Source organism: Mustelus asterias, chromosome 6, assembly GCF_964213995.1.
Source record: "Mustelus asterias chromosome 6, sMusAst1.hap1.1, whole genome shotgun sequence".
In the NCBI taxonomy this organism is placed as follows: Eukaryota; Metazoa; Chordata; class Chondrichthyes; order Carcharhiniformes; family Triakidae; genus Mustelus; species Mustelus asterias.
Window position 1 is genome coordinate 134,162,202 of NC_135806.1, and position 67,757 is coordinate 134,229,958.

Here is a 67,757-nt window from a genome sequence, read left to right on the forward strand (position 1 = left end):
GTGTTTATATGGCTAGTCCAGTTCAGTTTCTGGTCAGTGATAAATGCCAGGTTGATAGTGTGGCATCCAGTGATGGTAATGCCACTGAATGTCAAGGGGCGATGTTAAAATTCTCTCTTGTTGGAGACGGTCATTGTTTGGCACTTGTGTGGCACGAATGTTGCTTGTCACTTGTCAGCCCTGACTTATGCCTTGTAGATGGTGGACAGGCTTTGAGTTTTAAGGGGCATCTGGACAAATACATGAATAGGATGGGAATAGAGGGATATGGTCCCCGGAAGGGTAAGGGGTTTTAGTTAAGTCGGGCAGCATGGTCGGTGCAGGCTTGGAGGGCCGAAGGGCCTGTTCCTGTGCTGCAATTTTCTTTGTTCTTTGTGTCAGGAGGTGAGTTGCTTGTCATGGAATGCTCAGCCCTGACCTGCTCTTGTAGCCACAGTATTTATATGGCTAGTCCAATCCACAGCCTCCCCCAGAATGTTGATGGTTGAAATGAACAATAGCAATGCCCTGTTGTCAGCCGTGACTCAGTTGGTAGCTTCTTGCGGCTGAGTCACAAGGTTCCTGGTTCAAGTCCCACTCCAAGACTTGAACACAAAAACCAAAGCTGACACTCCAGTGTAGTACTGAGGGAGTGCTGCACTGTCAGAAGGAATGTCTTCCGATGAAATGTTCAAGCAAGGCCCTGTCTACCTTCTCAGGTGGATGTAAGGGATCCCATGTCAATACTTTGAGAACGAGCAAGGGAGTTATTTTCTTGTGTTTTATCCCTCAAATGCATCACACCAAAGAGCTTATCCGGTCATCATCACATTGCTGTGTGTGGGAGCTTGCTGTGCACAAATTGGCTGCCACATTTCTGACATTACAACAGTGATTACATCATTGTAAGAAGCCACATGTTGACTCCAGTCAATAAATAATTCAAGTTAGGAGTTAAAATAACAGGAGGCCCAGATTCTGCCCAGGTAGCTCATTGGGATATAATTATGTGTTCTTTTAATTTTATAATTACCTGCATTGAGCAACTGGTATCATAGTGCTTAACTGAGTGATCCAGCAGTCAGCTTGCGTAAGAGAGGAAACAGCCCCTTATTCGAAGGTTTTTCATTGCCTGTAAAGTTCTTTGACATGTCTGGTGACTGTGAAAGCAATATATTAATGCAAGTCTTTTTATTTTCCTATTGAATGTCAAGGGAAGATGGTTAGACTTCCTTGTTAGAGTTGGTCACAGCAGGAGTGCTACGCTATTGACTGTGCCATATTTTGGTTGTGTTTAACTGAGGCCCAGTCAGCTCTGGAAACCATGACTAAGTAAAAGAACATAGAACCTGCAAAGAATTGCATTGGAATTCTCTCTGTTCAACTCTAGCTCTCCTTCATTAACTCTCTATACCTCTTTGACCAATATTTTAGCCAATATTTCCTGATGTGGCTGGGCATCAGGTTAACAAGTTAATTAGCCGCTTTCAATTTGCTTTCCAGGCATATCAGCCACTGATACGATGGTTTGGTGCCAAATTATCCTGAGCTGAAAGGAGGTATTGATTAGACCGCGCTTCAGCATCATCAGGGCAGGTGTCAGCAGGAAGATCCGGGTAATACGCTGGAATCAGAATTTATCTCAATGCTGGGGGAAAGTAGCAATGAAACCATCTTTAAAGTTTAAAGTTTATTTATCAAGGGCGGCATGGTGGCATAGTGGTTAGCACTACTGCCTCACAGCACCAGGGACCCGGATTCGATTCCCGGCTTGGGCCACTGTCTATGCGGAGTCTGCACGTTCTCCTCGTGTCTGCGTGGGTTTCCTCCGGGTGCTGCAGTTTCCTCCCACAGTCCAAAGATGTGCAGGTTAGGTGGATTGGCCATGCTAAATTGCCTCTTAGTGTCCAAAGGTGTGTAGGTTAGGGAGAGTAGCGGGATAAATGTGTACGGCTACAGGGATAGGGCAAGGGGTAGGCCTGGTTAAGATGCTCTGTCAGAGAGTCGGTACAGACTCGATGGGCTGAATGGCCTCTTCTGCACTGTAGGGATTCTATGATTCTAGATAGAGTCATAGAGGTATACAGCTTGGCCCAACTTGGCCATGCCACCCTTTTCTTTTTAAACCCCTAAACTAGTCCCAATTGCCCGCATTTGGCCCATATCCCTCTATACCCATCTTACCCATGTAACTGTCTAAGTGCTTTTTAAAAGACAAAATTGTACCTGCCTCTACTACTGCCTCTGGCAGCTCATTCCAGATACTCACCACCCTCTGTGTGAAACAATTGCCCCTTTGGACACTTTTGTATCTCTCCCCTCTCACCTTAAACCTATGCCCTCTAGTTTTAGACTCTAGTTTTAGACTCCCCCACCTTTGGGAAAAGATATTGACTATCTAGCTGATCTGTGCCCCTCATTATTTTATAGACCTCTATAGAGGTAGCACAGTAGGGCGGCACGGTAGCACAGTGGTTAGCACTGCTGCTTCACAGCTCCAGGGTCCCAGGTTCGATTCCCGGCTCGGGTCACTGTCTGTGTGGAGTTTGCACATTCTCCTCGTGTCTGCGTGGGTTTCCTCCGGGTGCTCCGGTTTCCTCCCACGGTCCAAAGATGTGCAGGTTAGGTTGATTGGCCAGGTTAAAAATTGCCCCTTAGAGTCCTGAGATGCGTAGGTTGGAGGGATTAGCGGGTAAAATATGTGGGGGTAGGGCCTGGGTGGGATTGTGGTCGGTGCAGACTCGATGGGCCGAATGGCCTCCTTCTGCACTGTAGGGTTTCTATGATTTCTAGATCACCCCTCAGCCTCCTACGCTCCAGAGAAAAAAGTCCCAGTCTATCATGTGATAATGTCATGAGCAGTTGTGTACTGTAATACCTGCTTCGCTCGTTCAGCTTAGCTTCATCACTTTGGCCCACATGCAGCCCCTATATACTAACCACATCAAAGTAAATTAAGACAGTTCTGGTTTTTGACTGAATTATTCGGAAAAGACCTTTTTTTCTCTTGAATTGTGAAATCTGACGCCTCAACCACTTGCGACTGAAATTACTAATAAATAATGTGTACTCATAAACCCTTGATTTACTTTGAAATTTCTCCAACTGGCAAACACTAAATGAGTTTGTGTGTAGGGTGCATTGCCGTGTTGATGGATCACTGGTGACTCAGTGGGTTATATTTATACGTCCTCAGTCAGCAACTTGGGGGTTGCAGGTCAGATTCACCAAAGACTTCAACACAGAATCTAAGCTGGCGATTCAGCTGAGACCGAGGGTGTGCTGCACTGGCAGTGATGCGAGCCCGATTCTCCCGTTTTGAGGCTTAGTGCCCAGGCCGGAGGGAAAACAAGAGTGCTTCCCGCTGGGGCTGGCAGCGTCTGTCAGGTGGGATTCACCTCAGAGACAGGCCACCCCCCCCCTCCCCAAAAAGATGAAATGGTGCCCCCCCCCCCTCAACCCCACTCACTGACCAGCGGAGCACCAACAACTCCTTACCAAACTGGCATGATGTGGAGATGCCGGCGTTGGACTGGGGTGGGCACAGTAAGAAGTCTCACAACACCAGGTTAAAATCCAACAGGTTTATTTGGTATCATGAGCTTTCGAAGCACTGCTCCTTCCTCACCTGATGAAGGAGCAGCGCTCTGAAAGCTCGTGATTCCAAATAAACCTATTGGATGTTAACCTGGTGTTGTGAGACTTCTTACTAATACCAAACAGGTGCATATTACACCCCCACCCACTCACAAATAATTGGTAACCCCACTCCGTACCACACAGTCATGAGGGCCAGCGGAGCAGGAGTATCCCCAGAGCCACTCCCCCACCCCACGCAGGCATGAGGGCCAGCGGGATGGAGTGAGGTGGGGTGGGGAGGGGCAGGAGAATCTCAAGAGACCTCACGCCCGTCGGGAATCATGACTTTTGGCCAATTCACCGGGGCATTGGGATTTCCGCTGGCCATTCGAAGAGGCCGGGCTATTGGGCCAGCAGATCAGATGTTCTGGCCTCTCTGGTGATATTAAAGTAAGAAGTCTCACAACACCAGGTTAAAGTCCAACAGGTTTATTTGGTAGCAAAAGCCATCTCCACATCATCGATATTAAAGGTCCCATCTCACCAGCTTGAAGAATGTCAGGGGAGTTCTTTCTTGTGGCCTGGCCAATATTTATTAATATAATAATATATATTAATCAACTGAGGAAGGATGTGATGGCATTGGAGGCAGTTCAGAGGAGGTTCACCAGATTGATTCCAGGGATAAAAGGGTTGACGTATGAGGAGAGATTTAACAGTTTGTACTCGCTGGAGTTTGGAAGGATGAGCGGGGATCTGATCGAAGCATATCAAATTTTAAAAAGGATTGATAAAGTAAATGTAGACCAAATGTTTCCTCTTATGGGGTAATCTCGAACAAGAGATCACAGGCTGAGAGGCGGCAGATTTAAAACTGAGATGAGGAGGAACTACTTCTCGCAGAGGGTGGTGAATTTGTGGAACTCGCTGCCCCATAGCGCGGGGGAGTCTGAATCATTGAATGGTTTCAAGAGGGAGATAGATATATTTCTGATTTTTAAAAATGCGTTAAGGGGATATGGGGAACAGGTGGGGAGGTGGATTTGAGACCAGGGAGAGATCAGTCATGATCTGATTGAATGGCAGAGCAGACTCGAAGGGCTGAGTTTGCCGACTTCTGCTCCTAATTCCTATGTTCCGTGTCTGATCATTAACATGACTGTCTGTAGGAACTTGCTGTACACAAATTGGCTGCTAATCTTTCTACATTACAGCAGGGACTATGCTTCATTATACTCAAGTGTTTTGGGAAGTTCTGATGACATAAATAGCTCCGGGCAAGATACAAGTTTATCTTTAGACAAACAGCCATTCTACAACAGCAATAATCAGTTAATTGGCATGGGCTGAGGCCAATCTTCTTCAGCCTGTCCCATGAGATCTTTATTAGCCACCTGATCCAGTGTAGCCTTGGCCAGTATCATGTCCTAAGGAGAGCATTTGCAACACAGCACTCCCTCGCTACTGCATTGAGATATTAACCAAAGGTCACAACATTCAGTCTGAGAGACGTGAAGATGACCAATTAACTCAAGCTGAGATGATAGCAATTCTACTTTGCTTTTAGTTGTTTATGGGATACAAGGGTCACTGCCTAGGCCAACATTTTAATTGCCCTTGAGAAGGTGGTGATGAGCTATCTTCCCAAATCGCTGCAGTCCCTGAGGTGTAGATACATCCACTGTGCTATTAAGGAGAGCATTCCAGGATTTTGGCCCAACGACAACGAAGGAACAATGGTATATTTCCAAGCAGTGGTGAGTGGCTTAGAGGGGAATCTCCAGTTGACAGTGTTTCATGTGACTGCTGCCCTTGTCCTTCTAGATGGTAATGTTCCTGGGTTTGGAAGGTGCTGCCTAAGGAGCCTTGGTGAGTTGCTGCAGTGCATGGTACACACATGGAGATGGTACACACTGCTGCCACTGTGCATCAGTGGTGGAGGGAATGAATGTTGAAGGTGATGGATGGGCTGCCAATCAACAGGCTGTTTTGTCCTGGATTGTGTCAAGCTTGTTGGCTGTTATTGGGAGATTCATTCATTCAGACAATTGGAGAATAGTCCATCACACTCCTGACTTGTGTCTTGTAGATGGTGGACAGGTTTTGGGGAATCAGGAGATGAATTACTCACCTCAGATTTCCCAGCATCTGACCTGCTCTGGTAGCCACAGTATTTTTATGGCTAGTCAATGGTAAACCCTGGGATGTTGATGAGGGATTCAGTGATGGTAATGCCATTGATTGCCAAGGGAAGATGGTTAGATCCTCTCTTGCTGAAGATGGTCATCACCTAGCACTTGTGGGGTGTGATTGCTTTCTGCCAGTTCTCATCCCAGCCTGAAAGTTGTCCAGGTCTTGGTGGACGGGAAGGTGGTGCCCTAGAGGTATTAGTGCAAGACCAATAATCCAGAAACTCACCTAATGTTCTGGGGACCCAGGTTCGAATCCTGCCACAGTAGCTGGTGGAATTTGAACTCAGTAAAAAATCTGGAATTAAGAATCTACTGATGACCATGAAACCATTGTAAATTGTTGGAAAAACCCATCTGGTTCACTAATGCCCTTTAGGAAGGAAATCTGCCGTCCTTACCTGGTCTGGCCTACATGTGATTCCAGAGCCACAGCAATGTGGTTGACTCTCAACTGCCCTCTGGCAACTAGGGATGGGCAATAAATGCTGGCCAGCCAGCAATGCCCATGTCCCATGAAATAATTTTTTAAAAATGGAGGCATGATGTCTAAGGCATTGGAAAGTGAATGGAAAACAACAACTTATAGCATCTTCAATATAATAATGTGTCCCAAGGAGCTTCACAGGAACATTGGAAATGAAATATTTTCACCGGATCACATAAGGGTAGGTGACCAAAAGCTCGTTCAAAGAGCTGGGTTTTTAACATCATCTTAAAGGAGAAAAGGAAGATAGACAGGCAGAGAACCGGAGGGAGAATATTCCAGAGTTTAGGGCCTAGGCAATGGTAGGCGGCACGGTGGCACAGTGGTTAGCACTGCTTCCTCACATCGCCAGGGACCCAGGTTCGATTCTGGCTTGGGTCACTGTCAGTGTGGAGTTTGCATATTCTCCCCATGTCTGCGTGGGTTTCCTCCGGGTGCTCCGGTTTCCTCCCACCGTCTGAAAGATGTGTTGGTTAGGTGCATTGGCCATACTAAATTCTCGCTCAGTGTACCCGAACAGGCGCCAGAGTGTGGCGACTAGGGGATTTTCACAGTAACTTCATTGAGGTGTTAGTGCAAGCATACTTGTGACTCTAATAAATCAACTTATAAAACTAAAACTGAAGGTGTGACCTCCAATAACGGAACGATTAAAACTGGGAATGCTTAGCAGGCCAGAATTAGAGGGGCGCAGATATCTTGAGGGGGTTGTTGGGACTGGAGGAGATTACAGAGATAGAGAGGGGTGAAAGCATGGTGGAATTTACAATCAGGTTAATGCTGAGTAAGACTGAATTATAGACAGATGAACAAAATCCACAAGAGGCACAGAGTAAATAGTGTTTATTTTGATACAAGCTGATTATCTCGCGCTACCACTTCAGCAGCTGGCCAACCCACAGTCACACCAGTATATAGACTGCAGTCAACATTTACACTCCATCTGGCATTAGCACCGCTGATTGTGCGTCAAATAAAGATTAGCGTGTCTGACGGGACAAATTACATTCATATCAAGTTGCATAGGTATTCATTTAATCTTTTCGCTGGTAGGAATAGCCTAAAGCAAGGCCAGCTTGCTATTGCTTCAACAAACAAGCTTGGTGTTTGTAATATGAATCACATGAGGCCAGTGGAGGTTAGAGCTGATCTAAATCAATGTGACCCTGAAATGACACCAAGAGATGGGAAGGTGCGAACACTCAACGCTTTCCTTGGATATGCCTCCCTCCGCCAAGGCAGCAAGTTGTGGTGAAGGCTGCCTTCCACTGGCATTCCAACCTGCTCTTTGCTTCTCAGGGGCTTGGTGGGGTATTATCTTATAAGGAAGGGTTGGGATTGTATCCATTAATAATTAAAAGCAACTTGCTTATTCTTTCCGACCTTCCACATCCTAATTTATGCACACATTTACATGATGAATTTAGATGACCTTGCTGAGATATATAGGGCGAAACTTTGCCATCCCGCCTGCCAGGGAAATCGGAGCAGATGAGGGGCGGATCACGGAAAGGTGCAATGACCTCTGGTGGGATTTTCCGGTATTGGGGCGAGCGAGGCCGGAAAGCCCTGCCCATAAGATCCTGAAAGGATCCGACAAGGTGGAGACGTCTTCCCTTGTGGGACAGGCCGGAATTAAGGGCCACAGATTAAAAATAAGGAGTCACGCATTTAAGACGGAGAAGGAGATTTCTTTTTCTCTCAGAGTCTGTGGTACTCTTTTCTTTTTGTGAGGCAGAGAAAGGTAGATTCTTGACTGACAAGGGTGTCAAAGGTGATCTGGAAAGTGGAGTTGAGGCCACTACGGTCACAATCAGATTGGACATGATCTTCATGATGGAGTAGGCTCAAGGGGTTGGAATGGCCTACTCCTACCCCTTATTCATGTGTTTGAATTTGACTTGGACCAGAGTACAGAATAAGTAATTCTAGAGCAGCCATACATCAGACCTCGCTCCCTGTTGGAAATGAAAATTAAGAGCAATGTGTAAATGCAACATTTTTCACCCACATTGAGTGCTTGGGGGTGGTTCATGAGTTGTACCATTTGGACACACCGGATTGTCTAATCTTCCCCCCTTTTCCCATGTTTTTCCTTACATTTGTGGCCTGTGTGTGTACCAGCAGTGTCAAATCCCCAACGTCACTGGTTCCGGTGAGGTGGTAAACCAACCAACCAGAGGGAACCTACACAGGCAGGTTGATGAGGTCACTGCACATAACAACAGGAGCAACTCCCCTCCCCCAGAATTCTTTCCAACATGGTGTTGTCAAACAGATGGGTCACATTAGCTTTGAACACACTGCCACCATTCTTATAACATCTGCCCCTCAGCAAAACAAGCTAATTAATGCTAGACCTCAACCTAATTCCTATTTCCATTGGATTTTAGCTTTGCTATTGAACAATTCCCCATGTGAATTATCTGCTTGTTTCCACTAACTGGGAAAACACGCTGAAAAACATACAAGCTATGTTTTTAGTACAGAGGGTGTGGAGGAGCCTTCATGTTCCTAATCCTCCAAAGGATTCCCAGAGGTTGATACCAGGATGCTCCAAGGGGAGTGTGGAAAACAGGCTGGCCAACACTTGCAAAAGGCTAGGATGTTCCCATTTACAGGAAGTGCAACAGGAATGCACAGATAACATGGCATGTCAAACGTAATAAAGGCTCTCGGATGGGAGCAGAAGCATATCTATGGCTATCACTTCCTGATGAACGTTGTTAGGGAATCTTTACAAAGGCCTACCGTGAGTCAAAGCCTTTGTTGGAGGCAGCTGAAGGAATCTAAGACACGGTCTTCACAGATAGACCAGGGGGCGGGATTTACCAGCCGCGCTCGCCCCCAAAACCGACAAAATCCCACCCGAGGTCAACAGACCTTTGCATGGTCCACTCCCCGCTGGCTACGATTCCCGTGGCGGGCGGGATGGAAAATATCCCCCCGCCCCCCCCCTCAGTGGCTATAACTGTGCGAGGAAAGACATTACCATGGAAGCTAAAGGATAGAGTCGCCATAGTCCCAAGATATCCATAGGCTGCTCTCCCCTTGGACTGGTGGTGATTTAACCTGAGGATCACCATACCTCAGGCGAGGGACAAGGTGGGCCTTCCTGAGTAACCCCATCCTACTACCTCCCCAGCCCACCCCACCAGCTTTACCAGGGAGGGAATTCCAAATCTCCTGAACCCTTGGATTGCAGGAGTGTTTCCTCACACCTCCCCTGACTGGTCTCTTTTGAACTGATGATCCTCCCACCCTGCCCCATTCTGGAGTCCCACCATATTGCACAGTTCATGTACACCGCAGACATAATAGACTTAAAGTTAAAGTTAAAGTTAAGTTAAAGTTTATTAGTCACAAGTAGGCTTACACTCACACTGCAGTGAAGTAACTGTGAAAATCTCTTAGTCGCCACACTCGGGCGCCTGTTCGGGTACACTGAGGGAGAATTTAGCATGGCCAATGCACCCTAACCAGCATGTCTTTGGACTGTGGGAGGAAACCAGAGCACCCGGAGGAAACCAACGCAGACATGGGGAGAACATGCAAACTCCACACAGACCCAAGCCGGGAATCGAACCTAGGTCCCTGGTGTTGTGAGGCAGCAGTGCTAACCACTGTGCCACCCAGGAAGGCCCACCTTGTCCCTTGCCTGAGGTATGGTGATAATACTACTACCTGAGAGATATCCTGTGACGATACTGCTTAATGGAATGAGTTATACTTTTTTATTTTGTCCAGCCCTGAGGAACAGACACTTGAATTGTTGAACCCGAATGCAGAGAGATGACTAGGGTACAGGTTGTGAGGTGGGACTCCAGGCACAGCGCCAAGATGGGAGCACGGGTCAAGGATACTTACTACCAGAATAAGAGAAAAATACTGTGGATGCTGGAAATATTGGAGACTTCTGTCTGCTGCACTGTCCCAGTGAAGCCCAGCAAGCTGGAGGGATCACTACCTCACCTTCTGATAACGGACTTTACAACCTTCTGAACTCAACATTGAGTTCAACAGTTTCAGACCATGAACTCTACCTGCCAGTTTAATTCTGTTCTCGTGCCCATCTGAATCTTGTTTTAGCTTTCAGACAGAGCTCTTCATTATCCTAGCATTGTCACCCACTCTGGACAAATGCTTTGTTTCTTCACTACAACTGTCATCCCTCTCTTTGCCCCCTCTTTCATGCCATCTTTGTCATCTAGAACCATAGAATCTCTGCAGTGCAGAAGGAGGCCTTTCGGCCCATTGAGTCCGCATTGACTCTTACCCAGGCTTACTCTGTAACCCCACGTATTTACCCCACTAATCCCCCTAAGCTATTTATCTTGGGACACTAAGAGACAATTTAGCATAGCCAATTAACCAAACCTGCACATTTTTGGACTGTGGAAGGAAATCGGAGCACCCGGAGGAAACCCACCCAGGAGAACATTGGGTGGGTTCAATGTTCTCATTGGAAGAATGTTGCAAACTCCACACAGACAGTGACCCAAGCTGGAAATCGAACCCGGGTCCCTGATGCTGTGATGATGTGGAGATGCCGGCGTTGGACTGGGGTGGGCACAGTAAGAAGTCTCACAACACCAGGTTAAAGTCCAAAAGGTTTATTTGGTAGCACCAGCTTTCAGCGCGCCGCTCCTTCGTCAGGTGAGTGATGCTGATGCTGATGCTGTGAGGCAGCAGTGCTAACCGCTGTGCCACTGTGCCCTCTACCTTATCCCTGGCGTCCCTTTTGTTCTTCCTCCCCTACCTCTTTCCGATGGCATAACCCCATCACGTTTCTATCCTCCTTCAGTTCTGAAGTGGAGTGAAATTCGACTCGAAACGTTAACTCAGGTTTCTCTTTTTACAGATGCTGCCAGACCTGCTGAATGTTTCCAGCGCTATCAGTTTTACAGAACTCCTAAAGTATAGAAGGAGGCCATTTGGCACATCGAGTCTATACCAATACCAATCCCATGCAACCCCACGTATTTACCCTGCTGGTCCCCCTGACACTAGGGTCAATTTAGTATGGCCAATCAACCTAACCCACACATCTTTGGACTATGGGAGGAAGCCAGAGCACCTGGAGGAAACCCACGCAGACACGAGGAGAATGTGCAAACTCCACACGGACAGTGACCCGAAGCCGGAACTGAACCTGGGACCCTGACGCTGTGAGGCAGCAGTGCTAACCACTGTGCCGCCCCGTTACACACTATAAGGGGTGATTCTACAATGCATTCTCCTGATCGCTGGGTTGCAACAGCAGGAGCAGTGCTTGGCAAAATTACCTCTCGTCTCGATTTTTAATGCATTGCGCCTCCGTTTTTAATTCCTCAGTTTTACTGCTACACATGCGATACATCACACATTGTATTGCTACAGCATGAAATCTGGCAAAGTCTTTTCATGTGAAGATGTTTTTAATGATTGGTGGCTCAGCACTTAGCACTACTGCCTCACAGCGCCAGGGACCCGGGTTCAATTCCCAGCCTCGGGTCACTGTCTGTGCGGAGTCTGCACATTCTTCCTGTGTCTGCGTGGGTTTCCTCCAAAGGTGTGCGGGTTGGGTTGATTGGCCGTGCTAAATTGACGCTAGTGTCGGAGGATTAGCAGGGTAAATGAGGGTTATGGGAATAGGGCCTGGGTGGGATTGTGGACAGTGCAGACTCGACGGGCCGACTGCAGCCATGATGCTGTTGCTTCGTCAGACGATCCAAACTGTGTACCATCGTGAGAGATATTCTGAGGTCGCTCACCGCGTGTCAGAAGTGTGTGACTGGGAAACGTGACAGCGAAGGTGTTAATTTGCGAAAGGATATATTGGCCTTGGAGGGAGTGCAGAGAAGGTTCACCAGGTTGATACCAGAGATGAGGGGTGTTGAGTATGAGGAGAGACTGAGCAGATTGGGTTTATACTCGTTGGAATTTAGAAGGCTGAGGGGGGATCTTATAGAGGCATATAAGATAATGAAGGAGCTGGATAGGGTAGAGGTGGAGAGATTCTTTCCACTTAGAAAGGAATCTAGAACTAGAGGGCACAGCCTCAAAATAAAGGGGGGTCAGTTTAGGACAGAGTTGAGGAGGAACTTCTTCTCTCAGAGGGTGGTGAATCTCTGGAATTCTCTGCCCACTGAAGTGGTGGAGGCTACCTCGTTGAATATGTTTAAATCACGGATAGATGGATTCCTGATCGGTAAGGGAATTAGGGGTTATGGGGATCAGGCGGGTAAGTGGAACTGATCCACTTCAGATCAGCCATGATCTTGTTGAATGGCGAGGCAGGCTCGGGGGGCTAGGTGGCCTACTCCTGCTCCTATTTCTTATGTTCTTATGTTAACGGAAGTAAGTGCGACATTGATCGGAAGTTTCTCTTACGTCGCATCCTCCCATGGCTTTGCACATGGCTAGTGAAGAGGAATTAAAGGGTAGGGTGTGAGTGCAGAGATCTGCGGACCAAGGAATGCAAACACAGGTAACTCAGTCCCTAGTCATACATTTTTTTCATGAATATTGCTGAAAAGGAAGGCGTGATGGCGGAGCCTTTCGTTCAGCACCCATCAGGGCAAACACCAGAATGCCAAATTTCCAAAACTCTCACAACAATTCATACTACAGGAGAAAAGAGTGAGTTTCAGCAACATGCCCCTCCAAAGATGAAAGCAAATTACTGCAGATGTTGGGATCTGAGACCAAAAGAGAAAATGCTGGAAAATCTCAGCAGGTCTGGCAGCATCTGTAAGGAGAGAAAAGAGCTGACGTTTCGAATCCAGACGACCCTTTGTCGAAGCAGCTTTAACAAAGGGTCATCTGAATGCGAAACATCAGCTCTTCTCTCTGCTTACAGATGCTGCCAGACCTGCTGAGATTTTCCAGCATTTTCTCTTTTGGTTCCCTCCAAAGATGTGCGGGTTGGTGGATTGGCCATGCTAAATTGACCCTCAGTGTCAGGGGGACCAGCAGGGTTAATACGTGGGGTTACGGAGATAGGGCCTGGGTGGGATTGTTGTCAGTGCAGGTTTGATGGGCTGAATGGCCTCCTTCTGCACTGTAGGGATTCTATGATTCCTCAAAGCTATATTCAAGTTTACTCCCGAACGACACTTGCTCTTTATTATACAAGCTTTAGCCAAAGCAAGTTGAGACAGTGGAAAAGTAGAGCTGTTTTGTAGCATCAAGGTTTCTCTACTGTACAGGCTGAGGAGCTGGGAAAGACTATACTGAGACGTTATGTTACTGCCACTTAAGGGAGGGACTAATTGCAGCATGATAAATTGATAACTGTTGTAAATGGAGGCAGAGGAAATTAATGGTAACAGTTGAAACAGAAATTACACACAGCCTAAAGAATTTAAATATATCATGATTAGATGGATGGTGCCCCAAAATACTTAAATTAAAAGGTGCAATATAAATGCAAATTGTTGTTATTCAGACTTCTAAATAGTAATGTCCTCCAGACTTTTCCTCCTCTTAAATGATTAATCACCATGGAGTATGGGCTCATTCTCAGTGTCTTCAGGTACTTTGTCATCAAGTTGAGAGTGTAGCCATCAGGGGTCTATGAAAGCTCAGGCAGGCCAGCATAACTGCCCAGCCCACCATCATCCACACCCAACCTCCTTACCATCATCCTGTTCAGCAATGAAACATAGAAACATAGAAGATAGAAGCTGGAAGAGGCCATTTGACCCTTCGAGCCTGCTCCACCATTCATTACGATCATGGCTGATCGTCCAACTCAATATCCTAATCCTGCTTTCTCCCCCATAACCTTTGATCCCATTCACCCCCAGTGCTATATCCAGCCGCCTTTTGAATACATTCAATGTTTTGGCATCAACTACTTCCTGTGGTAATGAATCCCACAGGCTCTTTGGGTGAAGAAATGTCTCTTCACCTCTGTCCTAAATGCTCTACCCTGAATCCTCAGACTGTGACCCCTGGTTCTGGACTCCCCCATCATCGGGAACATCCTCCCTGCATCTACCTGTCTAGTCCTGTTAGAATTTTATAAATCTCTGAGATCCCCCCTTTATTCATCTGAATGCCAGTGAAAACAATCCTAACCCAGTCAATCTCTCCTCATATATCAGTCCGGCCATCCCCGGAATCAGCTTGGTAACTGTTCGCTGCACTCCAGCCTTGATTTCTTTCTCTGCCTCATCTCAGTTGTGCCAATGTCAGATATTGTAACCCCACAGCTCGCCCAGCGAGCTCAACCCAAGGCTGAGCAGTGAACTCCATTTGTCGGTCTAAATTTCATATCCTTCAATACCCTCAACAGCCTCCATGACTTAAGCTCACTCCAAAGGCATTGAAAACTGACCGGAGGCTATAGAGAGGCCAGCTGGCCTATCAGGCCAGCTCCACACCCAACCACGGTTACAGCACCTTGATAGACAGTGCCGATTCCCCACCACCATCCATCCCACTCTCCTCTCCTGCAGCCAAGTTATCGCTCATCAGGGAAGCAAACACAGGAAAATCCATGGATTAATTGAGAGGATTAAACATGAGGTTGTCTTCTAGTGCAGCGGTTAGCGTCCCCGTCTCTGAATCAGAAATTCGGGGCTCGGATCCCACCCCAGGACTTGATGGCCAGGGGAGGTGAGTTTAACGCAGTCAAACAGCTCAATTATCAGTCTGCAAATCCTGCCAGTACCCTTACGGCAGGCGGTAAGAGTGGGAGAGTCTCTCGATCAGACATGCTTGGTACAGGGTGGTGCCCCTTAAAGCAACAGGCTGTTGACCTATTCCAAGGAAGGAAATCAGACATCATGCTTTGTCCGCGTTGTACGTCATTAGATGTGGGAAGCTTCTAAGTTGATTCCAGAGATCAGGGGTTTGTCGTATGAAGAGAGATTGAACAGTTTAGGCTGATACTCTCTGGAATTGAGAAGAATGAGGGGAGATCAAATTGAGGTATACAAGATGATAATCGGTATGGATAAAGTAGACGTGGAGCGGATGCTTCCTCTTGCGGGGCATTCTAGGACGAGAGGTCATAGTGTTAGGAGAAGGGGGAGCAAATTTAAAACAGAGTCGAGGAGAAACTTCTCCCAAAAGGTTGTGAATCTGTGGAATTCGCTACCCCAAAGTGCAGTGGATGCTGGGACAATGACTAACTTTAAGGAGGAGTTAGACAGATTTTTAATTGGTGAATGGGTTAAAGGGTTATGGGGAGAAGGCAGGAAAATGGGGACGAGGAGCATATCAGCCATGATCGAATGGCGGAGCAGACTCGATGGGTCGAATGGCCTAATTCTGCTCCTACACCTTATGAACTTATAAGTCTACATCTCAAAACCTTAGATGATCGAAACCAGGAGCTCCTGTGGACTTGCGGATGGCACGCCGAATGTGTTTGCCATCGGTTAATGCACGCCAGTTGAATACACTCACCAGCTGAGCTATAAAAAAATCTTAACAGCTTGAAGATTTGCTGCACTTCATAAACCACAAGACACAGTAACGCAGAATTTTAATTCAGTCGTGAATGCTACAACCCTGATCACATGTCCCAAGATTCTATTTCTGAACAGGATTAACACTACCGGCAAGTCTCGGAGTTGTACAATGGCAGCATACTATTTCCATTTGTCACTCCTTCATTCAGAAACACAGGGACAAGGGTCGACCATTCAGTCGGATCAAACATTCAGTTAGATTATTGGTAACCTTAACTCCATTTACCTGTCCGAGTTTCATATTTCTACGGGAGGCCTTGTGTTATTATCACTATTAATCCAGAAACTCAGCTAATGTTCTGGGGACCCGGGTTCGAATCCCGCCACGGCAGATGGTGGAATTTGAATTCAAATGAAAAATATCTGGAATTAAGAATCCAACTGATGACCAGGAAACCATTGTTGATCGTCGGAAAAACCCTTCTGGTTCACTAATGTCCTTTAGGGAAGGAAATCTGCCATCCTTATCCGGTCTGGCCTACATGTGACTCCAGAGTCACAGCAATGTGGGTGACTCTCAGCTGCTCTTGGACGACTAGGGATGGGCAATAAATGCTGGCCAGCCAGCGATGCCCACATCCCACAAATAAAAGAAAAACACCCCCCACGAATAGAAATATATTAATCCCAGTTTGCAATTTTCAATTAACTCCTAACAGATGATTGGGGGATTCCAGAGTTTCCTGAGTTGAGACACTCTTGAACATAAGCCCGACGAGGGCCAAAGTAAAGGCCCCTTTGTTCCGATCTCCCACCATCACCAGAAGGTGCAGTTTCTCTGTATCTATCCTAAACAATTCTTTGATCGTGGAGTAATGCAGCATTCATTCCATCACAGAATCCCTACTGTGCTTTTCGGCTCATCGAGCCTGTACTGACAACACCCAGGCCCTATCCCCCTTAGCCCACTATTTACTCTGCTAATCCCCCTGACACTAAGGGACAATTTAGCACAGCCAATCCGCCTAACCCACACATCTTTGGACTGTGGGAGGAAACTGGAGCACCCGGAGGAAACCCACGCAGACATGGGGAGAACGTGCAAACTCCACACAGACACTGACCCTAGCGGGAATTGAACCCGGGTCCCTGGCGCTGAGAGGCAGCAGTGCTAACCACTGCGCCACCGTCAACACAGTATCAACTCTTTCGAAGAGGAATCTAGTTAGTCCCATGCTTTGCCCAAACCCCTGCAAATATTTTAAGGATATTGAGTTTGTTGTCAGTACCATACAGGCTGGGTTCTCGTGTTTTGCGCTGTAACGATATTGCGAGGGACAGAGCAGGCAGCTTTAACGGTGGTGCTTTAACTCAGCTTATTTAGTGAAAGGAATGTCAGGAAAATGGGATTAGCGTGCCTTTAGTGGTAGTTGTCAGTGCAGACTCGATGGGCTGAAGGGCCTTTTCTGCGCCATGTGACTCTATGCTAGGATGCCCCCCCTCCCTTCGTCCACTTTGTGGAGAGGCTCCTCCTTTCCTCCAAGCCTTGACATTCAACATTCTGGAGTGAAGTCCATTTGGGAGACTCAAACTAACCTGTTAACGTGTAGGGAGGTAGACTGAGCTGCGCACACACAAACCTACCCTCAGAGCACTGGATGAGGGCCCGCCTACCTCAGCGCTTTCTCAAAAAACACCTTGGCTCGAGACACCATGATGATGGAGGCCAAACTCGGATACCACCCCCGCCTCCCTCCCCTCCTCTATTGGCCCCCCCACACCCCCAACCTGCCGACTGGTCGAGATGCCTGTCAATCAACCCGTTGCCATACCATTTTGTCCCTCGTCGAGAAAGCTTACTGGTAGGCTGGGCGCAGCAACATGACGTCATTGGTTTTATGCACATGCGTGGAACAATGCGCACCTGCGAACAGGTATTGGCAGCCATCTTGGTGGCTATCTTGCATTGGCAGGAGCCACTGGTATTTGAATCAATTGAATCATCCTTAATCTTCTATATACACACAGGAGTACCACAGAATCATAGAATCCCTACAGTGCAGAAGTAGACCATTCGGCCCATCGAGTCTACACCCACTCTTCAACGGAGCATCCTACCCAGGCCCTAATCCCTGTGACCCCACACATTTACCATGGCCAACCCACCTAACGTACACATCTTTGGGCTGTAGGAGGGAAGGGGCAATTTAGCATGACCAATCCTCCTAACCTGCACATTTTGGGACACTAAGGGACAATTTAGCATGTCCAATCCACCTAACCTGCACATTTTAGGACACTAAGGGACAATTTAGCATGGCCAATCCCCCTAACCTGCACATTTTGGGACACTAAGGGACAATTTAGCATGTCCAATCCACCTAACCTGCACATTTTAGGACACTAAGGGACAATTTAGCATGGCCAATCCCCCTAACCTGCACATTTTGGGACACTAAGGGACAATTTAGCATGGCCAATCCCCCTAACCTGCACATTTTGGGACACTAAGGGGCAATTTAGCATGTCCAATCCACCTAACCTGCACATTTTAGGACACTAAGGGACAATTTAGCATGGCCAATCCCCCTAACCTGCACATTTTGGGACACTAAGGGACAATTTAGCATGGCCAATCCCCCTAACCTGCACATTTTGGGACACTAAGGGGCAATTTAGCATGTCCAATCCACCTAACCTGCACATCTTTGGACTGTGGGAGGAAACTGGAGCACCCGAACGAAACCCATGCAGACACGGGGAGAACGTGCAGACTCCAAACAGACGGTGACCCAAGCCAGGAATCGAACATGGGTCCCTGGAGCCATGAGGCAACAGTGCTAACCACTGCCAAAAATAATCAATGCAACCAGTCCTTATAATTTAACCCCTTTAATCCAGGTATCATTCAGGTGAACCTACCCTGCACCCCGTCGAGCGCTGTTAAATACAGCCTTCCTGAGGTGCACCACTCAGAGCCGAAAACACCAAAGCAATGTGCGGATGAACAGTTTCAACTGGATGTCACTTTACACAGAAGTGTAGACTGGGCACGGTTCCAGTTCTGAAACAGCACTAGCTTTCATTAATCACTACAGAAAACAGGCTAGTGGTGTCAGTGCGGAGGCAATGTGATGTTCCCACTCCACAAAAAAAAACAAGAACACTTGTAAAGGAGACAACAGCATCTCAAAACCTTTTTTCGACAAGAGCCCTCCGATGTTTCCACAACCTTCACACCCCCTCCCCCCACCTCTCCGCCTCTGATCAGTGCTGCATTGCACCCAAGTCTCTCTTTTTTTTAAAAGTAGCACTGGTTTCACCCGTCTGAGAAGGGTAATAGAAATCTCAGCACGTATGAGTTGCAGGTAGGGTTGGTGCCAAAATAGGTCCTTTTCATTTCAAGGGCATATGGCCAGTTTTCAGCACAGTCTGCTCCTGTGAAATGCACAGTCCTTTTTTGGACTGAAGAAAGGATCCTTTTTTGGACTACCCCAAATGGTACAAATTAAGCAAAGCCTGAAACAGCAAAAGGTGATTATTTTCATGATTGCTACGTGGAAAACCTTGAATGCAGCTCTTCATAAGTGTCGGTGGTCGTGTTTACTTCCATAATGTGGAGGAAAGTTCACTCTATTTATACTCTCCCCTAAGTCAGGAGGTAGTTCGTTCACATCCCATTCCAGAGACTGGAGCCTGCAACCTAGGCCGGTTACTCCCGGTGCAGCACTGAGGGAGATCAGCAGCTTCAGAGAGAAGTTAAGCCGAGACCCTATCCGCCCACTCAGAATCCTACAGTGCAGAAGAGGCCCTTCGGCCCATCGAGTCTGCACCGATGCATGAAAGGCCCTGACCTGCCTGCCTAATCCCACTTGCCAGCACTTGGCCCACAGCCTTGAATGTTATGGTGTGCCAAGGACTCACACAGGTACTTTTTAAAGGATATGAGGCAACTCGTCTCCACGGCCTTCCCAGGCAGCGCATTCCAGACCCTCACCACGCTCTGAGTAAAAAGGTTTTTCCTGAAATCCCCCCCCCTAAACGTCCCACCCCTCACTTTTAACTTGTGTCCCCTCGTAACTGACCTTTCAACTAAGGGGAACAGCTGCTCCCTATCCACCCTCTTCATTCCCCTCATAATCTTGAACACCTCAATCAGGTTGCCCCTCAGTCTTCTCTGCTCCAGAGAAAACAACCCAACCTCTTTTTATAACTTAAATGTACATCGCCACGGCACTGTTTCAAAGTGCAGCAGGGAAAATACTCTCTGTTGTTCTGACCAATAATTATCCTTCAACCTTAATCACCAAAAAAGGATGATCCAGTAGCTATCGCATCGCTGTTTATGGGAGCTTGCTCTACCTAAATTGGTTGCCGTGTATCCTACATTAGAACACTGACTAGCGTTCAAAAGTATCTCCTTCGCAGAAGGTGCTTTGGCACATCCTGAGCGTGTGAAAGGTGCTACATAAATGCAGCTCTTACTCTTTCTTTCTGTCCATTAGTTGTGACCCTTTTTCATTACTAGTTGAGTGAGGTTTTTTTAATTCATTCATGGGACATGGGCGTCGCTGGCCGGCCAGCATTTATTGCCCATCCCTAGTTACCCTTGGAGGGCAGTTGAGAATCAACCACATTGCTGTGACTCTGGAGTTACATGTAGGCCAGACCGGGTAAGGACAGCAGATTTCCATCCCTAAAAGGACATTAGCAAGCCAGATGGATTTTTCCGGCAATGCTTTCATGGTCATGTCCTTTAGGGAAAGAAATCTGCCATCCTTACCTGGTCTGGCCTACATGTGGCTCCAGAGCCACAGCAATGTGGTTGACTCTCTACTGCCTTAGCTACGAGGACAGTTGGAGAAACTTGGTTTGTTCTCACTGGAACGACGGAGGTTGAGGGCAACCTGATAGAAGTCTACAAGATTATGAGAGGCATCAACAGAGTGGATAGTCAGAAGCTTTTTCCCAGGGTGGAAGTGTCAATTATTAGGGGGCACAGGTTTAAGGTGCGAGGGGCAAGGTTTAAAGGAGATGTACGAGGCAGATATTTTACACAGAGAGTAGTGGGTGCCTGGAACTCGCTGCCGGGGGAGGTAGTGGAAGCGGATACGGTAGTGACTTTTATGGGGAATCTTGACAAGTACATGAATAGGATGGGAATAGAGGGATATGGTCCCCAGAAGGGTAGGGGGTTTTAGTTAAGTTGGGCAGCATGATCGGTACAGGCTTGGAGGGCCGAAAGGCCTGTTCCTGTGCTGTAATTTTCTTTGTTCTTTGCCCTCGGGCAATAGGGATGGGCAATAAATGCTGGCCAGCCAGCGACGCCCGTGTCCCAGAAATGAATTTTTAAAAAGTGGATTCTAAATTCCAGATATTTTTTATTGAATTCAAATTCCACTATCTCTCGTGGTGGGATTCGAACCCGTGTCCCTAGAACATTAGCTGAGCTTCTGGACTAATAGTCTAGCGATAATATCCCTCGGCCATTGCCTCCCCTTAGGCACTGCGAACATAAATCTGTTCCTCACTCATCGGTTCTCTATTGCATTACCAGTAAATAAAACTCTCCTTCCCCCCCTCCTTATGTAACTCGATCTTTTCAATGAGAGTATAAGCTCTTTTTATTTTTAGCGGCGGATGCTAATTATATAAGCAGCCCTATGATGCAGCATAAAAAGGTTAAGTTGAGGGCGGCACGGTGGCACAGTGGTTAGCACTGCTGCCTCACAACACCAGGGATCCGGGTTCAATTGCGGGCTTGGGTCACTGCCTGTGCAGAGTCTGCATGTTGTCCCCGTGTCTGCGTGGTTTCCTCCGGGTGCTCCGGTTTCCTCCCACAGTCCGAAAGATGTGCTGGTTAGGTGCACTGGCCATGCTAAATTCTCCCTCAGTGTACCTATGGTAAACCACTGTTAGCTTATTACCTGTATATGTGACATGCCTGGACACATCCCTGCCGGCCCTACCCGAGACTCCTCCCCCCCCAGTCCAGGTATAAAGACGACTGCTCCCCACCCCCTTGCCTCAGTCTGGACCAGTTCATCGGCATGGGTGTGCTCCAAGTCTTTTGCTAATAAAAGCCTATTTGTTCTTGCATACAAACTAGTCTTTGCTTGATTGATGGTGCATCAGTACCCGGACAGGAGCCGGAGTATGGCAACTAGGAGATTCGCACAGTAACTTCATCACAGTGTTAATGTAAGCTTACTTGTGACTAATAATTAAACTTTACTTTACTTTAAGTTATTCCCCCCGCTGTGAGGTTTAAGGGCCAGAACTCCCAAGAAGTGCATTTTGGGAAATTGCAAGCAAATAGCCGGAACCTTCAATTAAAGTCAACAAATGCTAGACCAGCATTTGTTACCCATCTCTAATTGCCCTCAAGAAGGTGGTGGTAAGCCGCCATCTTGAACCACTGCAGTCCACGTGGGGTAGGTACACCCACAGTGCTAGTAGATTTTTTCAGTTTATTTATTTGTGTCACAAGTAGGCTTACATTAACACTGAATGAAGTTACTGTGAAAATCCCCCAGTCACCACACTCCGGCGCCTGTTCGGGTACACTGAGGGGCAATTTAGCATGGCCAATGTGCCTAACCAGCACATCTTTCGGACTGTGGGAGGAAACCGGAGCACCCGGAGGAAATCCATGCAGACACAGGGAGAACGTGCAGACTCCGCACAGACAGTGACCCAAGCCAGGAAGCGAACCCGGGTCCCTGGGGCTGTGAGGCAGCACTTAGGGAGGGAGTTCCAGGACTTTGACCCAGCAACACTGAGGGAACGGCAATGAACGAATGGAAAATGGAATGCTTCACACGCGAGGCAGCTGGATTCGCAGAGAAACACCAGATTCCTCAGGGATCCCAGAATCCTCCCTCCACCGTGTCACCAAAATATATCGGACTGAGAAGAAGCAGTTGTGTTAATGCGCGCTCTCAGGTTTAAACCAGTTTTTCAGGTTAGGCCTTCATTCATACAAGCAGACGGAGTAATTGATTTAAATGGGCATTCATTACTAAGATTACACAGTCTAATTTCAGCCCTTTAGTGAGACTGGCAAACTGGTAATAATAAAACACTCAGCAGGTCAGGCAGCCGACATGGGGAGAGGAGCAGAGTTAACGACCGGAACCCTCCAGCTAGTCCCACTGACAGCACGCACGCACCCCGCAGCGTGGGGTGGAGTCAATGAGAAATCCCATGAGAAATCTGGCAATGAGGAAAACATAGAAACTAGAAGCAAGGGTAGGCCATTCGGCCCTTCGAGCCTGTTCCATCATTCATTTTGATCATGGGTGATCATCAAATTCAATATTCTGATTCCCCACTTCCTCCCATATCCCATTAGCCCCAAGGGCGAAATCTAATTTCTTCTTGAAATCAGACAATGTTTTGGCCTCAACTACCTTCTGTGGGAGTGAATTCCACACATTCACCACCCTCTGGGTGAAGACATTTCTCCTCACCTCAGTCCCAAAAGGTCCTTATCCTCAAACTGTGCCCCCCCCCCCCCCAGTTCTGGACTCCCCCCCCCATCATCGGGGACATTCTTTCTGAATTTACCCTGTCTAACCCTGTTAGAATTCTATAAGTTTCTATGAGACCCCCTCTCACTCTTCTAAACTCCAGTGAATATAATCCTAACCGACTTAGTCTCTCCTCATATGACAGACCTGCCACGTCAGGATTCAGCCTGGTAAAGTTTCACTGCACTGCACTCCCTCTACAGCAAGGCTCCTATGGGTGGTAATGTTTCGGGGACAGTTGGTTAGCTCGCGTGGTGTAGGCCTTTCCTCCAGCCATGCGCTGATAGGGGAATCCGCACCTCAAGCACCAACACCCACCACCCCCACTCCCTACGGCTCCAATTTGCTGTGTTATTGACCCATGTCTGAGGATTCCCTAATCCAGTAACAGAACCATTGTAGCACCATAACCCAACAAAATATACAGAAGGCAAGAGCAAGACTTTCCTTTCCTTTTCCTGTTGACATGTGGCAAGGTGAGTAACACCTGAACCAGAAAGGATTCAAATCCTACTAAAAATAAAAGTTTAAAAGTTTAAGCTTATTTGTGTCACGAGTAGGCTTGCATTAACACTGCAATGAAGTTACTGTGAATATCCCTTGGTTGCTACACTCCGGCGCCTGCTTGGATAAACTGAGGGAGAATTTAGCATGGCCAATGCACCTAACCAGCACGTCTTTCAGCATGTGGGAGGAAACCGGAGCGCCTGGAGGTAACCCATGCAGACACGGGGAGAACGTGCAAACTCCACACAGACAGTGACCCAAGCCGGGAATCGAACCCGGGTCCCTGGCGCTGTGAGGCAGCAGTGCTCACCACTGTGCCACCGTGCAGAGGTTTGAACTCTATGCGGATGTGTGACGACCAGGGGACTTTCGCAGTAACTCTATGCGGAAATCTGATTTGGTATCGGGGGGGAGCGCCAAAACTCTTTTCCTGCCCTTTCTGGTGGGTGCGATGATCCCACGGCTCGGGAAATTCTCCTGGGTCAGTATTTACCCCTGAATCAAGGCGCCTCAATCAGACATTTGCTAAGGAGAGCTAGTTGTGCGGAAATAAGCTGCTGTGTTTTCCACATTACAACAGTAGCTACGCTTCGACAAGTACTTCATCGTAAAGTGCTTTCAGAGGTCCTGAGGTGGGTGAAAGGTGCTATATAAATGCAAGTTTTTTCCCCCTCCTTTTGCCATATAAAGGAATCTTCCTTGCTCTGAAGAGCGATCTGCATTCCAAACATTAACCTATTTCTCTCAACGATTTACTGTGTCTTGCCAGTATTTTCAGAGCGAATTCCACCCCCTCCCTCTACAATCACAGAAATGAGATTCTTGTGCATGAATATTTATCGTGTTTGGAACTTTACTCGAATGATTACAGGACTCCTCCCCCGCCCCCTCACCCCCACCTACCTTCCACTTGGAGCTTGTGTGCAACAACTAAAAACATACCTGACCGACTGAGAGTGGGGCAAGTGAGCTAAAATTGCCAGGATAAATAGTTCAATGGACAGTGACGTTTACCGAAAAGTGCCTCGGGCTGAGCAGAGATTTGGAGTGGGAGTTTGCTCGTTGTTTAAGAAGAAAAAACTTTGAATTGGTCTCCTTTCCCCGAACACGTTAGCCACCTTGGTACAACGTCAGTGATAACCCAGAGTGATCACAATTTAAACAAAATTCATGCATTTTTACACTTGCTCCTACTCTGCAACGATCCTCTTCTGGTTAAGGCTTTTTATTGTTAAAAGTGGCATCACGTGGTAACCCCAAGGTCAAAGGGCATTGGGGAGGGCACCGGGTTTCGTGCCAGTTACACGTGGCTCTCGTAAATAACCCGGGGGGTTCTCCCAATCACTGCTGGCTTCGGAAGGGTGCTGCTTTCCACCAAGGCTGCCGCGGCATGGTTGGCTTTCTCAGTCCCCGCGGGCACAGCCGTGCTGGCATCTCCTGTCACCGCCGGCCCAACCGGCAAGTTATTTTCAATCGCCGCGTGCTCTGGCTCCGCCTCCGCGGCCTCTTGCTCGGGCGGGTGCTCGCCGTCCTGTTGGCACTGACTCTCAAGGTTCTCCTCGCTACTCAAGGGGTGCACCGATACCTGAATCGCTATGTGCTGGGGCTGCTCGTGCAAGGACGACTCGTCGGAGTCACCCGCTGAAGAGTTACTGCGCTTTAAGGAATTGGGTATAGAGTACACCTCATCGCGGGGCTCCTGATTTGCTGGCCCGGCTCCCACGTAGATGTGGCTTGGCTCCTCCATGCCCACGACTTCCATCATCTCCTCCACAAACATCTTGCAGTTCATGATGAGGGGCGGGAGGGGGACGCTTCTGGCAAGCTCCTCGATGTACCGGGCAAACTCCATCGTCTTAAACTGGGTGACTTTGGCCAGCTCCAGCGTCTTGGCCGAGGTGATGATCGGGATGCGCTTGGCAATCTCAAAGGCCTTCTGCAGCTTCTCCGCTCCCTCCGTCCTGAAGAATTCATTGATGGCTTTCTCCGTCTTCTTGAGGTGGCTGCTCATCATACACAGCCGGGTGATATTGAGGATCATTACAATAGTGAAGGCGACAAGGCAAACTATCATGTAGTACACCCCCATATCCCCCGAGGTGAAGATGACTCGGAGAGTCACCGTGTAATTGACACTGCCATACAGGTTTGAGGCAACACATGTATACTTGCCTCGGTCACCAAACGAAACCATGGTGATGTTTAACAGTCCACTGTCCGAAATCCAACTATTTTCTGGTGGAACAATAGAGAAAAACCTTTTAAATCAATCAAGCAGGAAAACGGTTATCCAGAAAAAAAAACTATCTCAAACCATTCTTTAAGGTTTTTCCAATAATCTCCCTCCTCCCAAACATTTGTCATTTTTATAGGGGTAGGTGAAGTGTTAATGTCACTACTCTCAGAATCCTACAGTGCAGGAGGAGGTCATTCGGCCCATCGAGTCTGTGCCGACCACAATCCCACCCAGGCCCTATCCCCATAATCTCATGCATTTACCCTCGCTAGTCCCCGGGACATTAAGGGGCAATTTAGCACGGCCATTTCACCTAACCCGCACATATTTCGGGCTGTGGGAGGAAACTGGAGCACCTGGAGGAAACCCACGCAGACACGGGGAGAATGTGCAAACTCCACACAGACAGTGACCTGAGGCCAGGAATCGAACCCGGGTCCCTGGCACTGTGAGGCAGCAGTGCTAACCACTGTGCTGCCCCAACTAGCAGGCCAGAGATCCAGGCTAATGCTCTGGGCAAATGGGTTTGAATCCTATCAAGTTAGCTGGTGGAATTTATATTCAATTAATAAAACCGAGGGGAATTCATGAAACTTAATTATTGATTGTTGTAAAAACCCATCTGGTTCACTAATGTCCTTTAGGGAAAGAAATCTGCCATCCTTACCTGGTCTGGCCTACATGTGACTCCAGATCCACAGCAATGTGGTTGACTCTCAAAGAGCATTAAGGGGTGTGCAATAAATACTGTAGCGATGCCCATATCCCGCGAAAGATTTTTTAAAAAATTTGTTGCTTAACTCAAAGCCCCTATTTGGAGTATGGGTAGTCCAAGTTACAGGTATGTTCAAATCCTCTTGAGATTTGGAGTCTGCCATCTTTGTGCCAGCTGCGAAGCACCATCTGGGGTGGCATGGTGGCACAGTGGTTAGCACTACTGCCACACAGCGCCGGGGACCCGGGTTCGATTCCCGGCTTGGGTCACTGTCTGTGTGGAGTTTGCACGTTCTCCCCGTGTCTGCGTGGATTTCCTCCGGGTGCTCCGGCTTCCTCCCACAGTCCGAAAGACGTGCTGGTTAGGTGCATTGGCCATGCTAAATTCTCCCTCAGTGTACCTGAACAGGCGGCGGAGTGTGGCGATTAGGGGATTTTCACAGTAACTTCATTGCAGTGTTAGTGTAAGCTTACTTGTGACACTAATAAATAAACTTTAACTTTAAACTTTAAAAAACTTTAAGTTAGCCACTGAGATAGTGACTCTCCTGGCTCCAGATCATTTGTATCTTAAACAAAAGAGGTCTCGAAACAACCTGTATCAGGTCATAAAGGCACGATCTTACTGACCGTTCACGCCACGCTCCCACTGCAGCGAGGTCGGAGAATTTGGAGCCCAACCAAATCTCTGTTCACTGCGGTGGGTTGGGAAAATCCTGCCAGCGTGAAAGGCCACAATTTTCCGTCCCGCATTCTCTCAGGCTGTCAAAAAATCAGTGCAACGTCACTCTTCATCAACCAATTGTGTTTCACTTTAAAAATACACCACCAATACAAGCGATCTTTATTTTCAGTTAACAATATTAAAACAAAAATTGCTGGTGTCCGGGTATCTAAATTATAATGGCGCATTAGACTGAGGAACATTAGCAAGTTTGTCGTGACACTGCAGGACATAAAACTTTGAAATAATTTTCAGTGGCCTTTAATGGTGTGGAGTCAATTACTCGGGGGCATAGGTTTAAGGTGCGAGGGGCAAGGTTTAAAGGAGATGGACAAGGCAAGTTTTTTTTACACAGAGGGTGGTGGGTGCCCAGAACTCTCTGCCGGGGGAGGTAGTGGAAGCAGATACGATAGTGAGTTTTAAGGGGCATCTTGACAAATACATGAATATGATGGGAATAGAGGGATATGGTTCCCGCGAGGGGAGGGGTTTTAGTTCAGATGGGCAGCATGGGCGGTGCAGGCTTGGAGGGCCGAAGGGCCTGTTCCTGTGCTGTAATTTTCTTTGTTCTTCTTTGTTCAAAGCTTGCCCCAACTCTTGCAATGAATTACACCAAGATAGTGTACCGCTGTATCCTTCGTTCGAAGGTTACAGTACACTATTATACTTGGTAGTTATGATACTCGACAAGCAATCATAACACATAGGAGTAGGCTACACAGCCCCTCCAGCCTTCCCCATTGTTCAATAAGGATCACAGCTGCTCTTTGATCTCTACTTTTCTCCCTGATCCCCATTTTCCACAAGTCCCAGAGGTCGTAAGTTCAAATATCCCACGTCAAGCTGCAAAGTTAAAGTTCAATAATCTGACCATCTCGCCAACTCACCAAGGTTCCTTGGGCTGCACCTTCCAAACCCACGATCGCTACCATCTAGAAGGATAAGGCAGCAGACACATGGGAACAGCACCACCCTCTCCAAGTTCCCCTCCAAGCCACACACACTATTCTGACTTGGAAAAATGTCGCCATTCCTTGCAGTTGCTGGATCAATATCCTCGAACTCCCACCCTGGGAGGGAGGGAGGCGGCACGATGGCACGGTGGTTAGCATAGCTGCCTCACAGCGCCAGGGACCCGGGTTCAATTCCCGGCTTGGGTAACTGTCTGTTACCCAAGAATTTTCATTCTCCCCGTGTCTGCGTGGGTTTCCTCCAGGTGCTCTGGTTTCTTCCCACAGTCCAAAAGTCATGCTGGTTAGGTGCATTGGCCATGCTAAATTCTCCCTCAGTGTACCCAAACAGGCGCCAGAGTGTGGCGACTCGGGGATTTTCACATTAACTTCATTGCAGTGTTAATGTAAGCCTACTGGTGACACTAATAAATAAACGCTAACAGCACACAGTGGGTGTACCCACACCACATGGACTCCAGTGGTTCAAGAAGGCAGCATTGCAAGGGCAATTAGGAATGGGCACTAAATACTGGCCCAGGCAGCGATGCCCACATCGCACAAATGAACTTTATAAAGTCTAAACTGCTGGGTTATTGCAAAAAATGTTAATGGTCTTGGGGAAGGTCCCTTCCATTTATAAAATGCTTTTCACATCCTGGATACAACACAAAGCTTCATCACTTGTGTGTCTGTAATCACTGCAGCACTTAAGGAAGCATGGCAGTCAATTTGAGACTATCGAGATGTCACAAGCATCAATGCCACAATGACCAGGTCATTGGAACATCGGGAACAACTCTTCTCTTCTTTTTCCCTTTTAACCAGTGACGTGGGATCTTTTACATAAACCCACGGGGTCTCGGGTTAAAGTCTCAACCGAAAAGCGATGGGCCCGATCTTACAAAATAAATTCTAAGTGCCGAATGAGCGAGTAAACAGGGATGAAGTAGAAATGGTCGAGAGCTTTAAATTTTTAGGTCTCCAGATCACCAACAACCTGTCTTGATTCCTCCATTCCACTATAGCTAAGAAAGCCCACCAATGCCTCTACTTTCTCAGGAGGCTAAGGAAATTTGGCATGTCAGCTACAACTTCCACCAACTTTTACAGATGCACCATAGAAACATTCTTGTTGGTTGTATCACAGCTTGGTATGGCTCCTGCTTTGCCCAAGACCGCAAGGAACTACGAAAAGTCGTGAATGTAGCCCAATCCATCATGCTAACCAGCCTCCCACCCATTGACTCTGTCTATACTTCCCGCCACTGCCTCGGCAAAGCAGCCAGCATAATTAAGGACCCTACGCACCCCGGACATTCTTTGTTCCACCCTCTTCCATTGGAAAAAAGATACAAAGGTCTGAGGTCACGTACCAACCGACTCAAGAACAGTTTCTTCCCTGCTGCTATCAGTCTTTTGAATGGACCTACCTTGCATTAAGTTGATCTTTCTCTACACCCTAGCTATGACGGTAACACTATATTCTGTACTCTCTTGTATCTTTCTCTATGAACGGTATGCTTGGTCTGTATGGCGCGAGAGAAACAATACTTTTTACAGTATGCTAATACATGTGACAATAATAAATCAAATCAAATAAACAGGAAACTTTCAGACCTATTTTTTGGGTGAGTTTGAAAAGGCAATTGCATGACCTTTTTTTGGGAAGAAGTGCAATTCTCATCAGTTGGGGGGGGGCGGGGGGGTAGAGCCTTAGCTCACCGGTGAAGCCGGCTGTAGTTTGCTCGGGGCGCCATTATGCAGGCACCCCAATGGAGACCTCTAGCCAGTCTCACACCTCCCCCCCGCCCCCCAAACATCGACCACCCCCCCCCCCCAATCAGCGGCAGCAGTGAAAGCCCCACTCATGGCAACACGGATCACTAGCATTGGGGTATCTGTACCCTCCCAATGCATCCCCCTCATGATCCCCCCCACAGCGCATCCTGAATGATCCCCCCCTCCCCCCATGCTGGTCTCTCCCATTCTGCCCATCAACCCAGCCCCCACCCCCCCCCCCCGCCAATCATGCCAATCATGCCAAGCATGTCATTAATGTGCAAATCAGCTTCATGTCCTTCTGGTAACTCCGCATGTGGCGGAATACAGGCGCGAGCCAGATTGTTCACTCCACATGCAATTCTACCGGCTCACTACATCGATTGACCGAGCCGGTAAGATTGTGCCCAATGTTTCAGACAGTGCAGCATTCCTGTGGCCCATACAATCCCTACAGTGCAGAAGGAAGCTATTCGGCCCATCGAGTCTGCACCGACCACAATCCCACCCAGGCCCTATTCTGTAACCCCACATATTTACACTGCTAATCTCCCTGACACTAAGGTCAATTTAGCATGGCCAATCAACTAATTTAAATGTGGATTACAGGGTCAAAGGTAGGGTTCTGAAGACTGTGGAGGAACAGAGAGATCTTGGGGTTCATATCCACAGATCTCTAAAGGTTGCCACTCAAGTGGATAGAACTGTGAAGAAGGCCTATAGTGTGTTAGCTTTTATTAACAGGGGGTTGGAGTTTAAGAGCCGTGGGGTTATGCTGCAACTGTACAGGACCTTGGTGAGACCACATTTGGAATATTGTGTGCAGTTCTGGTCACCTCACTATAAGAAGGATGTGGAAGCGCTGGAAAGAGTGCAGAGGAGATTTACCAGGAAGCTGCCTGGTTTGGAGGGTAGGTCTTATGAGGAAAGGTTGAGGGAGCTGGGGCTGTTCTCTCTGGAGCGGAGGAGGCTGAGGGGAGACTTAATAGAGGTTTATGAAATGATGAAGGGGATAGATAGAGTGAACGTTCAAAGACTATTTCCTCGGGTGGATGGAACTATTACAAGGGGGCATAACTATAGGGTTCGTGGTGGGAGATACAGAAAGGATATCAGAGGTAGGTTCTTTACGCAGAGAGTGGTTGGGGTGTGGAATGGACTGCCTGCAGTGATAGTGGAGTCAGACACTTTAGGAACATTTAAGCGGTTATTGGATAGGCACATGGAGCACACCAGGATGATAGGGAGTGGGATAGCTTGATCTTGGTTTCAGATAAAGCTCGGCACAACATCGTGGGCCGAACGGCTTGTTCTGTGCTGTACTGTTCTATGTTCTATGTTCTACCCTAACCCGCACATCTTTGGAGTGCGGGAGGAAACCAGAGCACCCGGAGGAAACCCACGCAAACTCCACACAGACAGTGACCCGAGGCCGTAATTGAACCCGGGTCCCTGGTGCTGTGAGGCAACAGTGCTAACCACTATGCCACCATGCCACCCTGCACTGAAATGTCAGCCTAGAGGTTTTGCTCACAGCTCTGGAATAGGACTTGAATCCACAACCCTCCAAGACAAGAGCGCTAGCAATTGAGACAGATGTATCTAGTCCTATGCCAAGTGTTTCACTCTTTACTGCCAATGTAGCCCACTTCCCAAAAACAATGCTTCCTGTAAACTAAGCTAATAACAATTCACAATGATCTTCACCAGACAGCCTAACACCTTCACTTGGTGACATTTATACAGACAAATTCAACTACATCCCATGGACCATAACCAGAGCATGAGGACCAGCACTCTCGGTTCTATTTCCTTATTGTTGGTTTGTGCCGTTTCCATTACAACAGTACCTTGTATTTATAGAACACCTTTGACTTACTAAAACACAGCAAAAAACATCGCAAGACATGTCACAGGAGCACAGTCAGATCAAAAACTAACACTAAACCAAAAGGGAGACATTAAGACAAGTGGCCAAATGCTTGGTCAAAGAGGTAGGTTCTAAGCAATGTGTTACAGAGAGGGAGAGAGAGGTGGGGAGATGGAAAGGTATCTCGGTGTTTAGGGCCTGTTTGGCATGGGTGCTAATGGCGAGGCAAAGAAAATGAGTGATGTGGATGAGGTCAAAGACAGCAGAGCATTGTAGAGGCTGGAGGAGATTGCAGAGACTGGAGGAGGTTACAGAGATAGGGATGGTTAGTAAGGACTAGAGGAGATAGCAGAGATAGGGAGGGTTGTATGGGCTGGAGGAGGTTGCAGAGAAACAGAGGGTTGTAAGGACTGGAGGAGGTTGCAGAGATAGGGAAGGTTGTAGGGACTGGAGGAGGTTACAGAGATAGGAATGGTTGTAGGGACTGGAAGAGATTTTAGAGAGAGGGACGAGTGAGGCCATGGAGGGATCTTTAAAGCTGAGGTGCTTTTGTTGCCATTTTGGTGGTTTGGAAACGGCCTTCCTTGGCACTGTTGGCACTGCAGAACACCAAGATCTGTGATATTTGCAGATCAGTTGGTGCAAATTAATGAGAATTGAATAATTAATGGATTGGATGAGAAGTAGTAAAGTTGCATTATTGTAACAACCTCAAAGCATTTTACAGCCAATTAAGTACTCCTGAATTGTAGCCACCGTTCTAATCCAGGAATAATGGCAGTCGATTGGTACACAAGCTCTCACAAACTACAATAAAATTAATGAACAGGTCACCTATTACAGTGATGGTCGATTGGGGGGGGATGAATATTGAACAGGGCACCGGGGATGAACCTCTCTGTTCTTCCTGAATATATTGCCATAGGATCTTTTCCATTCACATGGTAGGCTTTTGGTGGAAAGATAGCTCCTCTGTCAGTGCAGTAGTCCCCTAGCACTGCACTGGAGCGTCAGCCTAAACTCTGTACTCGAGATTGCAGTGGGATTTGAACCCACAATGTACAGACTCGGAGAGAAGGCCAAATGTAGATGCATCCACCTCTAAATGGAGTACTTGAGAAGTTCTGAGCAACTCAATAAAGTAGGAAACAGTTGCAGATGCCACAAGGGGCGGCACGGTGGCACACTGGAGGGCAGCACAGTGGAGGGGGGGGGCGGGAGGGGGGAGCGGCACGGTGTCACAGTGGTTAGTGCTGCTGCCTCACAGCGTCAGGGACCCGGGTTCAATTCCGGCCTCGAGTCACTATCTGTGTGGAGTTTGCACATTCTCCCCGTGTTTGCCTGGGTTTCCTCCGGGTACTCTGGTTTCCTCCCACAGCCCAAAAATGTGCTGGTTAGGATGATTGGCCATGCTAAATTGACCATTAGTGTCATGGGATTGGCAGGGTAAATGTTTGGGGTTGTGGGCTAGGGCCTGGATGGGTCGGTGTAGACGCGATGGACCGAATGGCCTCTTTCTGCACTGGAGGGGTTCTATGATTCTAAGTCTGTGGAAAATGCACCATCTGGCCCTATTCAGTTACTGCCCCATCAGTCTACACTCGGTCATCTGTAAAGTCTTGGAAAGAGTCACCAATAGCACTATCAAGTGACACTTACTCAGCAATAACCTGCTCACTGACGCTCAGTTTGAGTTCCGCCAGGGCCACTCAGCTCCTGACTTCACTACAGATTTGGTCCAAAGATGGACAAAAGAGCTGAACTCAAGGGGTGAAGTGAGAGTGATTGCCCCCGATATCAAAGCAAGGTTTGACCAAGTAACTCACCTCCTGACACCCAAAGCCCTGTCCATCACCGACACAAGTCAGGAGTGTGATGGAATACTCTCCACTTGCCTGGATGGGTACAGCTCCAACAACACTCAAGAAGCTCAACACCATCCAGAACAAAGCAGCCCGCTTCTCTCGGAAAGCTTCAAGACTGTCTACACTTATTATAGCAAGTATATTTTTGGTTGCTAACTGTATTCAATGTGGCATTTAAATCTGTAAGATGAACGTTGCATATTTAGAATGGAAACACTGATAAATTAGAAAATAAAGTTGTTTCCTTCTCATTTTTAAATATTGTTGAACTGTTAATGGTTAAGCTGCTTCATTTGTTCGCGTTATATTTAAACTGTAATATTAAAGAAAGTTTGTTTTACTATAAAAGATCCCTAATTTGTCAATGGTTTTACTCCTGGAGTGAAACAACCTATCCTCATACTAATGCCAAAATAGAAAGAGTGGTGCGGTCTACTCTGGCGCCTTAATGTATAGGATCTGGGATCCTAACAACTTCAACATGGCTTTTTCTTTATTCATCCGTGGGACATGGATGTCGCTGGCTGGCCAGCATTTATTGACAATCCCGAGCTGCCCAATAGGCAGTTGAGAATCAACCACATTGTTGTGGCTCAGCAGTCACATGTAGGCCAGGCCAGGTAAGGACGGCAGATTTCTTTCCCTAAAGGAAGATGGGTTTTTCCGACAATTGATAATGGCTTCGTGGTCATGGATAGATTCTCAATTCCAGATAATTTTACTGAATCCCAATTTCACCATCTGCCGTGGTGGGATTCAAACCCGGGTCCCCAGAACATTAGCTGGGTTTCTGGATTAATAGTCTTACAATAATACCACTGGGCCATCATCTCAATTAAATAAAGACAATGCACTTTTTTGTGGACGCTTCACCCTATTGCCATGAAGGTGGGATTGTGCTCAAGGCGATGTTGAGGTTCAGTCACCTCCACCTTATCCAGGATGAAGCATATGATTGTCATTCCCGTTGGCAGTATCAAGAGTACCTCAGAGTGACAGCAATGGGCATCAATGCCCAACTGGATTGTTTCCCTAAAGTGTTTGAACCACTGATGGATGACAGTGCCAGACATAACGTAGTTGTAAAGAATGTACCCCAACAGGCTTCACATCCACGTCCCTGCAAGGCTTTTGGAGTCATTTAAACATAAGAGCCACAAGGGACCTTCCGGAAGTGTGGAATTACATCGACATTCTTGCAATCTTAAAGAAGGGAGGGAGTCGGGAATAACTGACTCCATCCCCAGTGAGAATTTGACTTGATCCCCAGTGAGAATTTGAAATTAAATGATACCTTCTTATTCCTGGTCCTTTCTGCAACCCACCAAATCTCGGTCCCCCCCACCCCCGTGACCCATTGGTCTAGTTTGGTCCCATTAGTTGGGAAATCTGAGTCCCACGCTGCTCCAGCGGTGGATATATGCGAGGTCAGGCTTTCTTGTGGACTTTAGTATTTCATTTTCGATGGCATTTAAAATAGGCTCTAACAGAAGAAAGAGCGATAGGTAGACAGCCGTGCGTTTATATAGTGCCTTTCATGACATCAGACCATCTCAAAGCTTTACAGAGATCACAGAATTGTCACAGAGCAGAAACAGGCCATTCAGCCCATCCTATATGCACTGTCTCTCCAAACGAGCATCATGGCTCAGTGCCATTCTCTCACCTATTTCCTATACCTCTGCACATTGTTTCCATTCAATTAATTATCTAATGCCCTCTTCAATGCCTCGATTGAACCTTCCTCCACCACGCTTCCAGGCACAGCATTCCTGACCCCAGCCACATTTGCTTCTTTAGCAAATCCCCTTCAATCTGGGCCTGCTTGTTCTTCATCCTGAAAGGATTTTATCAGAAAAATGGCAGTTCATTCACACACAGCGAGGCCCCACAAACAACAAAACGATAAAGATCAGATCATCGGTAGTTTTGGGAAAGGTTACACAGAGTGAGAGAGAGAGAGCGCCTGAAAGAGAGAGAGCGCCCAAGAGAGAGAGAGAGCGAGCGCCCAAGAGAGAGAGAGAGCGAGCGCCCAAGAGAGAGAGAGAGAGAGAGCGCCCGAGAGAGAGAGAGAGAGCGCCCAAGAGAGAGAGCGAGCGCCCAAGAGAGAGAGAGAGCACCCAAGAGAGAGAGCGAGCGCCCAAGAGAGAGCGAGCGCCCAAGAGAGAGAGAGAGAGAGCGCCCGAGAGAGAGAGAGAGAGAGAGCGCCCGAGAGAGAGAGAGAGAGAGAGAGCGAGCGCCCAAGAGAGAGAGAGAGAGAGCGCCCGAGAGAGAGAGAGAGAGAGAGCGCCCGAGAGAGAGAGAGAGAGAGAGAGAGAGCGCCCGAGAGAGAGAGAGAGAGCGCCCAAGAGAGAGAGAGAGAGAGCGAGCGCCAAAGAGAGAGAGCGAGCACCCAAGAGAGAGAGCGAGCGCCCGAGAGAGAGAGAGCACCCGAGAGAGAGAGAGAGCGCCCAAGAGAGAGAGCGCCCGAGAGAGAGAGAGAGAGAGAGCGCCCAAGAGAGAGAGAGAGCGAGCGCCAAAGAGAGAGAGCGAGCACCCAAGAGAGAGAGCGAGCGCCCGAGAGAGAGAGAGAGAGCACCCGAGAGAGAGAGAGAGAGCGCCCAAGAGAGAGAGAGAGAGAGAGCGCCCAAGAGAGAGAGAGAGAGAGAGCGCCCAAGAGAGAGAGAGAGCGAGCGCCAAAGAGAGAGAGAGAGCGAGCGCCAAAGAGAGAGAGCGAGCACCCGAGAGAGAGAGAGAGAGCACCCGAGAGAGAGAGAGAGAGCGCCCAAGGGAGAGAGAGAGAGAGAGCGCCTGAGAGAGAGAGAGAGAGAGCGCCCGAGAGAGAGAGAGAGAGAGAGCGCCCGAGAGAGAGAGAGAGAGAGAGCGCCCGAGAGAGAGAGTGCCCGAGAGAGAGAGAGAGAGAGAGCGCCCAAGAGAGAGAGAGAGAGCGCCCGAGAGAGAGAGAGAGAGAGCGCCCGAGAGAGAGAGAGCGCCAGAGAGAGAGAGAGCGCCAGAGAGAGAGACAGCGCCAGAGAGAGAGAGAGAGAGCGCCTGAGAGAGAGAGAGAGAGCGCCTGAGAGAGAGAGAGAGAGCGCCCGAGAGAGAGAGAGAGAGAGAGAGTGCCCGAGAGAGAGAGAGAGCGCCCGAGAGAGAGAGAGAGAGAGAGCGCCCAAGAGAGAGAGAGAGAGCACCCGAGAGAGAGCGAGAGAGAGAGTGCCCGAGAGAGAGCGCCCGAGAGAGAGAGAGAGAGAGAGTGCCCGAGAGAGAGAGAGAGAGAGAGAGCGCCCGAGAGAGAGAGAGCCCGAGAGAGAGAGAGCCCGAGAGAGAGAGAGCCCGAGAGAGAGAGAGCCCGAGAGAGAGAGAGCCCGAGAGAGAGAGAGCCCGAGAGAGAGAGAGCCCGAGAGAGAGAGAGCCCGAGAGAGAGAGAGCCCGAGAGAGAGAGAGCCCGAGAGAGAGAGAGCCCGAGAGAGAGAGAGCCCGAGAGAGAGAGAGCCCGAGAGAGAGAGAGCCCGAGAGAGAGAGAGCCCGAGAGAGAGAGAGCCCGAGAGAGAGAGAGCCCGAGAGAGAGGGAGCCCGAGAGAGAGGGAGCCCGAGAGAGAGAGAGCCCGAGAGAGAGAGAGCCCGAGAGAGAGAGAGCCCGAGAGAGAGAGAGCCCGAGAGAGAGAGAGCCCGAGAGAGAGAGAGCCCGAGAGAGAGAGAGCCCGAGAGAGAGAGAGCCCGAGAGAGAGAGAGCCCGAGAGAGAGAGAGCCCGAGAGAGAGAGAGCCCGAGAGAGAGAGAGCCCGAGAGAGAGAGAGCGCGAGAGAGAGAGAGCGCGAGAGAGAGAGAGCGCGAGAGAGAGAGAGCGCGAGAGAGAGAGCGCGAGAGAGAGAGAGCGCGAGAGAGAGAGAGCGCGAGAGAGAGCGCGAGAGAGAGCGCGAGAGAGAGAGAGCGCGAGAGAGAGAGAGCGCGAGAGAGAGAGCGCGAGAGAGAGAGAGCGCGAGAGAGAGAGAGCGAGAGAGAGAGAGCGCGAGAGAGAGAGAGCGCGAGAGAGAGAGAGCCCGAGGGAGAGAGAGCCCGAGAGAGAGAGAGCCCGAGAGAGAGAGAGCCCGAGAGAGAGAGAGCCCGAGAGAGAGAGAGCCCGAGAGAGAGAGAGAGCGCGAGAGAGAGAGCGCGAGAGAGAGAGAGAGCGCAAGAGTGAGAGCAATAGAGAGAGTGTGAGAGCCAACAGTGCAGCGTTCCCTCAGCACTGCAGTGGTGTCTCAGCCTGGGTTTTGAACTCTCCTGTTAGCTCACAGCCGTAATCGACAACATTCTGACTCAGAGGCAGAGAGCTGACACCAATACTTTAATGGTGTCATTAAATGTACTCCATACCCATTTACAGTTCCATTTTGATGATAGTTATTTTTCCTCATGCATCAAGCCTGCAGCCTTGAAATATGTCAGGGCATCTGAAATGATACATTTGCTTCAATGTTTTGAATTTGATTTGCCTCTTTAACAAGCAGTTTCATCTCTTGTGGTTTTGTGTCAGAGCCCATGTCCTTTGTGATAAAATTAGCAATCTACGCACACCCGCCAGCATCGGGAAAGAGAAGTTATTTTCAGATGGAAGCCCTTCACCTGCTCAAAACATCAACCTATCGTTTATCTTTTTTGGGGAATGGAAGATGGAGGAAACCTAGATTGTCCCTTTAATTTCTTTGACCTCAGATCAGCTGTGTCTCAGTGTCTGGCACTCTCCACCCTGCATCAGTAGGTTATCCCATTCCAAGAACATGAGCACAGGGTCTACGCCGGCACCCCTGGTGCAGTGCTGAAGGAGCCCCGCACTGTCACAGGTGCAGCCGTGAGAGGTTAGACTGAGCACCATGTAAAAGATCCTGAGACATTGGCTGGAATTCTACCGCCCTGCCCGCCACGGGAATCAGAGGAGACGGGGGGTGGAACATGGGAAGGTCCATTGGCCTCGGACGGGATTTTACAGTTTCGGGATGAACTAGGCTATAAAATCCCGCCCCATTATTTCAAAGGAGGGGAGTGCACCCCACAGCTCTGCCCAATATTTATCCCTCAAATCGACCAAAATCAAAGATTACTTTGTCATTATCACGATTGCTTGTGGACCTTTGCTACACACAAGACAATACAATCCCTACAGTGCAGAAGGAGGCCATTGGCCTATCGAGTCTGCACCAACTCTCTGACAGAACATCTTTCCCAAGCCCATCCCCCCCTCACCCTATCCCATAACCCCAAACATTTAGCATGGCTAATCCCCCTAACCTACACACCTTGGAACACCAAGGGGCAATTGAGCATGGCCAATCCACCTAACCTGCACATCAAGGTAGCACAGTGGTTAGCATTGTAGCCTCACAGCGCCAGAGACGGGTTCAATTCCAGCCTTGGGTCACTGTCTGTGTGGAGTTGGTACATTCTCCTCGTGTCCGCGTGGGTTTCCTCCGGGTGCTCTGGTTTCCTCCCACAGTCTGAAAGATGTGCTGGTTAGGTGCACTGGCCATGCTAAATTCTCCCTCAGTGTGCCCGAACAGGCACTGGAGTGTGGCAACTGGGGGATTTTCACAGTAACTTCATTGCAGTGTGAATGTAAGCCTACTTGTGACACTAATAATTATACTTAAACTTATCTTTGGAGTGTGGGAGGAAACCGGAGCACCCGGAGGAAACCCACGCAGACACGGGGAGAACGTGCAAATTCCACACAGTCACTCAAGGCGGAATCGAACCCGGGCCCGTGGGGCTGTGAGGCAGCAGTGCCAACCACTGTGCCACCGTTTTTCCAAATAATTTAACAATCGCATTCAGAGGGTACTTTAGCCCATTCTTTAGCTCCACTCTGAATTTGCTCTAGTTCCTGCTGCAATTGGCTGTTGCATTTCCAGCAATCAACAGTGACTAACAATGTTTAACTGGCTCTAAGGCGCATTGAATTAGGAGCAGGAATAGCCAGTGGGCCCCTTTAGCCGGCTCCAGCATTCAGTAAGATCGTGGCTGATCTGAGTGCAACCTCAACTCCACATGCTGCCAATCTCCAATAACCTTCGATTCCTTTGTTAGTCAAGAATTTATCCGTCTCTTCCTTGAAAATATTTATTGACCTTTTAAGGGCAACACAGCAGAGTAAGGGTCACCTGGCTTGGGGAACTAATGGGAACTCAAGAGTGGAACCCTCTTGGGCAGAAGACAAGTAGGAAGCTAGGTGTAGCCATGAGGCTGCTGTTTTCTTATTAATAAATGCTTTTTTTGTTCACAAATGAAGCATGTGAAAATGTATTATTACACTCTGCTTCTACTACTCTCTGGGAACAGAGTTCCAAACATTCAAGACACAAATAACTCTTCTCATCTCTGCCTTAACTAGGTGACCCCTCATTTTTAAAACTAGAACTAGGAGGCGCAGTTTAAGTTTATTTATTAGCAAGTCACAAGTAGGTTGACTGGTCATGCTAAATTGCCCCAAAGTGTCAGGGGGACTAGCTAGGATAAATACACAGGGATAGGGCCTGGGTGGGATTGTCGTCAGTACAGACCCAATGGGCCGAATGGCCTCCTTCTGCACTGTAGGGATTCAATGATTGGCTTTTTACAACAATCGACAATGGCTTCATGGTCACCATTACTGAGACCCTCTTTCAATTCCAGATTGATTAATTGAATTTAAATTCCACTAGCTGCAATGGTGGGATATGAACCCAGAGTATTCTCTGGACTACTAGTCCAGTGCTATCTCCACCCCGTCACCATCTCCCCATATACTATAGGCACTAGGGAAAGGGGGGGAGGGGTGGGGTTACAATGGACAGCTCCAAGGTAGAGAAAACCCTGGCTCTGATGTAATAACCGAGCTGGAATGTTGTTGAATTCTGAACAAAAGGAGGGCAGGACCTGGGAGAGCGTGCAGAGGAGATTTACTGGAATGGTACCAGAGAGGAGGGACTCCAGTTATGTGAAGAGACCAGAGAAGATGGCACTGACCTCCTCAGAGCTCTGAAGGTTCAGGGGAGATGTGACAGAGGTGTTCAAATTCATGAGGCATTAGAGGGTAGATGGGGAGTAACTGTCACTGCTGATAATTGGTTAACAAACAAACCTTAGAACCATAGAAAAGTTCCAGCACAGAAGGAGGCCATTCAGCCCATCTTGTCCATGCTAGCCTGACGACACCCAGGTGTCCTTTCTATCCCCACCTTCCTGCACCCGGCCCATAGCCCTACAGCTTACAGCACTTAAGGTGCAGATCCAGGTACTTTCTTAAAAAGAATTTAGGATCTCTGTCTGCACCACAAACTCAGGCAGCGAATTCCAGACACCCACCACCCTCTGCATAAAAACGTTCTTCCTCATGTCCCCTCTCCATCTTCTGCCACTTATCTTAAATCTATATCCTCTGGTTCTAGAATTCCTGCCAAGGGAAACAATTTTATCCTGTCCACTCTATCTCTTCCCCTCATAATTTTGTATACTTCAATCAAGTCACCCTTCCAAAGAAAATAACCGTAACCTATCCAATCTCTCTTCATAGTTACACTTTTCCAGCCCTGCCAACATTCTTGAAAAACCTCCTCTGCATTCTCTCCAGAGCAATGAAAGAACCAGGAACAGTACAGCACAGGAACAGGCCCTTCGGCCCACCAGGTCTGTGCCGACACAGATGCCTACCTAATCTAATATTTTCTTGCCTCTACGCGGTCCATATCCCTCTGTTCCCTGGCTCTTCATGTATCTATCCAGATGCCTCTTGAACGTTGTTATAGAATCTGCTTCCACCACCTCCTCCGGCAGCGCGTTCCAGGCATTCACCACCCTCTGTGTGAAAAACCTGCCTCTTACATCTCTTTTAAACTTTCCCCCTCTCACTTTCAACCCTCAATCCTGGGGAAAAAGACTCTGACTATCCACTCTATCCAAGCCTGTCACAATCTTGTAAACCTCTATCAGGTCCTCCCTCATCCTCCGATGCTCCAATAAAAACAATCCAAGTTTGTTCAACCTTTCTTCATAGTCCATACCCTCCAAACCAGGCAACATTCTGGTGATTCCCTTCTGCACCCTTTCCAATGCATCAAGATCCTTCCGGTAGCGAGGCGATCAGAATTGTACACAATACTCCAAATGCGGCCTAACCAAAGTCTCATACAGCTGCAACATGATTTTCCAATTCCCATACTCAATGCCCCGACCGATGAAGGCCAGCATGCCATACATCTTCTTGACTACTTTGTCCACCTGAGTTGCCACCTTCAGGAAACTATAGATCTGCACACCTAGATCCCTCTGTATGCTAATATTTCGAAGGGCTCAACCATTTACTGTATAGAGTCACAGAGGTTTATAGCATGGAAACAGGTCCTTCAGCCCAACTTGTCCATGCTGCCCTTTTTTTTTAGAAACCCTTAGCTAATCCCAATTGCCCGCATTTTCCTCTATACCCATCGTACCCATGTAACTATCTAAATGCTTTGTAAAAGACAAAATTGTACCCGCCTCTACTACTACCTCTGGCAGCTTGTTCCAGATACTCACCACCTTCTGTGTGAAAACATTGCCCCTCTGGACACTTTTGTATCTCTCCCCTCTCACCTTAAACCTATGCCCTCTAGTTTTAGACTCCCCTACCTTTGGGAAAAGATATTGGCTATCTAGCTGATCTGTGCCTCTCATTATTTTATAGACCTCTAGAAGATCACCCCTCAGCCTCCTACGCTCCAGAGAAAAAAGTTCTAGTCTATGCAGCCTCTCCTTACAACTCAATCCATCAAGTCCCGGTAGCATCCTAGTAAATCTTTTCTGCACTCTTTCTAGTTTAATAATATCCTTTCTATAATAGGGTGACCAGAATTGCACACAGTATTCCAAGTGTGGCCCTACCAATGTCTTGTACAACTTCAACAAGACATCCCAACTCCTGTATTCAATGTTCTGACCGATGAAACCAAGCATGCCGAATGCCTTCTTCACCACTCTGTCCACTTGTGACTCCACTTTCAAGGAGCTATGAACATGTACCCCTAGGTCTCTTTTTTCTGTAACCCTCCCCAACGCCCTACCATTAACTGAGTAAGTCCTGCCCTGGTTCAATCAACCAAAGTGCATCACCCCGCATTTGTCTAAATTAAACTTCATCTGCCATTCGTCAGCTTTACTTCTGCAGTGGACCTTCCAAATCACATCACCTCACATTTGACCGGGTTAAATTCCACCTGCCATCTTTCAGCCCAGATCTCCAGCTGATTTATATCCTGCTGTAGAAGGAGGGGGATCTCATAGAAACCTATAAACTCTGATAGGACAAGTGAGAAGTCTCACAACACCAGGTTAAAGTCAAACAGGTTTATCTGGAATCACGAGCTTTTGGAGCGCTGCTCCTTCATCAGGTGAATGGCGACCAGATGGTGACCAGAACTGTACACAGTACTCCAGTTTTGGCCTCACCAGTGCTTTATACAGGGGTGAGAAAAGGATAACCTTTTTAGAAGCAGGGAGTTATGATCCAAAATGCACTACCTCAAAAGGTGGTCGATTCAATGAACATTCAAATGGAAATTGGATCTCCAAGAGAAACATTTATAGGGCTATGGGGAAGTAGCAGGGGAATGAGGCTAACTGCTAAATCATTCCCACATCTCGTACTGATACCTCAAGCATGACCCTATTGTTGTAACCTTACAACAACTCAGAAGCAATGCAATTAATTGCTTTGACGAAACACTGTGAATCACTTATTTCAAGCCAAAAGTCGACATGACATGTTTAGGAGCCAACCACAGATGTTAGATCTCCACCTGTTGTTGAGCAATAATGTATGGAAAATTGGCAAATTGCTAAACAGATGCCTATTGACATAAAGAGAGAAACAGGAAAATGTTGGAAACACTCAGCAGGTCAGGCAGTGTCTGTGGACAGAGAAACAGGGTCAGCGTTTCAGGTTCAATAATTCACTTGGGCAGCACGATGGCACTGCTGCCTCACAGCGCCAGGGACCCGAGTTCGATTCCCGCCTCGGGTCACTGTCTGTACAGAGTCTGCACGTTCTCCCTGTGTCTGCGTGGGTTTCCTCCGGGTGCTCCGGTTTCCTCCCACAGTCCAAAGATGTGCGGGTTAGGTGGATTGGCCATGCTAAATTGTCCCGTAGTGCCCACAGATGTGTAGATTCATGGGGTAAATGTGTGGGGTTGCAGGGATAGGGCAGGGGTGGGCCTGGGAAAGATGCTCTGTCGGAGAGTCAGTGCAGGCTCGATGGGCTGAATGGCCTCCTTCTGCACTGTAGGGATTCTATGATTCTAATCCTTCAGCAGATCTGGAAGATTGGGGAGAGGAGTTGTGAATGGAATCATTATCTCTGGATCTATTCTTTCATTCCTGCACTTGTCCCATTACCACACTCTTTTGCTTCACACTGTCATCCCTTTTGTCATTAAATCCTCCCAATTTACCCTGAATACTATTTCCTCTCCGCACGTTCCTCCACGCTCTGCACTGCTTAGAAGCAGTTGGATCTCTAACTTCTCCCAGTTATTCCAGGAGCTTATCACCCTGAAACAGAACTATTTTTTACGCTGCACACATTTTCTGTTTTTACACCAGATTGCCAGCAACCACACTGCCTTGGCTCTCGACTGGCATATTTATCAGCTGCCTCTTGAAAACAAGTTCCACTGGTAAAAATGGTAGAACTGGTCGAGAGCTTCAAGTTTTTAGGTGTCCACATCACCAGCAACCTGTCCTGGTTCTCCCCACGCCGACACTATAGTTCAGAAAGCCCATCAATGCCTCTACTTTCTCAGAAGACGAAGGAAATTTGGCATGTCAGCTACGACACTCACCAACTTTTTCAGATGCACCATAGAAAGCATTCTTTCTGGTTGTATCACAGCTTGGTATGGCTCCTGCTCTGTCCAAGACCGCAAAAAACTATAAAGGGTCGTGAATGTAGCCCAATCCATTACGCAAACCAGCCTCCCACCCATTGACTCTGTCTACACTTCCTGCTGCCTCGGAATAGCAGCCAGCATAATTAAGGACTCCATACACACCGGACATTCTCTCTTCCACCTTCTTCTGTCGGGGAAAAAGATACAAAAGTCTGAGGTCGCGTACCAACCGACTCAAGAACAGCTTCTTCCCCTGATATCAGACTTTTGAATGGACCTACCTTATATTAAGGTGATCTTTCTCTGCACCCTAGTTATGACTGAAACACTACATTCTGCACTCTCTCATTTCCTTCTCTATGAACGGTATGCTTTGTTTGTATAGCATGCAAGAAAAAAGTTTAAAGTTGAAGTTTATTTATTAGTCACAAGTAAGGCTTACATTAACACTGCAATGAAGTTACTGTGAAATTGCCCTAGTCGCCACACTTCGGCACCTGTTCGGGTCAATGCACCCTAACCAGCATGTCTTTCAGACTGTGGGAGGAAACCGGAGCACCCAGAGGAAACCCACGCAGACACGGGGAGAACGTGCAAACTCCACTCCTAAGCCGGGAATCGAACCCAGGACTCTGGTGCTCTGAGGCAGCAGTGCTGACCACTAAACAATACTTTTCACTATATACTAATACACGTGACAAAAATTAAATCAAAATCAAATCACTTACCTTGTGAAGACAAAACATTGGTTAAGGTTTTGGATTACATTTGAACAACAGGGAAACTGAGAGACACGATATACTCATTCCCCCTCTGGCTCAACAGGGAAGATGAGAGACACACTCGAGCCACAATCCCATGGTGAGGAGATGGGTTATAAAGGAGTAGGTTAGTGATATTGGGGGGAAGGGGCACAAAGTAGAAGAAAGTGCGCTGTTGCCTGGCCACAGGCGTCCGATTTGCAGATGACACAAAGCTGGGTGGGAGGGCGAGCAGAGATCCTTCAGTGTGATTTGGATAAGTTGAGTGAGTGGGCACATGATTGGCAGATGCAGTATAATTTGGTTAAATGGGAGGTTATCCACTTTGGAAGCAAAAACGGGAAGGCAGATTACTATCTAAGCGGTCATAAATCAGTAAGAAGTTTAACAACACCAGGTTAAAGTCCAACAGGTTTATTTGGTAGCAAAAGCCACAAGCTTTCGGAGCCTTAAGCCCCTTCCTCAGGGCGAGTGGGAATTCTGTTCACAAACAGGGCATATAAAGACACAAACTCAATTTACAGAATAATGGTTGGAATGCGAATACTTACAACTAATCAAGTCTTAAAGATACAAACAATGTGAGTGGAGAGAGCACCAAGACAGGTCAAAGAGATGTGTATTGTCTCCAGACAGGACAGCCAGTGAAATTCTGCAAGTCCAGGCAAGCTGTGGGGATTACAGATAGTGTGACATGAACCCAATATCCCAGTTGAGGCCGTCCTCATGTGTGCGGAACTTGGCTATCAGTCTCTGCTCAGCGACTCTGCACCATCGTGTGTCGTGAAGGCCGCCTTGGAGAATGCTTATCCAAATATCAGAGGCCGAATCTCTTTGAGCTGTCTTGGTGCTCTCTCCACTCACATTGTTTGTACCTTTAAGACTTGATTAGCTGTAAGTATTCGCATTCCAACCATTATTCTGTAAATTGAGTTTGTGTCTTTATATGCCCTGTTTGTGGAGTCAGACACTTTAGAAACATTTAAGCGGTTATTGGATAGGCACATGGAGCACACCAGGATGATAGGGAGTGGGATAGCTTGATCTTGGTTTCAGATAAAGCTCGGCACAACATCGTGGGCCGAAGGGCCTGTTCTGTGCTGTACTGTTCTATGTTCTATGTTCTATGTTTGTGAACAGAATTCCCATTCATCTGATGAAGGAGCAGCGCTCCGAAAGCTTGTGGCTTTTGCTACCAAATAAACCTGTTGGACTTTAACCTGGTGTTGTTAAACATCTTACTGTGTTTACCCCAATCCAACGCCGGCATCTCCACATCATAAATCAGAACAGGGGAATGTGCAACCAGACCTGGGTGTCCTTGTACACCAATCGCTGAAGGTAAGCATGCAGGTGCAGCAGGCAGCAAAACAGGCAAATGGTATGTTGACCAACATAGCACGAAGATTCGAGTACAGGAGCAGGGATGTCTTGCTTGCAATTATACAGGGCCTTGGTGAGGTCACACCAGGAGAATTACGTGCAATTTTGGTCTCCTTATCTAAACAAAGATGTAAATTGTCCCTTCGTGTCAGGAGGACTAGCAGTGTAAATACATGGGGTTATGGGGATAGGGCCTGGGTGGGATTGTGGTCCTTGCAAACTCGATGAGCCAAATGGCCTCATTCTGCACTGTAAGAAAAGTTAGCACTGTAAAACCAAATTAGGATCCATCAAGCCAGGTTTGACCCTAAGATCTGACGTATCCAGTATTATCAGAAGGGACCGTAACTAAACATAATAATGGTTGTGACTCATGTAGGTACCAACGACGTAGGTAGAACTAGGAAAGACTGCGGAGGGAATATAAGCAGCTGGGACTAAATTTAAGAACTGGACCTAAAGTTTAAAGTTTTTATTTATTCGTGTCACAAGTAGGCTTACATTCACACTGCAATGAACTTACTGTGAAAATCACCTAGTCGCCACACTCCGGCACCTGTTTGGGTACACTGAGGGAGACGTAGCATGGCCAATCCACCTAACATTCACATCTTTGGACTGTGGGAGGAAACTGGAGCACCCGAGGAAACCCACGCAGACATGGGGAGAATGTGCAAACTCCATACAGCCAGTGACCCAAGCTGGGATTCGAACCCGGGTCCCTGGTACTGTGAGGCAGCAGTGCTAACCACTGTGCCACCCCTACCACTGTGCTGCCCATATAACTTGGGGTTCTGGTCCAGGACCCTACCAAGACTTTGATTTGATTTATTGTCACATGTATTAGTATACAGTAAAAAGTATTGTTTCTTGCGCACTATACAGATAGAGCATACCATTCATAGAGAAGGAAACAAGAGAGCAGATGTAGTGTTACAGTCATAGCTAGGGTGTAGAGAAAGATTACCTTAATGCAAAGTAGGTTCATAGGACACAACAAGTGAATAGGAAGGCAAATGGAATATCGCTGTTTAATAGTGATAATGACACTGGGCTAGTAAACCAGACACCCAGGCTAATATATTTTTTATTGAATTCAAATTCGAACCCGGATCCCCAGAACATTAGCTGAGTTTCTTGATGAATAGTCTAGCAATAATACCACTGGGCCATCACCATTCCACCTCCTTCCTTTCAACTAATCTAATCTTGATTGTTGGTAACTACTGACCCTAAAATTGAATTTGATAACCTCACAACTCTCCCCCTGAAGAAATTTATCCCCTGCGCTCCTGTGTTAAATCTGTTACGTTTAATCTTTTATTTATGTAGGACAGTGAAGAAATTTTAGTGGACAGTGAAGAAAGTTATCTCCAATTGCAACGGGATCTTGATCAATTGGGCCAGTTGGGCTGACAAATGGCAGATGAAGTTTAATTTAGACAAATGCGAGGTGATGCATTTTGGTAGATTGAACCAGGGCAGGACTTACTCAGTTAATGGTAGGGCGTTGGGGAGAGTTACAGAACAAAGAGATCTAGGGGTACATGTTCATAGCTCCTTGAAAGTGGAGTCACAGGTGGACAGAGTGGTGAAGAAGTCATTCGTCATGCTTGATTTCATCGGTCAGAACATTGATTACAGGAGTTGGAATGTCTTGTTGAAGCTGAAAAGGACATTGGTGAGGCCACACTTGGAATACTATGTGCAAATCTGGTCACCCTATTATAGAAAGGATGTTCTTAAACTAGAAAGAGTGCAGAAAAGATTTACTAGGATGCTACCGGGACTTGGTGGATTGAGTTATAAGGAGAGGCTGGATAGACTGGGACTTTTTTTCTCTGGAGCTTAGGAGGCCGAGGGGTGATCTTATAGAGGTCTATAAAATAATGAAGGGCACAGATCAGCTAGATAATCAATATCTTTTCCCAAAGGTAGGGGAGTCTAAAACTAGAGGTTTAAGGTGAGAGGGGAGAGATACAAAAGTGTCCAGGGGGCAATTTTTTCACACAGAGGGTGGTTAGTGGCTGGAACAAGCTGCCAGAGGTAGTAGTAAAGGCGGGTACAATTTTGTCTTTTAAAAAGCATTTAGTTAGTTACATGGGTACGATGGGTATAGAGGGATATGGGCCAAATGCGGGCAATTGGGATTAGCTTAGGGTTTTTTTTAAAAAAGGGCAGCATAGACAAGTTGGGCCGAAGTGCCTGTTTCCATGCTGTAAACCTCTACGACTCTATGTACCTTCATTTTAGACCCATCGACTACTGGGAACATGTGTGCTTCGATCTAACTTGTCCCATTCCTGCAGAATTTTAAACAACATTACCCGTTATCCTTTAGTCCCCATCATTCTAATAATAAAAAAGCAAATGTTTAAGTTTTTCTTCATATTTGTAATTCCTCATTCCCGCAGCACCATCTTATTTCTATTTTGCCCTCTCTATAAGGCTCAAAGTCTTTATTTACAATATTGACCATAAAATTGCCCAACATCTAATGTGTTCAAAACCATTAAGGCTTTTGATAGAACGAATAAGGAGAAATTGTTCATACTGACAGGAAAGCCAATAACAAGAGAACATAGATTTCAGGTAATTAGTTAAAGAGCCAGAAAGGCGGGGAGTAGAATCTTTTTTTTTATGCAGCAGGGTGTTGTGATCTGGAATGGATTGCCTGAAAAGGCTACAGAAACTGGTTTAATGGCATCTTTCAAAAGATACCATTAAAGATACCCTCCCAGGCAGCACATTCCAGACCGTCACCACCCTCTGGGTAAAAACGTTTTCCTCACATCTCCCCTGAATCTCCTGCCCCTCACCTTGAACCTTTGTCCCCTCGTGACTGACCCTTCAACTAAGCGGAACAGCTGCTCCCTATCCACGTCTCTCAATCTTGTACACCTCAATCAGGTCGTCCCTCAGTCTTCTCTGCTCCAACGAAAACAATCCTAGCCTACCCAACCTCTCTTCATAACTTAAATGCTCCATTCCAGGCAGCATCCCGGTGAATCTCCTCTGCACCCCCTCCAGTGCAATCACATCCTTCATATTATGTGGTGACCAGAACTGCACACAGTACTCTGTGGCTTCACCAAATTTCTATACAACTCCAACATGACTTTCCTGCTTTTGTAATCTGTGCCACGACCAGTAAAGCCTTAATTAGCAAATATGAGACTTACCTACACCGATGTTAAATGAACTGGTCTTTGATTTCCAAAATCGTCACTGACTTCCATGTAAAAAAATGGATATTATACTGAACACTCTTTAGTTCTCTGCCACACCCAATAACATCTTGATACAAAAGGGGCCTCAGAGATATATTCCCTCACTCATAGAATCCTACAGTGCAGAAGGAGGCCATTTGGCCCATCGAGCCGGCATCGACAACAGTCCCAACCAGGTCCTATCCCCGTAATCCCACATATTTACCGTCCTAATCCCCCTGAAACTAAGGGGCAATTTAGCATAGCCAATCAACCTAACCCACACATCTTTGGATTGTGGGAGGAAACTGGAGCACCCGGAGGAAACCCATGCAGACACGGGGAGAATGTGCAAACTCCACACAGACGGTGTTTCAAGGTTGTAACCTGATGCTGTGAGGCAGCAGTGCTAACCACTGTGCCACCGTGCCGCCCTGGACTCAGGACTTGAACATATGTCCGATCGGAACCCTAGCGCTTACTCTTGCTTTGGACTCACTAACTTATCCAAAGTGTTCCTTTTATCCATTATAATCATATTCACCACTCTCCCAATCCCCCCAGGATTTATCTTCTCTCCTGCACCCTTCTATTTAGACAAGATGATCAGGAACTGCATTAATGAAAGTATTTCATCCTTCAAAAGATATGGAACTGCATTTTATTTGCAATTTTACAATGTTTCTTTGTCCAGATTGCTATCATTTGGAAGTTATTTTCTTTAACTGCACTAACAACTTGCATCCTTTGTGATGAATTTTCAAATTCAATTATATAACTTCAGCTTATCTAAAGCTCTGACATCCAGTTTCCTAACTTGTACCAAATTCCATTCACCCACTACGTCTGAACTGCATTTATTTATTAGTGTCACAAGTAGGCTTACATTAACACTGCAACGAAGTTACTGTGAAAACCCCCGAGTTGCCACACTCCAGCGCCTGTTCGGGTATCCTGAGGGAGAATTTAGCATGGCCGATGCACCTAACCAGCACATCTCTCGGGCTGTGGGAGGAAACCGGAGCACCCGGAGGAAACCCACGCAGACACGGGGAGAACGTGCAGACTCCGCACAAACAGTGACCCAAGCTGGGAATCGAAGGCGGGTCCCTGACATTGAGAGGCAGCAGTGTTAACCACTGTGCCACCGTGACGCATTGGCTTCCAGTCCTGTAATCCCTCAATGTTAACATTCTCTTCCTCATATTTTAAAAGCCTCCATTGCCTTCTACCCATCCCTATCTCGATGATGCTCTCAAGAACCCAACAACCAAAACGTTGTCTGCTTCCAAGAACAAATTTGATACAACTCTTAGGGCTAATGGGACAAGGGATATGGGCCGAAGGCAGGATCAGGATATTGAATTCGATGATCAGCCATGATCAAAATGAATGGCGGACAAGGCTCGAAGGGCCGAATGGTCTACTCCTGCATCTGTTTCTATGCAACACACCCCCTTCTGCTTTCACCCTCAAGGTCTAACAGTTTAATCTGCCCTTTAATGCATTTGACAAAGTCCCTCATGGCAGGTTGGTTAAGAAGGCTCATGGGATACAAGGAGAGGTGGCTAGATGGGTAGAAAACTGGCTTGGCCACAGGATGTGGAGATGCCGGCATTGGACTGGGGTAAACACAGTAAGAAGTTTAACAACACCAGGTTAAAGTCCAACAGATTTATTTGGTAGCAAAAGCCACACAAGCTTTCGAGGCTCTGAGCCCCTTCTTCAGGTGAGTGGGAATTCTGTTCACAAACAGAACTTATAAAGACACAAACTCAATTTACATGAATAATGGTTGGACAGAGGGTAACAGTCGAAGGGTCTTTTTCCGGCTGGAGGTCTGTGACCAGTGGTGTTCACAGTAAGCAGTCTAACAGCACCAGGTTAAAGTCCAACAGGTTTATTTGGTAGCAAATTTGGTGGCGTTTGCTACCAAATAAACCTGTTGGACTTTAACCTGGTGTTGTTAGACTCCTTACTGTGTTTACCCCAGTCCAACGCCGGCATCTCCACATCATGACCAGTGGTGTTCCGCAGGGCTCTGTACTGGGACCTCTGCTATTTGTGATATATATAAATGATTTGGAAGAAGGTGTAACTGGTGTTATCAGCAAGTTTGCGGATGACACGAAGATATCTGGACTTGCGGATAGCGATGAACATTGTCGGACAATACAGCAGGATATAGATAGGCTGGAAAATTAGGCGGAGAAATGGCAGATGGAATTTAATCCAGATAAATGCGAAGTGATGCATTTTGGAAGAACTAATGTAGGGGGGAGTTGTACAATAAATGGCAGAGTCATCAAGAGTATAGAAACACAGAGGGACCTAGGTGTGCAAGTCCACAAATCCTTGAAGGTGGCAGCACAGGTGGAGAAGGTGGTGAAGAAGCCATATGGTATGCTTGCCTTTATAGGACGGGGTACAGAGTATAAAAGCTGGAGTCCGATGTTGCAGCTGTATAGAACGCTGGTTAGGCCACATTTGGAGTACTGCATCCAGTTCTGGTCGCCGCACTACCAGGAGACGTGGAGGCTTTAGAGAAAGTGCAGAGAAGGTTTACCAGGATGTTGCCTGGTATGGAGGGTCTTAGCTATGAGGAGAGATTGGGTAAACTGGGCTTGTTCTCCCTGGAAAGACGGAGAATGAGGGGAGACCTAATAGAAGTGTACAAAATTATGAAGGGTATAGATAGGGTGAACAGTGGGAAGCTTTTTCCCAGGTCGGAGGTGACGATCACAAGGGGTCACGGGCTCAAGGTGAGAGGGGCGAGGTATAACTCAGATATCCGAGGGACGTTTTTTTTACACAGAGTGATGGGGGTCTGGAATGTGCTGCCAAGTAGGGTGGCGGAGGCAGACACGCTGGCATCATTTAAGACTTACCTGGATAGTCACATGAGCAGTCTGGGACTGGAGGGATACAAACGAATGGTCTAGTTGGACCAATGAGCGGCACAGGCTTGGAGGGCCGAAGGGCCTGTTTCCTGTGCTGTACTGTTCTTTGTTCTTAATGCTATTCAGTTTGACCTTGACAGTCAGAGAGTCATAGAGGAAACATGGAAACAGGCCCTTTGGCCCAACTTGTCCATGCTGCCCAGTTTTTACCATTAAGCTGGTCCATATTGCCCGTGTTTGGTCCATATCCCTCTATACTAATCTTACTCAAGTAACTGTCTAAATGCTTTTTAAAAAGACAAAATTGTACCCACCTCTACTACTACCTCTGGCAGCTTGTTCCAGACACTCACCACCCTCTGTGTGAAAAAAATTGCTCCTCTGGACACTTTTGTATCTCTCCCCTCTCACCTTAAACCAATGCCCTCTAGTTTTAGACTCCCCTACCTTTGGGAGAAGATGTTGACTATCTACCTGATTTGTACCCTTGATTATTTTATAATGATTTTATAATTTTTATAACCCTAAATCTCCTACGCTCCAGGGAAAAAAGTCCCAATCTATTCAGCCTCTCCTTATAACTCAAACCATCAAGTCCCGGTAGCATCCTAGGAAATCTTTTCTGCACTCTTTCTAGTTTAATAATATCCTTTCTATAATAGGTGACCTGAACTGTAACAGTATTCCAAATATGGCCTTACCAATATCTTGTACAACTTCAGCAAGATGTCCCAACTTCTGTATTCAATATCCTGACCAATGAAACCAAGCATGCCAGATGCCTTCTTCACCACCCTGTCCACCTGTGACTCCACTTTCAAGGAGCTATGAACCTGTATGCCTCGATCTCTTTGTTCTATAACTCTCCCCAATGCCCTACCATTAACTAAGTAAATCCTGCCCTCGTTTGATCTACCTAAATGCATCACCTCACATTTATCTAAATTAAACTCCATCTGCCACTCATCAGCCCACTGACTCAATTGATCAAGATCCCATTGAAATCCTCGATAGCCTTCTTCACTGTCCACTATGCCACCAATCTTGGTGTCATCCTCAAACTTACTAATCATGCCTCCTAAATTCTCATCCAAACCTTTAATATAAATGACAAATAAGAGTGGACCCAGGCACCGATCCCTGAGACACACCACTGGTCACAGACCTCCAGTTTGAAAAACAACCCTCTACAACCACTCTCTGTCTTCTGTTGTCAAGCCAATTTTGTATCCAATTGGCTACCTCACCCTGGATCCCGAGAGATTTAACCTTATGCAACAACCTACCATGCGGCACCCTGTCAAAGGTCTTCCTAAAGTCCATGTAGATAATGTCAACTGCACTGCCCTCACCTACCTTCTTGGTTACCCCTTCAAGAAACTCAATCAAATTTGTGAGATGTGATTTTCCACTCAGAAAGCCATGCTGACTGTTCCTAATCAGTCCTTGCCTCTTTAAATGCCTGTAGGCGGCACGGTAGCACACTGGTTAGCACTGTTGCTTCACAGCTCCAGGGACCTGGGTTCGATTCCCGGCTTGGGTCACTGTCTGTGTGGAGTTTGCACATTCTCCTTGTGTCTGCGTGGGTTTCTTCTGGGTGCTCCGGTTTCCTCTCACAGTCCAAAGATGTGCGGATTAGGTTGATTGGCCATGCTAAAAATTGCCCTTAGTGTCCTGAGATGCGTAGGTTAGAGGGATTAGTGGGTAAATATGTAGGGATGTAGGGGTAGGGCCTGGGTGGGATTGTGGTCGGTGCAGACTCGATGGGCCGAATGGCCTCTTTCTGTACTGTAGGGTTTCTATGATTTCTATGATCCTGTCTCTCAGACAAAATCTACAGGCATTTAGAGAGGCGAGGATGATAAGGGACAGTCATGGACTTGAGCTGCAGACAGGAAATCTTTGGTCGGTCACCCATTGGACACCAGTCTATGACGATTAGCAAAAGGACCCGAGGGAGATGAGGGGAATCTTTCAAAAGCAGTGAGTTGTTACAATCGGGATTGCACAGCCTGAAAGGCTGGTTAAAAACTGCTTCAATAATAACTTTCAAAAAGGAACTAGATAGATATTTCCGAGGAAAAACATGAACCAAGATGATGGGACAGAACAGGGGAGCAGCCCTTTCAAGAAGCCCAGAGAGGCAGTTGGGGCAAACTGGCCTTCTTCTGCAATGCATTCATACATTAAACATGTGCACACACAATTACAAGGACACAGTGTGGCAGCAACATGTTGCAGAGCCCTCAACAATTCAGGCAGTCCTGTTAATTTACAAGTTATTAGCCACATGCATTTTGTGCTGGCTTTTCGCCGATTCAAGATGACTCGGGAACCCTTTAAGAATGGCAGACAGGAACAAATTCCAGAAGTCCGGACCCCATTCCCGGGGTTTCCGATTTTCAGGAGCGCTTTTTAAGGGCACGGGCTAGTTTGGGGCGCAAGCCCCCACCTTACAAACACGACCATGCCAACTCCGGCATAGGCTTGGCAGGTCCTTGTCCTCCACTGCTTTCAGGGAGCCGGGTCAACTTTCCAAAGCAATGTGGTTTACGGCATCTCAGAGGCGTCATGAAGCACAGACTACATGAAGGAACCTTCTGAAAGGCAAGTTCAAAAGATTCTCTTCATGCCACCCCCTCATTGCTCCCATGCCAAGGTATGCCCCCCCAAACAACCCCTCTCATGTCCCCATACCAACCAATGGCACCTACATGCCCATTCATCCACAATGTATGATACAGAAGCAATTCACCCTAGAGTGACAATAGGTGCGTAAAAAAAACTTGTAAAAAGCCATCCATTGATAACTTTACACGTTCTTAAAAAAGGGTGAATTTTTACGACAACAGAAGTGTAAATCACCCTGATCCTTTAAATTGTCACTAGCTGAAAATGCAAGCAGTTGAAACCTCTTACCTTATGTAAATAAACATTGTGAAATTGACAACATAGATCAGAGAGCCATCAATCAAACAATGTTTTCCCTGGGGATCAGGTGTTTCAGTAATCTAATGGACAACTCAACCCAGCCTCATTATGTATTATTGGTCCAGAAATCCATTAGCCCGTTAAAACACCTGAGCCATAGAGCTGTACTTATGAGCAGCTTTACAACTGTTCAGGTAGATCTAGGAAAAGATGCAGAGTTCAACCAGAGATTAATTGCTGAGAGAAGCTATTAATATTAATGCTTCCATATTTTAATGATTACTTACCATGCACTATAGAGCAAAAAAGGTTAAGAAAAGATTCAATACAGGCATCCAGCATGATAAGGTGCTTAGATCGTTTCTTCCTGGCTCTATACTTCCAATGACAGGAGGGTCAGTAACTAGATTTAAAATAATTGACAAAAGAACAAGGGAGAAAATGTATTTTTTTTAAATGCACTGAATAGTTATGCTTTGGAACGTACTGTCTTAACTTAAACAGATCGTAAGCAAGGGCGACAGGGTGGCACGGTAGTTAGCACTGCTGCCTCACAGCGCCAGGGACCTGGGTTCAATTCCTGGTTGAGTCACTGTCTGTCTGGAGTTTGCACATTCTCCCCGTGTCTGTGTAGGTTTCCTCCGGGTGCTCCGGTTTCCTCCCACAGTCCGAAAAATGTGCTGGATAGGGTGCATGCTAAATTCTCCCTCAGTGTACCCAAACAGGTGCCAGAGTGTGGTGACTAGGGGATTTTCACAGTAACTTAATTGCAGTGTTAATGTAAGCCTACTTGTGACACTAATAAATAAACTTAAAATTTAGGTACTTTCAAGGAAGGTAGTTGAAAAGGAACCAATTACAGGGCCATGGGAAAGGCCAGGGAGAGTGGAATGAATTGGTTATAAAAGGGACAATATAGGCACAGTGGGCTAGACACCTGGCACAGGCACGATGGGCTGAATGGCCTCTCTCTCTACACTGTAATATTTCAATTGTTCTACAGTTTATCTGCTGTACCATTCAATGATAAATTAGCTCAGGTTATCTTACAAACACACTTTTAGCCCTCTTTGAATATCTGAGCTTTACTTCTGGTGATTATTATTGCCATCCTCCAAGTCAAACATCATCCTGACTTGGAAATATATCTTTCACGGCCACTGAGTGGGGCAAAATCCTGGAACTCCTTCCCTGACAGCACTGTGGGTGCTGTCACAAGGACTGCAGTGGCTCAGGTGTCGACTGACAACCTTCACCACCCCCCATTCCCCCCTCCACCCCTCGCCCATCCTCAGCGCCCCCGCCCCCACCCCCACCCCCAGCCCCCAGCCTTCCCGCCCCAGTTTTTTGAATATTATTTCACCTGAGTGTTTTTAAGTTTTCTTATTAGTGTCACAAGTAGGCTTACATTAACACTGCAATGAAGTTACTGTGAAAACCCCCTAGTCGCCACAGTCCGGCGCCTGTTCAGGTACACTGAAGGAGAATTTAGTATGGCCAATGCATCTAACCAGCACATCTTTTGGACCGTGGAAGGAAACCGGAGCACATGGAGGAAACCCACGCAGACACGGGGAGAATGTGCAAACAGTGACCCAAGCCGGGAATCGAACCCAGGTCCCTGGCGCTGTGAGGCAGCAGTGCTAACCACTGTGCCATCCAGCGGGGGTGGGTAGGGTAAGAGAGTTGGGAGCGCGGCGGGCGGTCGGATTCTAACTCACCACTTTCCTGGTGCAGCTGGCGGCCATTGGAGTTGTACCACTGGATCCGCGGCACGGGGTTGCCGCTCACGTTGCAGTCCATCGTCACGCTGACCCCCTCCTTCACGATGATGTGATCCAGTCGGGAGGTGATGAAAGGCACCCATCCAGGCATCTGCTCCGTGGCATTTACAGCGCTGCTATTTATATCCTGGGCAAGGGCATACGTTAAACCACTGGCAGCCAGCAGGAGAAAGCTGCAGCTCAGGCTGATCGACGCAAACATCTTCCTGCAACAATGTTCACTTTGACCTCCCCGTCATTAAAACACACGTGTGCTGGCCATTCCTCCTCCCCATATTAAGAGTCTGGTAATTGGCTGCAGCTTGCAAGTTGTAAAATGAACCACATTCAAGTCGAAGCAACCTAGAAATTAAAACAAACATATTTTAAAGAGGGGGACAAGAACAGAGAGATGCGCTGCATACTAATCTTTAAAAGTGGCAGAACAGGTTAACAGAGCAGTTCATAAATCATAGAAACCCTACAGTGCAGAAGGAGGCCATTCGGCCCATCGAGTCTGCGCCGATCACAATCCCACCCAGGCCCTATCCCCATAACCCTACATATTTACCCTATTAATCCCCTGACACTAGGGTCAATTTAGCATGGCCAATCAACCTAACCCACACGTCTTTGGATTGTGGGAGGAACCGGGGCACCTGGAGGAAACCCACGCAGACACGGGGAGAACGTGCAGACTCCACACAGACAGTGACCTGAGGCCGGGAATTGAACCTGGGTCCCTGGCGCTTTGAGGCAGCAGTGCTAACCACTGTGCCACCGTGCCGCTCACAATAATAAAGCCTGCACAGGTTTTGGTCTTTATAAATAGACGCATGGAATACAAAAGGCAGGAAGTGATACTGAGCCTATACAAAACAGAAACATGACCCGAGCTAGAGAACTGTCTCCAATTCCAGGCACCATATCCAAGGAAGGACATGGAGGGTTTGGAGAATTTGCAGATGGGATTTACAGAATCACTCTGGGGATGAGGGATTATAGGTACATAGACAGGCTGGAGAAACTGGGGGTTATTCTCCTTAAAGCAGAAGCAACTAAAGAGAGATTAGACAAAGGTGTTTCAAATAATGAATGGCACAAATAGAATAAATAAAGAGAAACTGTTTCCAGTGGGTGAGGTGCAGAGATAATCAGTGGGCACAGTTTTAAGATGATTAGCAAAACAGCCAGAGGCTACATAAAGAAAACCCATTTTTACGCAACAATAGATTAGCGATTGCAATGCAAATGCATGGAGCAATATAGAATCTATACAGTGCAGAAGGAGGCCATTCGGCCCATCGAGTCTGCACCGACCACAATCGTACCTCGGCCTTATTCCCGTAACCCCTCATATTTACCCTACTAATCCCCTGACACTAGGGTCAATTTAGCATTGCCAATCAACCTAACCCACACATCTTTGGACTGTGGGAGGAAACTAGAGCAAACCCACGCAGACACGGGGAGAATGTGCAAACTCCACGCAGACAGTGAACCCAAGCCGGGAATCGAACCCGGGTCCCTGGCGTTGTGAGGCAGCAGTGCTAACCACTGTGCCACCGGGCCGCCCATAATAATGCCGCCCATATAATAGCAGCTTTTATAAGTGAATTCGACAAATACTCTGGATGAAAAAAATTGCAGGGATGTGGGGAAAGAGCAGGAGAGTGGGATTAACTCTACTGCTCTTCAAAGGCTGAGTGGTCTCCTTTCTGTACTACATAATTCCAATGATATATAAAGTTCCTATTCAGGTTTGGAACTGGGACATGTTCAAGCCAAATCTGATTGCCTTCCACAGAATGTGTAGGCTTCCCTCCAAAGGCAGCGAATGAAAGGTCTTCAGACGTATTACAAACAAAAAGGCCACTTTGATTTCATGAAACTCCCCCTCATAAACAAAACACCAAGATAAATATAAAAGACAGGAAACACATGCTATACAGCTCTCCAGAAATCAAAAATATTGGCTGTGTCAGTGCTACATAATAAACTGAAAAATAAAATATATCAATAATATATGCTAGATATTGGCTACATCGGAGAGGCATCTATAAAAAAACATTGAAAATCAACTTTATTTATTAGTGTCACAAGTAGGCTTACATTAACACCGCAATGAAGTTACTGTGAAATTGCCCTAGTCGCCACACTCCGGCGCCTGTTCAGGTTACACTGAGGGAGAATTTAGCACGGCCAATGCACCTAACCAGCACGTCTTTTGGACTGTGGGAGGAAGCCGGAGCACCCGGAGGAAACCCACACAGACACGGGGAGAACGTGCAGACTCCACACACACAGTGACCCAAGGCTGGAATTAAACCCGGGTCCCTGGCGCCGTGTGGCAGCAGTGCTAACCACTGTGCCACTGAAATCTACAGCCTTCAGGAGGTCAGTCAGCCTATTGTATCTGCGGCAGCCAACAGAGCAGCCATTCAACCCCATCCTGTTCTGGGCTGGCAGGTTACGTACGGCATATCCAAGTTTCACAAGGCACATACGACAAACAGATTAATGCATGCACAAAACATGACGATGTGATTAGAGGTGATGGAATGTGTTATCAGGTCAAAGGGAAACATCTATTGAGAGGTATACCAGGGATGTAAATTATGACATTCATGTAGACTATTCAGGTATGCAGCATGAAGAATAAGGTAACACTGCAGGGGTATGAAGTATGGTGGAGGTGTTCAGCTCCCCTGCGTGTATGTATAATGGGATGCAGGTAGTGTTGTACTCACCAGCTGATCTCTTGTCCTTTTACAGCAGCAGGCAGGCAGGCAGTACTTTGTCCTCCTTCTCCTCAGACACTGAGCTTCGGAATGGCAGCAGCCTCCCCTTCCAGCCTCTCAAGTCTGCAATCCTCCCCATGCATTTGTCAAATAAAACATTCTTCTGAGATTATATCTCTGCTTTCCTGCCTCCCTCTCTGGTCTGGCTGTGTTGAAACTTGTTGCTTTGTGTTTTGCATTGAGCAGTCTGTGTGTGTTTGTGTGTGTGTGTGCAGTGGAGCTGGCACTGGGGCTAAGGGGGTTTAAAGTGCTGGACAAGGCTGCTGCTGCTTGCTACTGCTGCCTCCGCTCACACTGACGGCACAGTCAGCCCGGCCGCCCGGGACGCTGCATAACCGCATCATCGCCCAACCACCCGGCCGCAGCGGCAGAGGCCCGCCCCGCAGCCTGAATGTTCCATACCCGCCCGCCGCACGCGCAAACGCCCGCCCCGACCCGACCCCGCAATCTGAATGAACAACTGCGCATACCGCGCCCCACCCCCTTTCTCCCTTCTCTCCTCCCTCTCCTCGCCCGGGAAGCTGTGTAACAAAGAAGAGCCATCCAAGGTGGCCTGGCTTGTGAAAGTTGGCAACTTCTTCCCACCAGGGACTCCCTCAATTCATGATTCGGAATAAAGAATTTGCATTTAGATGGTGCCTCCCAAAGCACTTTACAGCCAACTTGGGAAGTACTTTTGATTTGATTTATTATTTTCACATGGTTTGATTTGATTTATTATTGTCACATGTATTGGGATACAGTGAAAAGTATTGTTTCTTGCACATTATACAAAGTTTCCCTTATTTATTCATTCGTGGCACATGGGCGTCACTGGCTGGCCAGCATTTATTGCCCACCCCTAGTTGCCCTTGGAGGGCAGTTAAAAAAAAAATTATTCGTCAAAAGTAAGGCTTACATTAATGCTGCAATGAAGTTACTGTGAAATTCCCCTAGTCGCCACACTGCAGCACCAGTTCGGATCAATGCATCTAACACATCTTTCAGACTGTGGGAGGAAACCGCATTGCCATGGCTCTGGAGTCACATGTAGGCCAGATCAGGTAAGGATGGCAGATGTCCTTCCCTAAAGGAACTTAGTGAACCAGATGCGTTTTTCCGACATTCATAGCATCCCTTCAGTGCAGAAGGAGGCCATTTGGCCCATCGTGTCTGCACCGACCACAATCCCACCCAGGCCCTATCCCCATAACCCCATGTATAAAGTCCCCCGACACTAAGGGGAAATTTAGCATGGCCAATCAACCGAACCTGTACGTCAATGGACTGTGGGAGGAAACCAGAGTACCCGGAGGAAACACACGGAGACAAGGGGAGAACGTGCAATCACCACACAGTGACCTGAGGCTGTAATTGAACCCGGGTCCCTGGCACTGTGAGGCAGCAGTGCTAACCACTGTGCCACCCAGTGGCAATCATCAACAATGGTTTCATGGTCATCAGTAGATTCTTAATTCCAGATATATTTTATTGAATTCAAATTCTACCATGGCGGGATTCGAACCCAGGTCTCCAAAACATTAGCTGAGTTTCTGAATTAATAGTCTAGCAATAATACCATTAGGCCATTCCCTCCCCCAGCATACCATTCATAGAGAAGGAAAGGAGAGGATGCAGAATGTAGTGTAGCAGTCATAGCTAGGGTGGAGAGAAAGATCACCTTAATATAAGGTAGGTCCATTCAAAAGTCTGATGGCAGCAGGGAAAAAGCTGTTCTTGAGTCAGTTGGTACGTGACCTCAGTCTTTTGTATCTTTTTCCCGATGGAAGAAGGTGGATGAGACTATGTCCGGGGTGCGTGGGGTCCTTGGTTATGCTGGCTGCTTTTCCGAGGCAGCGGGAAGTGTAGACAGAGTCAAAGAACAAAGAACAGTACAGCACAGGAAACAGGCCCTTCGGCCCTCCAAGCCTGTGCCACTCCTTGGTCCAACTAGACCAATCGTTTGTATCCTTCCATTCCCAGGCTGCTCATGTGACTATCCAGGTAAGTCTTAAACGATGTCAGCGTGCCTGCCTCCACCACCCTACTTGGCAGCGCATTCCAGGCCCCCACCACCCTCTGTGTAAAAAACGTCCCTCTGATATCTGAGTTATACTTCGTCCCTCTCAGCTTGAGCCCGTGACCTCTCGTGATCGTCACCTCCGACCTGGGAAAAAGCTTCCCACTGTTCACCCATACCCTTCATAATCTTGTACACCTCTATTAGATCTCCCCTCATTCTCCGTCTTTCCAAGGAGAACAACCCCAGTCTACTCAATCTCTCCTCATAGCTAAGACCCTCCATACCAGGCAACATCCTGGTAAACCTTCTCTGCACTCTCTCTAACGCCTCCACGTCCTTCTGGTAGTGCGGCGACCAGAACTGGACGCAGTACTCCAAATGTGGCCTAACCAGCGTTCTATACAGCTGCATCATCAGACTCCAGCTTTTATACTCTATACCCCGTCCTATAAAGGCAAGCATACCATATGCCTTCTTCACCACCTTCTCCACCTGTGTTGCCACCTTCAAGGATTTGTGGACTTGCACACCTAGGTCCCTCTGTGTTTCTATACTCCTGATGACTCTGCCATTTATTGTATAACTCCTCCCTACACTATTTCTTCCAAAATGCATCACTTCGCATTTATCCGGATTAAACTCCATCTGCCACCTCTCCGCCCAATTTTCCAGCCTATCTATATCCTGCTGTATTGCCCGACAATGCTCTTCGCTATCCACAAGTCCAGCCATCTTCATGTCATCCGCAAACTTGCTGATTACACCAGTTACACCTTCTTCCAAATCATTTATATATATCACAAATAGCAGAGGTCCCAGTACAGAGCCCTGCGGAACACCACTGGTCACAGACCTCCAGCCAGAAAAAGACCCTTCGACCACTACCCTCTGTCTCCTATGGCCAAGCCAGTTCTCCACCCATCTAGCCACTTCTCCTTGTATCCCATGAGCCTTAACCTTCTTAACCAACCTGTCATGTGGGACTTTGTCAAATGCCTTACTGAAATCCATATAGACGACATCCACGGCCCTTCCTTCATCAACTGTTTTTGTCACTTCCTCAAAAAACTCCACCAAATTTGTAAGGCACGACCTCCTTCTTACAAAACCATGCTGTCTGTCACTAATGAGATTGTTTCGTTCTAAATGCACATACATCCTGTCTCTAAGAATCCTCTCCAACAACTTCCCTACCACGGACGTCAAGCTCACCGGCCTATAATTTCCTGGGTTATCCCTGCTACCCGTCTTAAACAACGGGACCACATTCGCTATCCTCCAATCCTCAGGGACCTCACCCGTGTCCAAAGAAGCGACAAAGATTTCCGTCAGAGGCCCAGCAATTTCATCTCTCGTCTCCCTGAGCAGTCGAGGATAGATGCCATCAGGCCCTGGGGCTTTGTCAGTTTTAATGTTCCCTAAAAAACCTAACACTTCCTCTCTTGTAATGGAGATTTTCTCTAACGGGTCAACACCTCCCTCCGAGACACTCCCAGTTAACACGCCCCTCTCCTTCGTGAATACCGATGCAATGGATGGGAGGCTGGTTTGCGTGATGGACTGGGCTTCATAATATTGCATGTCATAGAAATCATAGAAACCCTACAGTACAGAAAGAGGCCATTCGGCCCTTCGAGTCTGCACCAACCACAATCCCACCCAGGCCCTTCCCCCATATCCCTACGTATTTTACCCACTAATCCACGCATCCCAGGACACTAAGGGGCAATTTTAGCATGGCCAATCAACCTAACCCACACATCTTTGGACTGTGGGAAGAAACCGGAGCACCCAGAGGAAACCCACGCAGACATGAGGAGAATGTGCAAACTCTACACAGACAGTGACCCAAGCCGGGAATCGAACCCAGGACCCTGGAGCTGTGAAGCAGCAGTGCTAACCAGTGTGCTACCGTGCCGCCCAGTGAAAAGTGTTGTTTCTTGTGCACTATACAGACAAAGCATACTGTTCATAGAGTACATAATGGAGAAGGAAAGGATTTGAAGACTTTTGTAATGTAGAAATCAGCAGTGTTTACACATCCCAGGAACATCAATAAGATAATGAGCTGTTCATATGTTTTTCCAATGATATCGGTTGAGGAATAAATATTGGACAGAACACCAGTGATAAGCCCCCCTGTTCTACTTTGAACAGGATCTTTCACATCCAAATCAAGACAGTTGACCTGGAACATTCATAGATTATTGGTACATGGATCTACCATTGTGAGTGGATGGGAAGAATCCTGTAAACCAATTAGTAGGGATAAAAACAGAAAATGTTGGAAAATCTCAGCAGGTCTGACAGCATCTGTGGAGACAGAATAGATGTGGAGATGCCGGCGTTGGACTGGGGTAAACCTGTGTTGTTAGACGTCTTACTGAGAGAGAATAGAGCCAACGTTTTGAGTCTGGATCCAGAGAGTAGAGCAGAGAAAAGAGTGCGAGAAAGAGCGAGACGGAGAGCAGATAAAAGAGCGTCCTTGGTGAGGAGTCATTGAGGAGCATCTGAGAAAACTTGGCTTGGCCACCATAACCGCCGGGGGGAGGGAATTGCGGAGGACCTGGTGCTTAACCACAGGAAGAGCAGTCAACAAATGTCAGCTTAGAAAGTGACGTAGGACCAACCAATGCAGCTGATTGGTGAGTAAGTCCTGGTGAGTATTTTCAATCCACTAAAGTAATTCATTGCTTAGTACTGAGCTAGGGACTTTAAAAAAAGTATAGAACAGTGCTGTACAATTATACTAAAAATGTTCAGTAAGAAACGAGGTTCATAACTAATGTAAATACGGCCCTAGCTTACTTTTGTTTTAAGGGGGTAACTAGCTTAACCGAGAGGGACGTCATGGCAGGAGACCTCAAACCCGTGATATGCTCCTCCTGCACGATGTGGGAAATGAGAGACACTTCTAGCATCTCTGATGACCATGTGTGCAGAAAGTGTGTCCAAATGCAGCTTCTTGCTAACCAGATTTTGGAGGCACCGTGATTAGCACTGCTGCCTCACAGCACCAGGGACCAGGATTCAATTCCCGGCTTGGGTAACTGTCAGCGTGGTGTTCGTGTATGTTCTCCCCATGTCTGCATGGGTTTCCTCCGGGTGCACCGGTATCCTCCCACAGCCCAAAGATGCGCGGGTTAGGTGGATTGGCTAAATTGCCCCTCAGTGTCAGGGGGACGAATTAGTAAATGCATGGATTATGGGGATAGGGTCTGGGTGGGATTGTGGTCGGTGCAGACTGGATGGGCCGAATGGTCTCCTTTTGCATTGTAGGGATTCTACGATTTTGGAGCTGGAGCTGCGTGTGGACTCACTGAGGAGCATCCACGATGCTGAGCAAGTCATGGATAACATGTTTAGCGAGGTGGTCACACCCCAGCTGAGGATTGCGCAGGTAGAAAGGGAATGGGCAATTGTCAGGAACAGTAAAAGACTCCGGAGGGTAGTGGAGGAGTCCCCTGTGGTCATCCCCCTCTCAAGCAGATATACCGCTTTGGATATTGTTGCGGGGGGAATGGCCTCTCAGGGGAAAGCAGCAGGAGCCAACTTCACGGCACCGTGGATGGCTCTGCTGCTCAGAGGGACGGGAGAAAAGCAAATAGCAGGGCTATACTGATAGGGGATTCAATAGTTAGGGGCACATATGGACACTCTGTGGCCACAAATGTGAATCAAGGATGATATGTTGCCTCCCTGTTGCTAGGGTCCAGGATGTCACAGAGCGGCTGCAGGGCATTCTGGGGAGGGAAGGTGAACAGCCAGTGGTCATGGTACACATTGGTACCAACGGCACAGGTAAACTAAGGGGTGAGGAACCACAAGCTGAGTACAGGAAGTTAGGAGATAACTTAAAATGCAGGACCAAAAATGTGATGATCTCTGAATTACTCCCAGTGCCACGCATTAGCGAGAGCAGGAACAAGAGGATAGACCAGATGAAGATGGTCAGAACATTGAATACAGGGACTGGGATATCTTGTTGAAGTTGTACAAGACATTGGTAAAGCCACATTTGGAATACTGTGTACAGTTCTGGTCACCCTATTATAGAAAGGATATTATTAAACTAGAAATAGTGCAGAAAAGATTTACCAGGATGCCACCAGGACTTGATGGTTTGAGTTATAAGGAGAGGCTGGATAGAGTGGGACTTTTTTCTCTGGAGTGTAGAAGGCTGAGGGGTGATCTTATTGAGATATATAAAATAATGAGGGGCAAAGATCAGCTAGAAAGTCAATATATTTTCCCAAAGGTAGGGGAGTCTAAAACTAGAGAGCATTGGTTTAAGGTGAGAGGGGAGAGATACAAAAGGGTCCAGAGGGGCAAGTTTTTCACTCAGAGGGTGGTGAATGTCTGGAACAAGCTGCCAGAGACAGTGATAGAAGTGGGTACAATTCTGTCTTTTAAAAAGCATTTAGACAGTTACACAGGTAAGATGGGTATAGAGGGATATGGGCCAAATGCAGGTAATTGGAACTAGCTTAGTGGTAAAAAAACTGGGTGGCATGAACAAGTTGGGCCGAAGGGCCTATTTTCATGCTGTAAACCTCTATCACTCTATAACATGTGACTAGAGAGATGGTGTAGCCGGGACGGATTCATATTCTTGAGGCACTGGGACCGGTTTTGGGGAAGATGGGACCTGTACAATCGGACTGGCAGAGCTGGGACCAATGTACTTGCGAAGGCTTTGGCTGGTTCTGTTGGGGAGTATTTAAACAAGTGTGATAGGGGATGGGATCCCAGGAGTAAGATCAGATTGGTCAATACAGGTCAGGAAAATGGAGGTAGGACATTAGCTAGAGATGTTGAAGCTGTAGTTAAAGACTTGGAATTACAGGAGAAGCAAAGTTTAAAAAGTGTCCAGAAAGGGAAATTGATGGGGTTAAACTGTTTATACTTCAATGCAAGGAGTATTACGTCAAGGTAGATGAGTTAAGGGCGCAGATAGACACACGGCAGTAGGATGTCATTGTTGTAACGGAAACCTGGCTAAAGGAGGGACAAAATTGACAGCTCAATATCCCTGGTTATAGAGTCTTCAGACACGATAAAGTGGGAGGTAAAAAAGGGGCGGGGGAGTAGTACTAATGGGGTTAAAGAATCAATTCCAGTTGTGAGAAGGGATGACATACTGAACAGGTCAACAAACAAGGCATTATAGGTGAGCTCAGAAATCTAAAGGAGCAGTTACACTACTGGGAGCATACTTCAGACCCCTAAATAGTGAAAGAAAGCTCGAAGGACAAATATGTAGGCAAATCTCTGCCTGTAAGAACAAGAGGTCAACAATTATAGGAGACTATAACTATCCCAATATCAACTGGG

At 47.4% G+C, this 67,757-nt stretch overlaps 1 protein-coding gene across 1 annotated transcript; it reads right to left on the reverse strand.

Annotated features, from left to right (window-relative positions):
- Nucleotides 1-24,515: 24,515 nt before the first annotated feature.
- On the reverse strand, nt 24,516-60,738 carry mfap3l (microfibril associated protein 3 like). The gene is made up of 3 exons (XM_078215126.1): nt 60,371-60,738; nt 57,579-57,983; nt 24,516-25,912 (listed from the first exon to the last, which is right to left on the reverse strand). Exons 2-3 carry the CDS (start codon nt 57,841-57,843, stop codon nt 24,978-24,980), a joined length of 1,200 nt encoding a protein of 399 aa, XP_078071252.1. The 5' UTR covers nt 57,844-57,983; nt 60,371-60,738; the 3' UTR covers nt 24,516-24,977.
- Nucleotides 60,739-67,757: the final 7,019 nt, after the last annotated feature.

What these genes read in the sequence shown, in the direction of transcription:
- mfap3l (XM_078215126.1), bottom strand. Translation starts at nt 57,843, where the DNA reads ATGTTTGCGTCGATCAGCCTGAGCTGCAGCTTTCTCCTGCTGGCTGCC. An exon ending in CCAGCTGCACCAGGAAAGTG is followed by an intron (nt 25,913 to 57,578) that starts GTGAGTTAGAAT and finishes TTGTTCCACCAG; the next exon opens with AAAATAGTTGGATTTCGGAC.